General features: G+C 41.0%; 1 protein-coding gene across 2 annotated transcripts; it reads left to right on the plus strand.

Moving 5' to 3' along the window:
• Positions 1 to 606: 606 nt before the first annotated feature.
• LOC142366483 (SLIT and NTRK-like protein 3) lies at positions 607 to 17,617 on the plus strand. 2 transcript variants are annotated; one of them, XM_075448380.1, is made up of 7 exons: positions 607 to 739; positions 3,606 to 3,886; positions 4,065 to 4,316; positions 4,568 to 4,683; positions 4,945 to 5,874; positions 7,081 to 7,300; positions 15,007 to 17,617. In XM_075448380.1, the coding sequence occupies exons 2-7, from the start codon at positions 3,671 to 3,673 to the stop codon at positions 16,138 to 16,140; spliced, it is 2,868 nt and encodes a 955-aa protein (XP_075304495.1). In that variant the 5' UTR covers positions 607 to 739; positions 3,606 to 3,670; the 3' UTR covers positions 16,141 to 17,617. The 2 variants fall into 2 exon arrangements, with proteins under 2 accessions (XP_075304495.1, XP_075304494.1); XM_075448379.1 differs by having other exon boundaries at positions 607 to 870; positions 15,007 to 17,616.
• The last annotated feature ends 54,472 nt before the right edge of the window (positions 17,618 to 72,089 follow it).

Genomic DNA, 72,089 nt, shown 5'->3' on the forward strand with positions numbered 1-72,089 from the left:
CCGTTTTTACGAAATCCTTCGGTGCTTAAGGGCAAGAGAAATGAAAAAACTAATGAGATTATAAATTATTGTCGGTATAGTGGAACTTTTTTTTTTTCAAGGCTGCACACGCGGGCAACGTGAGATGAAACTTTACGGGACCCGTTGTCAGTGACTCCGATGTTCAGTAATCTGTTTATGACGGGGAGCGGAACTGGCTCCTCTGGTGAGGTGGAACCCACCCCGCGCGCCTTGTGCCTCATATATACAAACTAGCACTCGCCTTATTGCAAGATTAATTCCGGCGCCCGCGTCCCCCTTTTTTCCACCCTCCTCCGTGAATTACCCATTTGTGTTGGAGATGAAGAGAGGATTCTCCGTCGTTACGCAGGCTACAACTCCGCGCACTGCACGCCCGTTTCATAGCGGTCCAGTGCCGCAGCTCCCACGGGCTGCACTGTGGAGAAGCGGACCTGCATCCTAAAGCCAGCCGTCTCTCTCTCCCTCTTTCTCTCTCCTGGCTTTTATCCTCCACCTCATTGCAGTCTTATCACGTCTTACCCCCCCCCCCCCCCCCTCCTCCCCTCCCCGCTCTGGTCCCCCCCACCCACCACCACCACCTCTCCTCCCTCCTCATCCGCCTCAGCCGCTACAGGAGAGGAGAGAGGGAGAAGAGTGCGGCTGAATGTGAACGACATGTCGACAGTCAGCTTCTAAAGTGTTTTCTCGGTCGTTCCTTAAATCTTTGGCGGCGGACTGAGTGAGTATTACCCGCATCCCTGCTCTGCTAAGCGTCGCTGTGTGGATCAGAGAGGCTGGTGGGGAGAAACAGACAATGAGGAATGCAATTGGATTGCGTTACCCTGCCAAAGGATTTTCATACATAGCCTGGTAAATGTCCTAATAGGTTATTTTAATGACTAGGCTGTTTAATTGGTCATGTCTTATTTCAGAAAAGTATTACAATGTGTGCTGTAATGTTAGTGGCTAATTGATTTTCCTGGAGAGCTGTGAGCTGTCCAGGCTGATAGCCCTGTACATTTGATCAGTGATTCTGCTGCTGCTTGGCTGATAGTGCGGGTCTTTGCTGGGAGCAGGGGCCCATGTAAAAGCCTGCGCGAGGCTTGGTGAGTGTGTTTTCTGACCGACATAGAGGACAGAGGGGTAGACACTGGAATTATGTGACATGAATAATACGGTGAAGAATAAGCAGTGACCGTCATCTCTGGTTCACTTGCGTCAGTGTGCAGGTCTGGAGGAGAGAGGACGAAAAAAGGGAAAAGTCAGAGTGAGAGACTCAGGAAAGAGGAGGAAAGCCACACCTGTCAGGCCTGTGCTTGAATGGGCATGAAAACAGTGGGACAGTGACAGACACATACAGAGACACATTCAGACGGACATAGAGTTTTCTGCCGTGCTGTCTCCAGCCAACATAAGTCCTTTGGTTTCTTGTTACCATAATGATGCAGAGCTACGCTGACTGCTGACTTGTCCACTTGCTGATTGGAGAAAGAGGCTTGAGTGTTGACTGTGTTTCCTCTCATTAGGGAGAGATAGCCATCCACCAATGCAGAATCTAACAGGAGGGATCCCAGTGGTCTATCTGGACTCAGCATTGATCTCTTCTCTAAAGGAGGGGGCTTTGGGCCTGGTGATAAACAATGCACTTCTTGGTTGAAAAAGAAGACTGTGGGACTCTCTTTCATGTTATGTTCCAGTTTGTCTGACACTACCCAGCATGTTAGCCCAGACTGTCCTGAGAGGCATAGATGCTCCAAATACTTTGATAGATTGGTGAATTGTCCTCCTTTAAACTGGAGAAACTGCACCTTTCACTTGTCCTTTATGCTATTCATGAGATAGTCCATCATGTTTATCAGCATTACACTGGTTTGTTATGAAATCTCATACTCATCGAAATGTGTCGTGGTATCTGTTTCTGTGCTTGGCATCCTACAGAAGCACGCTTTTTGGATATGGTTTGACCTTTCTTGCATTGTTTTCAGCACACACACGCAAAACTTGGCTCCAGCACTACTTCTCTGTGACGCGGGCGTACATTGTGTGCAGAGTGAAAGGAGGGCTTTGATGTAATCAATATCATATTTCAGCTGTTTCACTGTGAGCTCTCATCCTGAGTGGCAGCCTTGACTGACTTCCTACTGCTTATGCAATCCCACTCATTCTCTCCCACCTCACCCATTTCCTCCTCCTTTGCACCCACTCTGCCCATTACTCTATCTTCATCCGTTTGTCTCCCTTCTACTCCATTCCTTCTCTTTTTCTCCCATCTTCCCTGCTCCTCCTCTTACTTCTCTTGTTTCCATCTCTCCCATCATCTTTCCTCGTCATAATCACCTCTGTGATTGCTCTTCCTCTCCCGGGCGTTGATGTTTTCACTGCTGCCTCCTTGTCTAACCCGCCGATGCTAGATTATTGCTGGATGATTACAGCTACCGTACCATCATGATCATTATTGCATTTTGCGTAGCAGTGTTCACCACTGTATGAGCAGATCAGGATGCTTTATCCAATTTAGATCTCATTAAGACTCGAGAGGAAATATCCCAGCACAAGACTTACATTCTCAGCTGTTTTCTTCCTTTTTACTTTTCTTTTTTTTTGTCAGGACTTCTGAAATTCTGTTCTCATTCTCTTCTTATTACCGAGCCATTCTCCCCATTCTCACCACCACCGTAACCATGAGTTTGTGTTCCTGACTGGTACTGCACAGCCTCCTCATCAGCCTTTTTTTAAATTTTTTTAGTAGTTTTGATTTTCAGCTACACTTCCACTCCACTTTCATCATCTCAATAATGTCTATGACAGGTCTTGATGGCTGTTGATAACATTTTCTAGCTGATTGATAATATCGGGTATTCTGTGCCTCATCCCTCTGTTCTCTGATCGCCATTCATCTTATTAAATGGAGCAGTTCATTAGACAGAAACATTATGAATCTGATTTGCATTTACCCATATTCATATTGCATACATTAGAACAACACATGCATGACATTTCAGCTTCACCGGCCATTTGAGAATGCAGATGAATATATTCATCACAAGCTTTTTTTTATTTTCCACCCCTACTTGTCCAAAAAGCCACCCTGAAGATGATAAAATGTGAATCACAGGTGAACCAGCCCTTGTGTGTGTCTTTGTTTTGCAGTTTCAGTGTCAGTATTTGAATTATGAAACGCAAAGCCAATGGTACAGCAGCGGAGATATTGTTAAGCTTGTTGTTTTTAAATGATTTTCTCCTGGTTTTTAAACCCTCTTTATCTAAAGGCTTGTTTTCCGCTGCTGAACACATCTCGTATGTTTACCATGGTTTGACTCATATTATGGCACACCGTGGCCTCCAGTTACCCTATACATCATTATTCCAGTATAATGAAATCCTATCCTCATGGCTTCAGAGTCTGAGTGATTTAACATTTATTTTCTGACTGCTTGAATATGCCTATGATGTATCACCAATCTGATTCATCTTGAAGTGACTTTTGCTGCTCCCTCCCCATCTGTTTGCCTTCTCTTAACCATGCGTGTCTGTGTGTGTGTGTATGTGTGTGTTGGTATGCGTGTTTGAATGCGTGCAACTTTACACTTTGCCCCGCCCTGCAGTGCGATGAAGGGCTGATGCCGGGCTGTAGCCCCAGGCTGTTGAGTTGAAAGGGAGAAGCAGTAGGATGCAGTGGGTCACTCTCGCAGTGGCCCTGGGGTGTGTGTGTCTGTCCTGGGCATCACACAGCCCCACCCCTACCCCCACCTCCACACACACCCCTCTGGTAGACAACTCCGAGGAGGAAGTGGATGAGCCATGCTTTGAGCCGTGCACGTGCGAGGTCAAAGAAGGTGTGCTGCACGTGCACTGTGATGGGCGGGGCTTCACTAATGCCAGCCAGGTACCACTCTTACTTATCTATCTGGCTGTGCACGCCTTCGCGCACTGTCATTTATCTTATTAAAATGCTACATCTCCAAGTCTAATATCCTGTCTCTAATGTAGCTTATGAGCGTTTCTAACTGTCCACTTCATGTAATTAATAAGCCAACTAATCAGACCTCTAATTAATCATTCAGGTGTCACAGTCATGGGTCCGCCCTTTCAAACTCAACCTCCAGAGGAACTCTTTGAGACGTCTCTATAGCAACGGGTTTCAGCACCTTGGCAACGCAGTGTCGATAAACCTTGGCAACAATGCGCTCCAGGACATCCGAGTGGGAGCCTTTCATGGACTGGCCAAATTGAGACGCCTGTACCTCCACGAAAACAAGCTGGAAGTCTTCAGAAATGACACCTTTGCTGGTTTAGAGGCTCTGGAATATCTCCAGGTAAGCTTGAGCAGTTCTGAGTTGATTATCCCAGATTGACTAAATTATCGACAAATTTGCCCAAGAACACAATGAATGGCTGTGCCAGAAACAATCAATGCCTTGCAGGTGGCCTGGGTGAAATGGGGTAAAATAAAAAAAAATTCTCTGTGCTTTTTTTTTATTTTTATGTAGAGACTTTCTAAGCTTTCAGTTCAGACTATTTTCCAATTTCAGTAATGACACCTTCATCATTTTGTCTCTATCTGCAGGCTGACTACAACGTAATCAAACGAATTGACAGCGGTGCTCTGAGGTTTCTCTATAAACTCCGGGTTCTCATTCTAAATGATAACTTGATCCCTGTCCTGCCTGCTCATCTGTTCAGGTTAGTTTCTGATTATTGTATTTTACTGTAATGCTTTTTAATTATGTCAGAACAGATTTGTAGAAAGTTAGTCACTCTGTTCTGTTGGATTAATGCTGCTGTGGCACTCTGTCTCATGTCATAAAAGATGGATTAAACATCAGATAAAAAAAAAAATTCTACAAAGGAATTTGTAAACCAGCTACTTTTTCTCTTGATCCCATATTGTCCCTTGATTTAACCCAACTAACCACCCTCCTCCTCCTCCTCCTGCTGCACCAGATCTGTGTCTTTGACTCATCTGGACCTGCGGGGAAACCGTCTGAAGAGCCTGGCATATGCTGGGACTCTGGAGTACATTGGTCGCTCCCTGATGGAGCTACAGCTGGAGGAGAATCCTTGGAACTGTGGCTGCGAGGCAGTGCAGCTACAGCAGTGGCTGAGTCAGATCCCCTACACAGCTGTAGTCGGTGACGTCACCTGCGAATACCCCTTTCACCTTCATGGCAAGGACTTGAGGGAAATACCCCGCAAAGAGCTGTGTGCCGACCTCCCAGATAAAGAGCTACAGGGAGAGCGGGGTGGTCCATCAGCAGGATCCCAGCCCCAGCACTTGCCCCCTAACTCTAAACCCAACTCAAATCCCGGGCGAGTTCGGCCTACTAAACCCTCCTCTATGGTGCATGGCTCCCGCCAGAACACTCATACTTCCTCTACTTCCTCATCGTCTTCCTCAGCGGAACGTAAAGACAGGAAGAGGCACCCTTGGCCGACTAAAAGGCCACGACCCTCTAGAACGTCCCCCACATCTCGCAGTCTGATGCCCAACCAAAATCCCCCAGTGGCCGGATACCAAACACGACCCCCCATTCCTATCATCTGTCCTATTGGCTGCACTTGCAATCTGCACATCACAGACCTGGGCCTCACCGTCAACTGCAAAGAGAGTGGCTTCCTTAACGTGTCCCAGCTCACACCTCGGCCTCTCAACGGCCGCAAGCTCTACCTGAGCGGAAATTTAATCCAAGGGATCTACCGCGCAGACTTCTGGAATTTCTCCAGCCTCGACCTGCTTCACTTGGGGAACAATCGCATTTCATACCTCCAGGAGGGGGCCTTTTCCAGCCTGATGAGCCTGAGGAGCCTCTACCTGAACGGAAACAACCTAGAGAGACTCAGCCCCCACATGTTTCTGGGGCTGCAGAATCTAAGGTAGGATGTTTACCTTTTGGGCCACTCCCGTTAATTCAAGCATGTTCCGTTCTGCCCACATCAGTCACATTCATAAACTGAAACCACATGCCAGCTTGGGCACTTAGAGATTTTATTAGTAAATAGGTTTAATTGAATTTACTGTAATACTGACACAGCATACTGAAGGAATTTTTGAGTACCATTGTGCTGGAGTTTGATTAAAATTAAAAGTATCCATTCTCTTCCAGGAGTGTCATTATTTAGTCACGCTCCCTGATGACACGCTCCAGTTGAGTTGTGAGCCTGGTATAAGTGACAATGTGAAAATGAATGTTTTTTTTAAATTTGCATACAGAAGTGTTGATAAGGATGGGCGATGTCTGGATGATGCCAGGATTTAGTGTTTTGGAAAAAGGCTTGTCATGAAAACGCCTTATCAGAGTGATTCCTGTATGTTGTTGTCAGATTAAGCTCACAAAGATAATTCTCCTGCAAATAATGCTTATCTGCTGACAGTTAGTGAATTAAACATTGATGGAGACAAGAGATCAGCATTCATGCTCTGCTATCTTAAGAATGAGAAGTCATGATGCCTTCATTTTCAGGACATCATCCAGGCTGTAGTTTTCAGCTGCCCCGTCTCTGTAATTCAAGACTGTGGATTGAAAATTCTACAGACCCATTAATTTGACTATTAATCAATATTAAAGATCCTCTCTGGACATTGAAAATGTCTTCCTCTTAACCTCTCGTTAGCCTTTGTTAGTGACTTAATGGTAAGAGAGTACTATGAGTAATTTAAACCAGATCTATTACCTTTTTCAACAATGGAAATTTATTGGATCACCAGCGTGCACAGAAAAGTCTCACACTGATTTCTATTATTTTGAAAAAGAATGGGATATTCAGTGTCTCTTTGCTATAATTTAATATGATATGCCAAGACCAGACTAGAAAGTAATCAGTCTGAAATTACACACGTTTGAATAATGATCATTTTATAAAATGTGAGCAGGGAATGGGACATTTTAATGAAATTTCATTGATGTATTGTCATGCTGGACATTACGCTCAGCAAGTACTTACTGTTATCATATCACAAAATACTGGGATGCAATGAGAAAATTAACTGTGACATAACTATTTAACTTTCTATTACCCTTGTCCATACTTAATCCATTTAACCACTGAGACAAAGACCTTTTTTCTCTTTCCTGTGTTTAGGTACCTTTATTTTGAGTACAACGAGATCCGTGAAGTAGATCCCGGCACCTTTGACTCCATGCCGTCCCTCCAGTTGTTGTTTCTCAACGCCAACTTGTTACGGAGCCTCCCTCTCGATGTGTTCTCCAGAGTCAATCTGGCTCGGCTCAACCTAAGAAACAATCACCTCCTGCAGCTTCCTATGGAGGGAGTGCTGGAACACCTCAAGGGATTGGTACAGGTTGGTGAAACCTTTCGTTTCAATATCACTGACTGCATTTACTGACCGGTGCAGATGGTTGCTGTTCTGATATGCTAACCTGTGCACGTGTAATTAAGTCACATACCTGGCATGATTAGTGATAGTTGCAGGGGTATCAAAGTGGAGCTTATTGACATTATCATTAACTGGATCACCCCCGTTGATTTACTGAACAATGTAATTATGCAAAGTAAATTTCTTTCAAATGTCAGACAATGGGATTAAGAGAATAGTTTACCAAGACACATTATATTATCCCAGCTTGATGAAACAAACAAAACAAGATGAATCTTGGATCCAGCTGCATTCAGAGCTTCTGTCAGCTCCTGATCTCATGGCCTCTGGCACAGCTGCAGTTTTCTCCTATCATCTGTTGTTTTGAGAGCTTGGCTGTAGCATATGGGACTCTGGTTGCGCCTCAGGTATTCCAATTGGAAAATTGCACTTGACTCGATTTGCATAAGTGGTCTTAATAAATCAGCAGCTAAACTGGAGAAATCAGAATCCTTGAAGTGTCTGAGCATGGTTGTAATTAATGCACCCTTCCATAAACAGACTGTATAAATTACTGTGTATGTCACATTTTTTGTTTTTTTTTGTTATACCTTACCTCGCACATTTAACTACAACATTATGTCACTGGTAGCTGTACACAATGCAACGATAAGGACGGAGCCCAAGGTATTACATCTTTTCATCCAGCCTCCTCTCACTTCTACAAATTTAGTGTACCAGGCTTTTCTTAGACAGCCAGAGCAGAATGAGGTAAGGTGGGTGTAGATTATCCTGAATGTCATAGTGAATTTCCGTTTTACTTGGCTCCATGAAAAATCCCTGATTTTAGGGACTGTGGTTGGTGCTGGCAATTTAGGGGCAGTTTCTACACATTTGCTGCAGGGAGGGAACAAACTGAAGGAACTACATACAAGCAAATTATGTTTTTGTACAATTATACTCCTCTGATTTCCAACAGCACTAAAGTACAAATTGGAAGTACCCAGCGGGGCATATTCATAAAACCCAGTGGTATCACCATTGTAGTGCTCAAAATCCATGCCACAGTAACTGAAATCATTCATTTACCAGGGTTGTTATTTCTCTTACGAAGGCACACTAGTTTTTTCCACTGGCTGAAAAAAATCATCAGCAATGACAGTGATTTCACCTGTTGACTTATTGTTATCTTGTTTGAAGCTCAGGATGTGGGCTTTGTGGGCGCTGGTGCGTTTTTTGAGTCAGAGTGTGTAGAGTAAAATCAAAGGGTAACAAAGATGCAAGCAGGGTTTAGTTGACAGCGGCTGTGAAAAGCCCTCCATTCTGACAATCATGAAACAGGAGCTTACAGCGTCTGTCATCATCAAGACCAGGATTATTAGATTACATCCACTTACACAGTGATATGAAAAATACTTCTCTGATGTCGCTGTTATTTGGAAAACAAATTTTAGGCGAAACATTTCAATTGTTGTGGTTTGTATAATTTCTCAACTAGAATATCAATGACAAAACAGGACTCTGTCTTGTAGAGATTAAAAAAAAATCAACTTAAGTCAACCTGCATTTGAATGGATGGCAGTTATACTTCCACGTCTTCATCAGGAACTGCAAGTAACATGTGATCTATCAGAGCAACACTGCCAGGTAAAATAAAGAAATTTGGCCATGGACAGGTTTTTCTTTATGCAAAGATATTCTCATCCATGAACATCTCACACAAGAAACCAACTAAGTATTTAGCGGGAAATTATTTAACAGGCGGCTTTTGCACTGAATGCCCAATACAAGATTACCTGATGGACAATTTTACCTCAGGCTGCGACTGCCTAAATAAATCTTTAAATTATGAACACAAAAGTTTGACTCAATCACTGACATTTCATAGAGACATTACCTGCACATCAATCTTTAAAGGAAAGTAAACGTATTCTCTCCATAGCGAGCTATAAGGTTAATATGTGTACATTGAATATGAATGCGGAGTCAGTCAGGAGCTTAGCTTTGCACAGGCGGATATAGCCAGCATGGTTCTAAAAGAAAGGCGGAGGGGGGATACCCAGCCACTAACGCTTCTGAAGCTTACTATTAGACCATACTACGTTTTTAAAACTTGAAAAAAAAAAAAAAAAATGCATATCTGTTTGGTAAATATTAGCTCAGGTTAGCAGTGTTTAGCATAAAAGTTTGAAAACGAGTGAAGACCTAATCTACTTCTATCCTGAATGGGTTTACTTTTTTTTTTTTTTTTTTTTTTAGTACAGTTTTCTATTTGGGGAATAAACAAACAAAACACAAGGTTCTTGGAGAGTAAACCCTCTTATGATACAAAGAAAGAAGGAACAGGATTTGTACAATGAAAATGTAGCGACGTGAAGAAGTTTTCCCTGTCATACCCCAGAATGTGGGTGTGTGATCAAACGACTGCTTTAGGCCGACATCTTCAACTTAACGACTTTTAATTTTCCATTTGTTTTCCCTATTTATTTAAATTATGAGTAACAAGCCCTGAGTGCATCACAACCTCATCTGGCGTGCTTGTTGCAATCCTGCACTAATCTGTGCTGCTCTGGGTGGATTGTGTTGATCATTGACCTAACAATTGACAACATCATGTTGGTGAGATTTAAAGATCTTTTCACAGAGATAGTTACCTGTTTCCAGTTTTAGTATGAAGCTAATTATGCAGCTGTGGCTCAATGTTCTCATTTCTCCAATGGAATAATTTGGTTGCACTGAAACCTTTACAAACCAGTTTAAACCTGCAACAAACTGACACACCTGAAGACAAAACTTATCAGAAATTAGATCCTTCAGTTCCTTCTCGTGTATCTCGTTTAAAGCTAATATTTAGGATGACTGTGCGGCTAGTACAGCTGGGAGAAGATGAGTGAATGTTTGAGGGTAAAAATAATCTAATAAAGGGTCCATTAAGAGTAACAGTAATTGCCATTATTTTCCAGATGGTTCCACTTCCTGTGTATTAAATCTTATCAATACAGTTTTAAAAGCAGCCAATGCGTCTATGCAGGGAAAAGAGCTTCTTGTTTATTCTCTTGTCATAAACCTGTTTTCAGTTGAAATTGCACGGCACAGCATAAAACACAACCACCACAGGTGTTTCCAGCACAAACGCAGTAGCTCAGCAAAAGCGTCTGAAATTATAGGCTTTTATGAGTTGGGCAGTCCGACCAGACTTCCTGCATGCATATATTTTCTATTTATGGAGGGATGATAGATTTCAGTGTCATTGTCAACTTCAGATTTAGCATTACATGCCAATGAGGCCTGTTTAACTTCAGTGACAATTTTCTTGCAGGATAAAAAAAAAGCTATAATTCTTTACCATTAAGATAAGATGAATTCAGTATTAATAACAACTTGCATTTCGCTATGTTTGGGGGTGGATAATATGCCCGGACATGATTAGTGTCTGATGAATTATTATAGCATCATTTCAATGTCAACATGTTTTGATATAAAGTGTTAATGTGCTGACAGGTTGAGTTAGTCTGTTTTCAAAACAACAAAAGTGTGTGAACAAACATACTCTTCATTTTGATTCTTACATAGTTAGATCTCACAGGAAATTTTGAGACAGAATATCCAGATATGCAATTCGGCAGCATTAAAAGTCAGTACTTGGGCTTCTTTCTAGACTCGCCATGTTACGCTGATGTTTAGCAATCACACAGAGGCAGAGAAGCCAATTTCTCTACCAACTGTGGCCTCAATGGACCAGAAACTCGTACTCTTTGTTATTACTACTGCTCTTTTTCCACCGACATGAAACCCAAACTGCTGGATGGAAAGTTCATGCGCTTTTTTTCAAGAGTTTGTTGTAGTCACTCAGGGAGATATGCAAAATCCCTGTCTGAGGTAGAAATATGTGATTCAGGCAAAGGGAGCCCGGGTACGCTATGAAAGTGTATTATCTCCTGGAAAATGCTCAACATTGCTAACTCATTCCACGAGGGAATTGATTTGACACGATTCTTTGGTTTTGCATGTATCATCTGACAAAACCACGGAGACATATTTGCAACATACAATGTGCATGTTGAAAGTGTTTCACACGGGAAAAAAATGTTCCCTGCTCTCCAGATTCTTCTCTAAGTTAAATATTTTACAGTTCATTCTGTGTATTATTCAAAAGATAATGAAACACATTCATCAGGACAGAGAGGGTTTGGCAAGCTGAAGGCTCAGGGGCGTCTTTTCACCAGAGACTTCAGCAAAATCCTTGTGCCAGCTCAGAGCCTCCAAAACCTGCTTATATTGACTTCATTTCTGTTGGCTAACTAGAGCACATCTAATGACTGATGGAATATTGCTGTTTGAACAAAGTGATCAATTAGAAGACACAGCTCGCTGAGAGCATTCTGAATTTCCCCCCCTGGTGTAAATTTTTCACAGCTCTCAAATAAATCTTGGACAGTTATTGCTTGATCTTTGATCTCCATCTTAATGATGAAAACCCACAAGAGCAAATAAGTTGGCTCCTTTATGTCAGTCAGCCTGGACCAGTTTTCTGACAAAAGGGTCTCTTGTTGGAAAAAATGTATCACGATGGGCTGCATCAATATTTTTTAAAAAAAGGAGAAAAAAAGGACTTTGATGACTGATTTAGTCAGTGTACCCGTTTTACTGGCTTTGCAAGTGGAAGAAGTGAAACACAAGCCACCCCGTTCACTAAACAACACACAATATAATGGTCTAATACACTAGCAACACCTGTCATGATAAGTGAGGGTCTATAATTTCCTGTCACAACAGAGCTTTGATTGACGAGTTGACAGCAAATCACACACTAGGTGACCAGGCGTATAAATTGTAAACAGTGGCGGGTGTGTTGGACAGATGCTTGCAAAAAAAAGATAGGGATGCAGCCCCCGGGATTTACAAGAACGCAAACAATAAAATGCTTCAAGAACTTCAGCCAGATGTAAGATTGCCATCATGAAAGTTATGAGGTGGCAAAAACAAGCAGATAGTTTGTCCATGTGGTCTTCACTTAGCATGTCGTTCGTGCTGCATCACATCACAGATGTGCCACAGTAATGCAGAATTCTGAAGAAATGCACTTTTTCAGTGGGCCTCATATATATACTGCTGGTATTCAAACTGAGTCGAAACTGCAGCTGTGTTGTTTCTACTCGCCCTCTGGTCCTAGCTGTTATTATGAAAGCCACAAAAAAAGCCCACAGTAGACTGACACCAATAAAGGGGGAAGAGCATCCGATTCTTAAGCGTGAAGCATGTGGAGGGAGCCGTTCCACAGCTCCCTCAACAGCATTGCTGAATCATCTCAAAAGGCATCAATCTATCTCTGCAAGCCAGGGAGATGGCCTAACCAAATTAGCATGACAACATTTGTGCAAGCTCCTTGGAAGTGGGACAGAGAGAATATCGGCTTTCATTGCCAGAGCCACTGCTAAAGACATGGAACAGATCAGTCCCGCAGCCAGTACAACACGATGTGATTCCCTTTGTGCATAATCTGCTTTAGCCGTTCGAAAGTGTGGCAAAGTGAATTTTTGAGTTTGTTTTAGAACATCCAGTCAATAGCTGGCAATGAGAAAATGGATTTATGGGCGCACCTATTGGATTATGGCACAGGGGAGAGTTGCATCACATCCTGCTTTTAGACACTAAAAGTGAGAGTATCACAACACTATTATTATAGTGTTGTGATACTCTCACATGCTTGTCTCACAAAAGCTTTCAGGGAGTTTTGTGAATAACCACTTATGTAAACTCCGAGTGGTCTTCTTAGTGAACAAAAATTTGCCCATAGCTTACTGTAGCACATGTGTGAATAGGTTTTTAAGTGAGCACTTGTGGGTGGTGTAAGTTGAGACCATGTAAAGCCAGTGTTCAACCATTCAGTAAATGAAAGTCATTGAATCTTTTTAACAGCATCAACCCACAACAATTGTGCTTTGCAGTTCTTTTCAAATCTCACGAACCAATATTTTATTCACAGTTGAACTCATAAAACATAGCAAATGTTGAATGTGAGGCATTTCACTAATTTCATGAAAAATATTGGCTCACTTTGAATTTGATGGCTGCAACATGTCTCAAAAAAGTTGGGACAGCGCCATGTTTACCACAGTGTAGGATCTCCTCTTCTTTTAACAGCAGTTGTTAGGTGCCGGGCGTTTGAGAGAGGTATATTACTCCATTTTTATGTGACGTGGGACTCTAGCTGTTCAACAGTCTTCTTTGACATATTGTGTGTTTCATGATGTGCAAAGGTTTTCAGTTGGTGAAAGGTCTGGACTACAGGCTGGGCAGACTGTGAAGCCATGCTCTTGTGATAGAGTTTGCAGTTAAAATTTCCTTAATGAAATATGCAAGGCTGGAAAAGATGTCATCTGGATGCCAACATATGTTGTCCTAAAGCCTGCATGTACCTTTCAGCATTGATGGTGCCTTTCCAGATGTGCAAGTTGCAAGTTCCATAGACAGTAATGAACCCCCATACCATCAGAGATGCAGGCTTTTGAACTGAGTGATGATAACCAGCCAGATGGTACCTCTGCTTTATAGTATGGAGGATGTGGTGCCCATGATTTTCTAAAAGAATTGTTGAATTTCTAGTTTTCCAGTCTTGCCTCAGTCCATTTACAGCAGCGTTTCTGGATCATGTTCACTTATGGTTTCTCCTTTTATCTGAGAGAATTTTAACCTGCATGTGTGGATGGCACAGTAAACTGTCTTCACAGAGCCCATGCAGTTCTTTCCATGTCAGAATTGTGCCTGCTTTTAATGTCATGCTGCCTGAGGGCATGAAGATCACAGGGGTCCACTGTTGATTTTCAGTTGTGCCCCTTACACACAGAGATGGCTGTAGTTTCTCAGAATCTTTTGGTGATATTATGTATTGTAATGCAATTTTACATTGAAGAATACTATTCTGAGACTGCTCCACAATTAGCAGACACAGTTTTTTTGCAGATTACTGAACCTCTGCCCATCTTTACTTCCGAAAGACTTTGCCTCTCTAAGGTGCTCTTTTTATACCCAGTCATGCCACAGATCTGTTGCCAAAATAAGCTAATTACCTGCAGTATGTTCCTAAGCTGTTTATCTTTAGCACCACTTACTTTTTCACCCTTTTGTTGCCCCATCCCAAATTTGTTTCAGATGTTTTGCTGCCATCAAATTCAAGATGAGTTGATATTTTTAATGAAACAGTAAAATGTCTCATTCTCTACATTTGATATGTTTTCTGTATTCTATTGTGAAAAAAATATTGATTTATGAGATTTGCAAATCATTGCATTATATTCCAACTTTTTTTTAACTGGGGTTGTACATATATCAGTGCTATTCATCACCTGTATGTTTTAAAAATCATTTAGAGGCACTGGAAGATGGTAGTCTGTTATATGAATGCTAAATAACTCATTTAGTATGTGATATATTGTAACTGTTAAAGGGAAATGTAGCAGATATAGCATAATTTTTCTCGGTGTCACATTCTTCGAGTACTAGCTAGTGGCTTGTTTTTCAACATAACATATATTTAAAAAATGACTAATATATCACAAAGGTGGCAGCACAATGATATATTTTTGTTTACATTTAACAGAGGGATTCATCAATTTGCATTGCGTGGCAGACCAATAATTAGTGTACTATTACACAATGACAGTGTGCTGTGGTGTGATGTATTCCTCCAGGTGGATCTGCAGCAGAACCCGTGGGAGTGCAACTGTGAAGCAGCTTCACTGAAGCGTTGGCTGGAGGGCCTGAGCGCGGTGGTTGTGGTGGGAGAGGTGGTGTGTCACTCCCCAGAAAAGACCAAAGGTGTAGACCTGCGCTCCCTCTCCATGGAGCTGCTCTGCCCTGAGCTGGAGCCCCAGGAAAACCGAGAGCAAGAGGAGCAGACAGCAACCTCCACGGCCACAGAGAAAGGTGTATCGGTTGGTTACCCCAGCTCAGGGGTAGGACCCCATATCCCCCCAGGGATCGATTCAATTCCTCTGTCGGTGTTAGTGCTCAGCCTGCTGGTGTTGTTTGTCTCTGCATTCTTTGCGGCAGCGGCACTAATCGCCTACGCCCTGAGGAGGAGGGACAAGCTGCCGTTCCGTCGCCAGGGAGAGGTAGATCTGGCTGGCATCCAGATGGAGTGTGGAATCTTCACTGAGCAGACGCACCACCACCACCATCACCACGGCCTCCCAGATAAGCCACCGTTACCTCACCCTGAACACAACCACGTCTATGACACCATCTTGCCCCCAGAGGCTGCATCCAAAAGCCCCAACGCTGCCGCAGCCTCACACATGTGTAGCAGTCCAATCTACAAAGACGAGCAGGACACAGCAGTGAAACAGCGACCGCCGCAGCAACAGACGTTTGCAGCTTCTAAAGAGTGCGAGGGGGGGTACTGCTCTGCAGCAGAGAAGGAGAGGGAGTGGGCTCTGGAGGTGTCCTCATCGCCTATCAACACGGTTACCGGCGCAATGGGACCACTCGCCGGCCTCCATGGGAACGGCATCCTATGCCCCACAGTTATCGACAGCCAGGGCCCCACTCCTAAGGTGGAACTGGTGGACTGCCTCTTCAGACTCCCCACCCCAGAGTTCCGAGACCTGCCAGACAGGTACGCGAGGCCACCGCCTCGTTACCCCCACACACAAGACTCAAAACAGGACGCGAGACCCGACCAAACGCTCGTGGTCACCACCACTAGCTTCTCAGCAGGGGGTGGTCACAGCAGTCAGAGTGAGCAGGGAACTGGAGAGCAAAGACCCAGACTGAGGACCACACCAGACTACATGGAAGTGCTGGACCGTTCTTACCAGTTTTAACACCCCTCCTCTTCCTCTTGCTTCCATTCTTCTCTTGTCTCCTCATCGTCTCTCTCTGGGATGGTGAATCACACAGTAACAATGACTCCTGTACAGAGTTTGGCTTTGAGAGGAGCCTGTGGGAGAGCGGGACTACACTACACACTATGTTTATTTCTGGAGCTGAGGTCAGTTTTGTATTTTCCCCCACTAAAGGCATACACATAGGTATTTGGCAAGAATTTGCTGATCCCAGATCTCTGCCTGGAGGCAAAACTTCAGCTGCAGTTACCACAGAGTTTTTTCATTTTTTCCTCCACTGTCAGTTTTTCTATTCAGCGCTACAATTAGCAGGATACAGCATGGTGGTGGGCGTTAATGTTATCACCCTCAAAAGACCTTCGTGGAGGTGAATAACACCAGCTCTTAACAACATCAAACACAGAGTCATAAACTATGACAGCCGCAAGGAGTGGAGCGAGCTGGGCGCACACGGAAGACGAAGAAACGACAGAGGCAAAGCAAGAAGTAGAGAAATAAGTGAAAATAGCCAAGTGCCTTAGCAATGAACAGCCAGCAGCAGTGTGGTCAATGCTTATTTTTCTATGAATACAGATCTATTTATCTAAACAAAGAGGTTTGACTACCAGTGGATGGGATGCTGATGGACGACTGAGACTAAAACCAATAAAGACCCCGAGAATAATTGCATTCCCTGAATGAGCCAAAAAATAATAATATACCCAGTCAATATTGGAATTGTTTGTATGCAGTTCTGTTCATTTTCCTCATCTCATGCAGTTAACTTAATTTGATTATCCAGTTCAATTCTTTACACGGCTATGACGGGAAACGTATCCAGGAATAGTCGGTCGCTGAGTGAAATTCTAAGAGGGTTTCTGTTGTAAGGAGGAAAGGATTGAGAAATGATTACTATTATTATTGTTTTTTTTACACATCAGACAAAACAAAGGGAGGCCCATTTACAGAAGGACATTGTGGAAATGGATGCATTTTGGATTTCTTAATCAACCAGACTTAATGGGGACACAAGGACCTCAGTTTCACATTTTCTTTCATTGGACAAAGACACAGAGGTTATTGCTTTGATTTTTAAGCCTTTTTTTGGAGGAAAATTGAACTGCAAAAAAAGAACAACGGGACAATAAAACAGGACGTAAAATGCACTTTTTTTTGTTTGTTCAAAAAGAAAAAAAAAAGACGGACACTTCTATCAACTATTGATTATTATCTTTTATGGAGGTACCTTTTTATGCTTTCATCTCCTACCAATAGTAGAGGCAGTTGTGAATATATTTATTCTTAGTTTTTGCGTGTTGAAGCTCTCCTGTAAGGGATCATGTTATATTAATGTATAGGATGATTCTGCATCTGGTTCAGCCTTCTTACCGCCGACCCACGAAATACAATAAAGGGTGCTACATTAAAAAGAAACTTGCACTGGCAGCTACTGTGTGGCACTTACACATACACCCACACAAGCACACGCCTCGACCCTCCATAAATGCACACTCATTCCCCTCTGTCTCCATTGCCTTAATAGTGCATGAAAGAAATGGGGTATGCTAAGCCTGTAAGCTTGTCCATGCAGCGTGTTGGAGAGATCAGATGAAAATTGAGCCACGCTGAGTGCCTGCAGGACTCCTTACGCACTAGAGGCTGGAGATAGAAGCTAATAGTTGGAAATCCTCCACATTAACGGTATAAAATCAATACAATCTATTTGTGAAATGAGGACATGTAAGTCTGGTGGCCCCCAGGGCCAAGGTCATGAATTGCACCATCTCTCTGGCTTGTGTGTCTTTCTGGCTTGATCTTTCCTCTCTCCTCTTCTTTCATCTCTCCATCTGATTCGTTCCACTCGCCCCTTTTCCTCGGCTCCTTATTCCTCGGCTCTCGTGCTCACCTTTTCCTTTTGTTCTTTCCTCTCTCCTCTATTTCCCCTTCTCTTTCAAAGCTCTGGCTGTCAGCTCAGCCTCACAGGATGGACACGGAGAGATGCGGCTCTATATGCTGCTCGGCACGCAGGTAGCTGACGCTGAAATGTGTGTGTTTTCTTCCTTTCTTTCTGCCGGGCTCTTTCCATCCTTTCAGTGATGAGTGCAGTTCTTCAGACGCCTCCTCACTCTCAGCGTTCAGAACTCTGTTGCACAGATAATCCCCCCGTGGAGGTGTGCGCACACTCGGGACCGCGTGTGTGTGAACTGAGAGGGGTGTGCCTTTGTTTGTAGGTTCGTGTGTGTGTTTAAGAAAGAGTGTGGAGCGGGGTGTTTGTATAGCCCACGTATGTGTGTGTGCGTGACGGAGGAATGAGTGCCGCTGCACAGCCTCAGTCCAGCCTTAATCCTCTAAGCTGTGTAGTTCACTCATGCCACATCAGCCCCATTGTGTCCTCAGACAAAGAAGCTCAGTTAAAACTAAATGCCATTTAAAGCAACAAATGGCTAATTATAGCATCATTCTCTGTGTCCTTTTCACACTTTTCTTTCACGTTTAAAGCTTCCCTTCTCACTTCCTCACCCATAGGGTCTAGCTTTTACATCATTTTCTTTTTTGTACTCATGTTTGCCTGTCTGACAGCCCTCGCCATGGTTCATGTGTTTGGGTCCTGTCAGAGCTGTCCTGTCACTGTGTGAAAAAAAAAAAATCATTCATTTCCCAGAGTCGAGGATGAAAGGGTCTTTAGACTTCAAACGCCTGTGGGCCTCTGTGGCTTAGATTGCCTCTCGCTCTCTCCACCGCCGTGTCATTTATTTCTTTAAAAAAAAAAAGGAAAGAAAAGAAAAAACACCAGCTGTGGCATCGGTTAAGTAGAGATGGCAGAGACATGGCAAGAGCTGAACAATTAGCCTGATTAAAACGCTGCCATTTTGCATGATAGATTTAGCCAGAGCTGCGTTAAGGCGGATCCTTTCTGAGTGTGTGTGTGTGTGTGTGTGTGTGTGTGTGTGTGTCTCTGTGTGCGAAAACATATTCTTCTCTGCATAAACATGCAGGGTATTATATCAAAAATGCACAGTAGGGCAGGGTTTGATGTCAGTGAAAAGAGATCTGTTTAGAAGTCATGGTGCATAGCTGCAGAGGCTTTGGTGTTGGGCCATTACAAATAGTTGTGGTTGAGCTGGTCATCTTTCACACACACACACACACACAGATGCACACAACGTTTACATCACTGTCTCGGTGCTGGTAACGTGTACACACTTCCACATACAAACACAAGTGCACCAGTAAACAAAGTCCATTTAAATATGTACACAAACTGTACATACAAGCAGAGCATGCTGCTGTGCTGCGATGTTGTTCGGTTGCTCTGCATTGCAGTGATCTGCCCCACTCTTCTCCTCTGCTTTCACCCACAGACAATCACTGGCTCTCAGTGGACAACACCAGCAAGGGAAATACTTACAAGGAGAGCGATAGATATTAAGAGTGTGCTCGCAAGAAAGAGTGAAAGAGAGAAGGGGGGGGGCAGGATGATGATGAGAAGGTAGGGAGAGACAGAGGGACTAAAGAGCACAGAGGGAGATTTGAGGCAGGATGGGAGGAGATGAAAAGAAGTGGAGAAAGATCAACGAGCGGGTGTTTCCAGGCTTAAGGCTGCTGGAGGACTTGTTCGTTTGTGTGGGAGCGGAGGGTTACAGTACTTGGAGTCGACATGTGTGAAAAGACTCAGATACTGTACGGTCGTGTCTGCTCTCAGGCACGCGACGCCACCCACATGATCTCCGCCAAGACTGGGAGCGCAATTACGCGCCTGCCAAACAGTTGCAGTTAAAAGATGAACATTTCTTGATCCAGTGTAGTATGGCTGCACTTAGTTACGGTGCTGTGAAGCAAAATGGTGGGCAAACTGATATGTGTGCACGTTACCGTGTCAATCTGCCCTTGCAGTAAACTGGTGGGAAGACACAAAGATGGCAGGTACCAGGCTGAAAGCATCAAGCTTTACAGGCCCAGTGCTGTGTTCCTTTTTGTTTTATATCCTCACGTTACGCTGAGTTTTGAGATGTTTGCGTGTGTCAGTTCAGAAAGACGAAAGAGAATATGAATGATTCTCAGGGGGAAAAAAAACCAGAAAAAACTCAGCGTCTAGATTTTCAACGGAAAGGTGTTGAGTTCTCTGCTGCAAACACACACTGCCCGCCTCTTGTTTCATTGCAACTCTCAGCAAATGCTGGCACTGATGAAAAGCAAAGAGAAAATTAGCGGGGAGGTGAGTGCTGATCGTGCATTCCTGGGAAAAAAAAAGAAGATAATTAGTTTCCCCAATCTATACCACTTTTACACCTGAAATATTATTAATTTAAGATATGATTCTCGCCTGCATTGCTGCTCATCTAAGCCAGTTTTCTAAAAATGGACGACGTTCCAGTTTGTTCGCTGGATTGAGCCATTGAGGAAAAATCTACAGAGCCTGAGGATCTGTGTGTCTCTGAAGCAGCTTTAAGACAGTGTTGATGGCGCCATAAATTTTGATTTGTGAATGTGTCTCCCTGCTGTTTCCTTCTCGGTCGGGAGCGTGCCAGAAGCAGAAGATTACAGCCCACCTCAGCACCGGAATGCCTGTTGGCTTCTATAGCACAGCTCCCATCACCTCTTAAATACCACAGCTGGTGGCTTTAGTATTGAGAGGCAGTGGGCCACACAAATGTCGACTTTGCACTTCATTTATGATAAACGTAAGTCGGTCTTAATCTCCGCCCTTCGCCGTGTGTAGAACCAGTGTTTGGAACAAACTTGTTTATCTGGAGGGGAAGGCGAGGGGAGTGGGAGCCAGGGGAAGTCACCGGCTCACAGAGATAACCCAGAATATCTTCTCTCTTTCCAAGTGTCGCTCAGAAACTCGAGGTATGATTGTGTTTATGTGTCTGGGTGCAGGGCCGTAACAGTGATTTATGGGTCCTGAGCATAGAGGGAAATTCTGGACCCATGCTTTTAAACTTTTCTTCACTGCAGTTTTTGGTTTCAAACATCTAAATTACCCCAGCCACAACCCGCAGTTCACCTTTGGACTTCCTAATCAGTTAAAAGATAAAAAGAGAACCCTGTAGTAAATGCGATACATTTTCTGTGCACATGAGTGGTTACAAATTAAACAATTTTGCATAAAAGGTAAGAATCAAATTAAACTAAACTTTAGTATTTTTTTTTTTATTATTATTATCACTGTAATAATAATCCTCATTTCTTTATATTTTGCTTCCAAACAACCAAAGTGTCTCATAATCTTTTAAAGTGGTCACCAGCATTAGTTCCCGAGGTTTCCTGAAGGTCTGTCAAAGTTTTTCTTTGGACACCGGCTGCTTTTTTCACTCATTTTCAGTACAGACCTTGTACCTGACAATTTTGAGAAGAATGTTTATTCTTTTTTATTTTATTTGTTAAGCAACTGAAGACCGACTTATAAATGGTTCAGGTGTAAAAAACAAAGAAAAAGCATCTAACTCAAGGGATAGACCACTGTTATTTGTATTCATAAAAACACAAATTAACAAAGAGACCATTTTGAATAGTATCTTTGGGCTCTTTGTGATCACCCTGCCACAAAGATAATTAATTCCCTCTTCATTTGGTGCATCTATGAAAATGTCGACAACAACACAGTTTGACAGACAAACAAGGTCTCATCAGAAATGGTCTCCAAGGAAGGGTGGCTGTCAAGAAGCTATTCTTAAGGAAGGGAAACAGGGAGAAAAGGCTGAGGTGTGCCAAATGAGACAAGAGCTTTACTGAGCCCCGACCTCAACATTATGGAAGCGGTGTGGGACCATCTTGATAGAGAATAAAACAAAAGGCAGCCGACATCCAAAGAAGAGCTTTGGAATGTCTTTAAAGAAGCCTCGAGAACTATTCCTGAAGACTACCACTGAATTTCAAGCTCATTAGAATTGTATAAACCTAAATGCTCTATCTACTGTATTTATATTTATGCTTGCAAATGTTTCAATAAATCACTGCACCTATTTCCTGTTTTCCTGGGAACATATATAGAAATGTGGGGTGGCTGAGGAATTTTGCACAGTGCTGTAAGGTGAAACTCAGACACTCCCATCCTCACCCTTCGATACGTAAAGACACACTAATGACTTAGAGGTATTCAGAGCAGCAGTGCAGCAATTACATTGTTTAGACTGATGCTATTTTGCTAACCTATTAATCATAATGCTGTAAGAAATTAACTGACTGCAAATATTGACATCAGCAAGAGTTACGAGGGTCTCATTAAGCATTAGTTAGTAAGCCATTACACTCACAAACAACTTTTCAAAGCTACACCAGTCAATGCTTTTATGTTAAAGATGAATCAAATGGTCACGTTTAATGTGAGAGGAGTTGCTGGTTGTGAAGGACCCGCAGAGTTATCGCTCAGCCACGCAGGTGATCGTATGTCAGTGTAATGCTTATAGCTTGTTACGCTGCCCCCAAGTGGCCCAAAAGGTTTGAATCGATACAGTGTTAAACCTCAATGCAAAAAGTCTAAACAATCAGATCAAACTATTCTAATAAATCGAAATAAAGACACAAACTAGCCTTGATGTAGTCTCCACCCAACATATAAATTCAGAAGGTACAGAAGATCAATATCTAGCGAGTTCTTCCTTATTTATTGAAGATTTGTGTGTGTGATTATGTGAAATGAAGCAAGGCAGAAACACAATCATTAGTTTGCATTTTAAATAAATGTGGCATTGCAATTTTAATGCAACTCCCTGCAAAAGTTAACAGTAACATTCAATGTTTAATAGTATGCTACATGTGTATTTTAATGGCTCTACAGTTTATCTTTAAATCCACCATTGAAGTCACAGGTACCATGAAAACAACAAGTAGCTGTTTCATGACAAATGGACTGTACTTATGGCATCCATCCTCTGTGTTTTTAACAGTTAGTACTGAATCTCTAACCGGGAACACGATGTCAAGGCTGCTTTGCCTGATTTTACTTCTCGCCGCTCCACTTTGTCTCACATAGCACAACGCCTGCTGTATTGTGTGATGTATTTGTTTGCAGCTGTTTTGAATTTAAAAAGCAAAATCATATGAAATAGAAGTGTAAACTTTTACTTCATAAATATACACTTGGGGATGAAATAGAGCGTTTCAGTCTAGGAGGCATGTTTCATTATGGGCTGATGTTTTTATGAATATGGCCATAACAAATGTAAGCGTGTTTGTGTGCGTGTTTTACACTCAGCCGGTAGGTACGTGCATGTGCCAGCGCTCCAGCCGTGGAATGAATCAGATGTGCTCTCGACACTGTGGACCTCTCTCCCAAACGGGGGACTAGTAAAAGAAAGCCTTACATGAAATCCATTATGCTTAATTCCCCAAATCCATAATACCCTCAGAGGTCTTAATCTCCATCCCATTCTTATATAAATTAGGTTCTTCGTCTCTGGCAGACAGAGCTTTCCTCGTCGACACCAAACGCGCAGACCTCTCTGCACTCAGCAGGGAGAATTCATTGCCACGACAACAGCCATGTTTTTTTGTTTTTTTTCTTTGGCCTCCTGAAAAAAGAATAGACCTTTTGGGAGATATGTTTATTCATTGTTTTGCCAAAGAACTGCTGAGAAGATGGATACTATTCTCATTGCGAGCAATGTTTGCTTTGCTAAGCACAAAGACTAGAGGCAGGGGAAACAACTAGGACGCTCCGCAAGGCCATAAACAGGATTCAGTGTGTTACTTTCTGGATACAGCTTTTTAGTTCAGCCACTATAGTTTAACAAGGATAACTTTACCCAGTCTATAATTGCTAAGAATTTGGGGATTTCATCATCAACGGGATAATATCATTAAAATATTCCGAGAATCCAGAGAAATCCCTCAAAACACACAAACTACAAGGCCAAAAACGCATATTGAACAGCTGTGATATTCAGGCCCTCAGGCAGCACTGTTATAAAAACAGACAAAAATCTGCAGGGAAAATCATTGCAAGGGCTTCTGAACATTTCGAAAAATCAATACCCATGGACATGGTTCACTGCTCAACCACACGTTAAAATATAAAACTCCTCAATCCAAAAAACATGAATCATCCACAAACACTGGCAGATTCTCCAGGTCGAAGCTCATTAGAAAGACACCACAAATTGAGGACAGGGACCATCCAACTTGTTATCAGTCCACAATTAAAAAAACAGCATCTGTGATGGTTTAGGGCATCACTCCATGGGCAACTTGCAGATTTTTGAAGGCACCATTAATGCTGAATGAAATATGCAGCTTTTCAAGCAGCTTGTGCTGCAATGCTAGCATCTTCTTTGGAAGCTCTAGTATATTCCAGTATGGCATCCATTCAGAGTGTTGTTAAAAAGAAGAAGTGATGCACACATTGATATACATGCCCATTCATTTAAAATATACAACATTTCTAAACATTTCATAAATAGTTTTGGATTATTTTTACTCAAATATGGGGTTGAGATAATCCTCAAATGATGGGATTTTGTTTGGGTGGCACAGTGGTGGCAATGTGATGGTTTCTGGTTCAGACCTCAGCCTTTCTGTGGGGACTTTTTATGTTCTCCCTTTGCCTGTGTGGACTTTCTGAGGTGGTGCTCTACTTCCTTTCTACAGCACATAGGCAGACATACAGGCACACAAGTTAGGTTAGATGGGGAATCTAAATTGGCCATAGGTGCAAGTGTGAATATGCATCATTGTCTGCCTCTGTGTGAACCCTCTGTTGGACTCAGGGCCTGCTCAGAGTTATATACTCCTGCTTACTGTGACCCTGACTAGGATGAAACAAATAGAGAGAATGAATGAATGGATGGTGTCTTATTTCTGTTGTACAAAGTGTACCAACATTTTTGGAGAGTAAGATTATTTCCCAAAGGAGACATAGTATGCCCTTTACCACAATTACCTCAGGTCTTACTGAATTGTATGAGACAGGCTTTGGTCAAAATTTCATTTGGTTTAAGCACAATAGTTAGCCTGGCTGACGCGTCCACAATCTCGATGAGATGGTGGTCTGGGAACTAGATGTGCATTTTCTCGTATTTGAGGTGTGGTTTACGAATGCCTAGAGCCGTTTATTGGGCGCTACGAATGTCTATCAAATGGCGTCTGGTTCTTCCCATGCTGCTTTGCGCGCGATTCATAGCCAATTGTATCACTTATACCAGATGACGACAGAAATTCGACGAGGAAGAAGAAGAAAAAAAAGTAAAATAAAAGTAAACTTGCGCTCTAAGCTACTTAAAATGATGGTTCGAAGTAGATTCACCCTAGGGTCATTTGAACCGTGACATCCAGCCAAGTTTTTCCGATATTGGCTGAACATCAGCCGAGTTACTGAGTTATTCCGAATAGCTTAGTACAAGCGCTAATGGACCCTGGCAGTATCTCCAAAATTACCAAACTAAAATCACATGCCATGACACCAAACTTCTACAGTAGTACAAATATGGTCTGTACTCACAAAACGATGCATTTGGAAGTTTGTACATAGTCTAGGAGTTTATTATTATCAACACAAGCCTAATAGCTTCTCTGCTGCTAAAGCTGCGTCGACGTCATTTCCTTGATCTGGGAGCTTCAATGTAAGATGAGGGTTGATCTACTACTGTAGACAACAAAGTATATGCTATTACATGAATTTTTATGTTGTAGAGTTGTGAATTTATTTTATCAATGGAGAAATTGAGCAGCCTTGGTGTCATGGCATGTGATTTTAGTGTGGTAATTTTGCAGATACTGCCAGGGTCCGTTAGCACTTGTACTAAGCTATTCAGGATAACTCAGTAACTCAGTTCAGCCAATATCGGAAAAACTTCGGGTGGGCTACTTGGCTGGATGTCACGGTTCAAATGACCCTAGGGTGAATCTACTCCGAAACACTTTCTAAGGCTGCATCGAACGGTAACATTGTGTCTGTTGCCATGTTGGATTAACACTCTACAAGCTTCGGTGTAGCGCATAGACGTTGTCATCGTCTTGCTGCCCCCCCCCCCCCCCGTTCTGTGATTGGTTCCCAAACTCAGGCAAAAATAAGGGCGGTGGTTTCCAGGCTGACTTTGCAGTGAGAATGAAATCGAGCGCAAAGCAGCATGGGAATTCCCAGGCTACACAATAGTCCTTTTTTGTCCCCAACTGTAACACCTCACCGAAGACCAGGCTGTTTTGAGGAGGAAACTGCAGGGCATCAGTTTCCTGAGAAACTGAGGAAACTCTTTGTGGCAGATTCTTCCCAATCCCAAAAAGTTGAACTGGCATTCCGATGAAAAGGGGTTGCTGCACCTACACAGTCTTCTTTGCTAACCTTTGCCAAAATATTGCCCTCAAATCAAGTTTATCCACTGGTTCTTATATCCTCTGAGGCTGGGGGTTGATGTATGATGCAAGCTATTCAGTACAGCTGACAACAGAACATTTCCAAGCGAAGCTGACTTTCATCTTTGTAGCTAGTTAAATGCAAGCAGACAGGGCTCAGAGGTCGAGGCTTAGCAGAGGAGGTGGGGTGAACTTGACAAATGACGTAAATTTACATTGAAAATCTGCCTGTCTTGTTGAGTGAGAAACTTTTAAACAAAATGCCACAAAAAGTTTCTCTGTTTTTTAGATAGTAGTGACTTCAGACACATAAACATATACGAAGAGTGATTTTTCCATAATAAGCTTCCTTTAATGAATCTTAAAAGAATGGGTGCCGAATTTGTGACTGATTTTAACTCTGTGAAACAGGGCTCTTTTTTTAGTGCAAACTGTCAAAATCGGGCACTGTACAAATGTTTTAAAGAAGGCTATCTGAGTTGCCGCTATGAACTGTGTGTCGCAGCCTGCTCCAGCTGCTCAGCGTGAGGATAAAGAGGCCAAACCAGCAGACCAAGCCACAACTTCGAGCTGTCCTCCTCATCTCCTCCTCATACCGTCTGCCAGAATGCAAATAAATTCCTCTCCCAATGGTTAAACTTTTGTTTTAAAGGAGACAAATTATGATATGCCCTTTCTTTTAACAAGTTGACACAATTTCCTGAGGTCTTATTAAAATGTATGAGACATGCTGCGGTTAAATTATCACTTGACTTTAGCGCAACTGCTGTCTTCTCATCTGTAGTGTGACACATCTCTGCAGACCGGCCTGTTCTAGAATTAGAGAGTCAGGAAGATGAGCAGCCATGAGCAGCCGCCCCCCCCTCCTTTTACTAAAAAAAAAAAGTAAATGTAGGTAAAAAAAAAAACAGCCAAGTTGGATAAGCAGTCCGATGAAAGGTGGTTGCTACACCATTTTTTACTAACCTTTCCTGGAACATTGTCCTGAAGTATTTATCTGCTGGGTTCTTATATCCTCTGAGGCTGGGACTCAACATTTCCATGAGAGGCTGGCTTAATTGTTTTAGAAAGTTGACAAGTGACATAAGTCTGCAATGAAAACTGAATGAGATATTTTCACAAAACAAAGTGCCTTTGGTGACTAAAGACACCCATAGATATGTTCCAAAAACATTTTTATTTTCTTATGTTTAAGGCCTTTAAATTGTGCGGGAGGCCATCGTCCTTTAACACAACCCATTTCAAATGTGTGCACACAGCTAAAGAAAGCAATGCTTTCTGTCAGACGGATTTTTTTTTGGTCTCCAATGTTCGTCTTTTTGTTTGGGGCGTCTGTCATGAGCTGTTTTCTCGAAAGTGGTTGTGGCACGCTGATGAGTGAAGTGTACCAGCGGGTATGTGTGTGTGTAATGCGGGATAACCGAGGGTGAAGTGCCGCAGTTTGGAACCAAGAAATAAAAACAACATTCCAAAGAGAATAATGCAGCAGGAGGAGGAACCTAGTTCTGCTGAAGTCCCCTGGCATAGCTCGCTTAGTGTGTCTCTGAGTGTGTCTAAGTGCCTCTGCCAGCTTTTGTGCTTCTGTGTGTGCCGGTTATGTACACATGCTTGTCCTGCAGCACTGGCATGAATCATACACATAGAGTCACATAATTAGTGTTGGTTCCCCACAGCAGCATATTCCAAAGATTCTTCTCCACATTTCCAAAGAGCACAAGGTTATGCTTCTCTATTGCACAATATTAATCAAAGGGAAAGGCTTTTACTGTTTTTCAGCACATTTTGAATACCTTCCTATCCTCCCTCCTTACTTACTCTCCCTCATACTATTTCCCTTCTGTCTCTTCTTAATCGCTTCTTCTTTCAAACACCTTCCTCTGTAATTATTTCCTTCCGAGCTCCCCAATCTCCCTCCCCTCGTTTTATTATTTCTTCCTCCTTTGCTGTCCTTCCCTCTTTGTTACTTCTTATTTAATCTCATTTCATTCTTATAACCCCCCACTCCTTACTCCATCTCTTCCCCTTTTCCTTTCCCTCTCCTCTGTCTGTTTCTGTTAAATGGGAGCACTGACCCCATTACGGGCGTTGGTGCTTCTGAGCGGAGGAGGAGGCAAGCGAAGGAGGAGCAGCAGGAGGAGAGGATGGGAGGATGGATTGCATTCTGTGTGTTTGAATGGAATGATTAATGAGCGTTGCCTCCAGAGGGTGTTATCCCTGCTCCGGACCGGCAGGGACACCACTGGGTCACCTCTGGTCACATATACACGCACTGCTCTCACACACACTGCGCTGACACATGAGAAAGCTTAAACACTTTGCAAACACTTTGGTGAGCACACGTTGTACAACCATCACCGCTGACATTATCATAACCATGGTGGGACAGAGGGATCGAGGGGCCACAAAAGCAAACCTAACTTGGCGGCTGGATATGTTCACAGTTCATGAGACAGTTGTTATGTGACTCAATGCTGCTGCTGCTGGGACAGGATTCTACCTCAGGCTACTACGACTGCTCTGCCATTTCACTTGCAAACAAGGACTGATTTAAATTTGACAACTTGATTACTTTCCTGAATCATAAAATTGAAATCTCAAGAGTAAATGTTCTGTTTGTCAGTTTCTTGACAAACAAGTGCTTAGAGTATTGATTATTCTAGTAATTATGTTCTCAATAATAATGTTTGCTCAGTGGTTGTCAAATACTCTCTGTCACCCTTTCTGTAAGGGAACAGAAACGTTCAGTCACAGTCAATCCGCACCAACCCACTGTGCTAATTTACATTTATGAAACATCAGTAAAGCACAACTGAGTGTTAGAAATAATCCTTAGAAAAATTATCCTCAAGATCTTAGTGAATTCAAACCCTCCTTTTTGTGGTAAATACAATATATTGTCCTTTTTAGAGTATAGTTGTGTCCAATTGGAAATGTGTGCTATTTATTGATAGAAATAAATGGTTAAAATGAGGTTATCATCATTAAATACTTGAAAATTAACATTTTATTTATCTGCCACTTATGAATCAACTTCTTGTCTCATGGCCATTGAGCTGCGTAGAATAAAATAGTCTAAATCTTGATTACAGCATGGTTTTGATGGGAAAAGAGGAACTTGAATGTTGTCTGTTTTTTGGAAGGTGGGAAACCAATGTTTGAGAAATTCTTTTTTTTTTTTGAGTGCGCTGTGTTTGATCCCATTTTTATTTTCCTCTTTCATTCTGTCACTCCACAGGACATTCTTCCTCTTCCTCTCCCCCACTGTTTCAGCCTTTGCAGAAACAGCTCTTGTATACTTCAGCCACATGTAGACAGTTGATGGCAAAATAAATTCCACTCATTCCCACAATGATGAGAGACGATGGGAGACTGGAGCGCTGCTGTTGTTGACTGCTGCGGTTGAAGATGCTGTGGTATATCATTTCAAACTGTATTAGGCCACCCAAATCCCAACCAAATGCTGCACAGGTCTCTATTTAGCATTTTTGGACCACCATAAAAGCATCTTGTGACAGCAAATTTGCAATTCAAAATACATTCACTCTGCAACTTTGAAAGAGGTTAGAAGGCTGCAGATACCCAATTGTTGAATATGATAAATACAAGGCAAACTCCTCAAAAAACTGCACAGCTGAGCAGAATGTGCTGCTCTGTTTAACTCATTCCAAGCCAGAAGATGTTTTTAGGATGCTGCAATGTAAATGCCGCAATGTAAATGCAGCAGTAGTCCGTCTACAACTCAAAGTATATATAAATATATACACACACACACACTCAGACTTTTACCCGTTGTCGTGCAAGAGTTGGTTTATTTTTTTCGGTCCCAATTTTATCCTTTAAACCAGTGTTTCTCTTCTGTCAATTATTGCTTTATTCCACCTGACTGCTTTTGAGCTCTCTTCCCTCTCCTCTCATTTCAGCCTCATAGAAACACTGAACCATGCACACTCACCTTTTCCTTTTTTTTCCATCTGCCTCAGTCCATCTCACAATGTGCTTTTAAAGTCTTAGTTTCTTTAGCCCAAAATCAAACGGTGTTCAGAAAAGCTGAATTGGACAGTGAGCTCCCGTTCACGGTTGATCTTATGTTGAAGTGTTCATCAGCACTGGACTGAACCGGAAACATTTTCTTTTGCTGACGATGAATCTCAGAACCAGATTGTTGTATCTGTTGTTGACCTCAGAGATTGACTTTTGAGTCAATTTGTTTTCTGCTCAAACAGGCAGTCTGATCTTCTGAATAAGAACACGATTTAGTTCAAAGGGGCAAGTATAGCTTTCCTTGTTCAAGTCTAACAAAAAATAACAAATTAGAATATAATGAAACCACAGTTTTTCTGAAACCAAAACCACAATTCCTCTGAAATGTGACACACTGATTTTGGAAAGTCCACTGATTCTTTTTACCATGTTTCAAGTCTACTGAGTGAGCATTCAGGCAACGTTAGGTGTGTTTATGCACATTGTCATTGTATTTCTTGGATTAAGCTGAAATCTAAAGGCATTGTGGGAGCACTTACCGTACTTATATCTGTGTCGTGATTTACTACAGTCTAGGCAAGAACAGATAAAAGTTTGCATAACTTTTTGTATGTCATCAACTGAAAGACAGTACCTGATTTTTTAGATTGTCCCAAGTTAGAAAAAACAAGACTGAACATCAGGCTTGACTTGGGTATTGAAACTGAGGTTACTATAAATTTTAGCCCCAGATTCCTCGCAGCCTGGGAGATTTTAGCTGATGGACGAGACCAAGGGTTTGGGGGACCAGACAGAATAAACTGAATATAATCATTGAATTCAATTTAAATTCTTGGGCCATTCAGGATTTAATGTCAGAAAGACAAGCTGCAAATTTGCTTGGAAACTGTAATCTGTTGGTTTTATCAGCATGAACAGCTGAGTGTCATCAACTTAAACATGCTAAAGTACATACTGGATTTGAATAAGCTGGCCAAGAGGTAGTATGTAAATAGAGAACAGAGGCGACCAATGACAGAGCCCTGTGGTGCACTGCAAGTCAGCTAAGCCGTTGAGGAGGAGTGCTGGAAAAAGATCTTTCATAGATAATATCATCTGAAAACTTTCTCCGACATTTTAGATAAAAAGGAAAGTTTGGAGATTGATTTGTAACTACTTAAAGAATAATGGGTCTAAATGAGATTACTTTAGCAGTGAATGAACAATGCCGCATTTAAACTGGAAAAGAACCAAGAGGCCAGAGACATATTGAAAAATCTTGAAACTCTATGAAGACAATGCATTCACATAGGAAGTGGAAGTTCTGCAAGAATCCAGCTGGATGGAGCCTACCCCAGCTGCAGAACCCATTAAAAACAGCATAAATTACCTTAAAAGGTGCTCGAGGTTTATGATGTTTACTTGATATCAGTTGTATGAGGTAAGAAGTAAGACCACACTTTGTCAGTGAATAGTAAAAGCACTGCCAATGCAAAAAAAAACCTTCATATAAACAGACAAACGGACAAAAATAAAATTACTTCCATTTAAGGTTGCAAAATTTGAGCAATGTTAAGCAGCAGCTAAACACATTGGACAAAACAGAAAGAACCACAGTGGCTTCTGTTTGAGACCTGAAAGCACAAATATGAAGGTGTTGTTTCATAACTCTTTAAAATGTGATGGCAGTCTGGGCCTTTTTTCAACATTCTGTCTATAACGGGCCTTCTCTGTCTATGAAGTCCTTGCAATGATGCAAAGGTTATCATTCAAACACATCTAGCAGAAGCCATTGCGAAAAGGACTCCGCTTTGAACTTTCATTCAGTGTCAAACCCGTGTTTGCCACAGACAGATGTCATGGATAACAGGTTTGGGAAGGATTTTCTATCAATGAGTCTTTCTTTTGTTGGAAGCAGAACTCATTGATGGAGTTATTTTATCTATATTTAATCAAATTGGATGCCAGAGAAGACATGATGCAAGTCAAGTGTAAAATATGTGCATGTATTTGGCAGCAACCTGGGTATTAGCCAAAATGTCTGGCTGGTACAAAAGAGCAGTGTGTAGAGCATGTGAAACTACAGGAACAGATGCATATTTTGTAGGAATATTATAGAACAGTCAGCTGTAAATATTTTTTCTAGTATAGAAATTAAAAATTGTCTAATTGAATTGTCTAAAGACCTGTATTTGCTTCAAACAAGCAAGGATGAATTTACATAAAGAACCGTAGGACTGATTAAAAACCACCCATTATATCGCCGTCATGAATTTCTACACCGGATTCGTCATTACAACATATTGACTTTTTTCAGTCATTTCTTATGAGAGGCTGGATGTCTCAGACAGTCTCAAGCATTTTGTCTTGTTTGTTTCACCTCCCGAGAAGTGGATAAGAGTCAATACTTGTCCACTGAGACCACCATTACACATTATTTTTTTTATTATTTCGACAAGACTTTTATTGGAGTCTTGTGATCTTTATTTAGCAAAGTCTTCGTCTATGGTCTTTTTCTAAATCTCAATGAACAAAGCTTGATGATGCCTGAATAGTGTTGTCGTAGTTGATCTGCCTTTTGCAACACTAATCCAGTTTCCAGCATGTTAGATTGCCATGCACTGCTCCTCTTTGACTTTTAGATTAAAAAGGCCCTTTTTGCTCAGAATAACAGTTCTGATACCATGACAATGCAATTTGTTCTACTAGGAAACGGCTCTACAGCCATTTCAATGGGCACGAACAATGGCTGTCGTTTGATTTACTTGAAGAAGCCTCTGATGAGTTGATCCAATCAAGCTGAGTGTGATCTGAATGCTCCGTAAATGGAAGAATAAAGCTCAAAAATGTCACCTTTTGGAAAAAAGAATTCACATGAATAATGCCGCTGATTTGCTTAAATTTGATTGCTCAACACAGTGTGGAATCCCTTTTTTCTTTTTCTTTTGATTTACAATTTTTTAATTTGTCAACACAACTGATTTTTAATGTGGTTTCAGACTAACTGTTGGACTTATGTACCATAGAATCCTTTATGGATGACAGTGTTAGTCCACCCTGATATATCAACAATAGATTGTGATGTGAAGACCATCACGGTTCCCAGAGATTGAAGCCTGCAAGAGACAGCTAAACTTAAGATGAAGCATTTAACACAAAGACCAAATAAGCCTCGATCTCATTCTTGATAAGAACTGGGAAGCAACCGAAGTTATAAATCCATCAGGTGAAATTGTGCAGCTCATGCTGAACTGCACTCTGCAAAGTTTGACAACAAGGAGAGATAAGAACACAGTCAAAGGTTAAAGGCTAGAATCAGCAACAGCAAACCATCGATGTCAAATCCAATGTTTGTTTAAAAAACTTTTGTAGTTATACTTTTGTATGAGACAAAAAATGAATACAGAAGTTTCTGCTCCGTCTCTGGTGATGCAGAGGCAGTTTGAACTATATTTGGCCCCGAGGTGGCTGCAGTGGCCGGGTGAGCTGGAGCTGTTGCTGGGAAATGGACATGAGGAGCAGTACCTGAACTTCATTAACCCTCTGTTGTTATATAAATTCATATATATTCCCATGGTCAGTGGCAGCAGTTATATGAGTCTGGTATCATGAGCTGAGGGAATGACACGAGCAGAAGAAGAGTTTCTGTTCCAGCCAAAATGTCTGCGTTTATGATACTGCGTTTATGACAGACTTGTCTTGCTCCCACAAGACAACTCTGTCCCTTGACTGCTTTCTACAGTGTTAAAGAGAACTATAATTATTGTAATAACTGTAAAAATATTACAATGCCTCTCAGAATACTGCAAGCTCATGTTTTATTCAAACCAAAAGTTGCATGCAGCTCACATTAAGAGGATCATCAAAGGTATCCAGTAAACATTCACATAATCATGAACGTTTGGAATGAAATTTAAAAAATTCCTCAAATTTTGACCTTATTTCTTTGTAACTTACAAAGTTATAAATTCATATCATGAACTTACAATTAAAACAGCAGAGTTTTCCCCTTTTCTTAACCCCTTTAACATACAGTTTCCCTTTTGTTTCCCCCTGCATTGATTTAGGATCACCAACCATTAAGAGTGCATCAGTCACTTAAATGTAAATATTTCCTCTTAACTGATTTTATACACTTTCCCCTAAACTGTAGACTGAAGTTTGAGGTGTTTCTTGAAAACTCTGAGAGTCTCTACCAGATTTGAACACAAAATCCTTGGGAGGTTTTAAACAATGTTTGAAGGCATTGTTGGCATAACTGTGACAGCAGCAGCCCTGCTGGACAGAGAGAGACGATGGGAGCTAAAATGAGCATCAGTCATGACATCTGCTTGTTTTATCTCATGTAGTGTGTCATGTTGTCATGAAAGACAGCCCACACAGAATCTGGAACACCTCAAGTCGTGCAGTGAAAACATTTTTTTTTTTTTTTAGATATCTCCTTTTGCCTTGTTTGACAACTCCTGACATCTTTCATGAAAGTGAGCACGAACAGCAAAGAGGATGGTAACCTTGAAGAAACTGGAGAAAAAAACAAACAGTGTTCTATTTGATCTATTTAATGAAGCTGTTGCCCTTTGGTGTTAGCACATGAGTTTCACATCAAATCAATGCGTGGATTGCACTATGTATCGATATAAACATCGTCTTTCTGATCTAAGGACAGGAAAAAGACCCAGCCTGGCCTCAGACCTTAAGGCTTTCATATCCCAGACAAACAAAATGTATTACTATTCCCGTTGCAAGCTCAGTTCAAGTGCGTTACCGACTGTAGGGTGGTGGGGGATGAGCTCTTCTATAACTTCACCAACTGACAGGAGTTCCCATCCCTGCACTACCAGTTCTAATTTAACAGAGGGATCTCCTTCATCCTGCTCCTTCATAAAATATTAGGTATTTTAACAACGGTCAGACTCATGAATAAATGTGGATCTACACACACAAACACAAACACACACACGCATATGTACACTTTTAATGACAGCCAGCCATTAGCATTCCTTTTAATATTCATGGCTTTACGTAACCTTTACGTAATCATGTGACCTGTGTACACGTTTCTCCGTGCGTGTGCCTGCTCCATGCACGTGTCTGTGCATGCGTGGATGTGTGCGCGTTTGTGTGTGTGAACAGTTGAAGTCTTTTCTCTGTAGTTTGCCTCATTATGAGAAAGCTCTTTAATGTTTGTCTCCCAGTGGAGCAGGGAAGGGAGTGTGAAACTGTTATTGCAGAGAGAGAGTGAGAGAAAAATCTAATAGAGCGAGCCAGACAGACACTTCTGCTCATGTGGTATGATCTCTCAGATGATGACATTTGCCTCGCTAGCATCTGTGCAGGCACCTACACCGTCTAAGTGTGACCTCAGCAATATAGTTGCCGACTACTGAAGAAGAAAGACTGAGGTGTTTTATCTAAGGGTATAATACGGATAAGGGGTGAGGCGATAAGAGGTGGAAAAGGGAGGAAAGGAGGTGGCAAAGGGGTACGAGATGGTGCATAGAAGAGCCTGTGGAGGGATGATGGCTGGCAGGGAAATGGCAGGCTGCTCCCATCAGACTCTGACTGTACATAACAGTGACTGGAGAGCCCTCAGGATTGTGAGTGCACGTGTGCACGTGCGCGTGTTTGAGGGGTTGCAAGCGCGCGTTTGTGTATGAGTGTGTCTGGGCATGCTCTGCTGGCCACTGATAACCCCACAGCACGACTGTCATAGTCATGCTTTCACTCACAGTCACAGCAGTGTGGGCGCAGCCAGTGTGTGTGTATGTGTCCATGTATGTGTCCATGTGTCTCTCCTCGTTGCTGTCTGCCTGCCTCAGTGTCAGTCTGTTACTATATTCCCCGATACCTCTCCAGTATCAGAGGCCGGGATTTAAAACAGCTCAGTAGTCGCGTGGAGGAGCCCCCAGATCGGGAAGTCTTTTGCACGGCCAACAGGATCCCCATGGTCATTACTTCTTCACAACAACTGAGCAGCCAGCTGGAGTGCCAGGTCTTAGTGGGCTGGCACTGGACCGAAACTGAATAGACAAGTTGGTTGTCATTTTCGCAAGTCACGTGTGAACCTGTTAGAATTTTACCTGCTGCAGGATAACCCCATGTGGAGACATCTCTCCACGTTGATGCCCTTTAAATGTTTATATTTTTAGACACGAGGCTTTTTCTTCATGTGTCTGATGAGCTTGATAACTCGAGGCAAATGAGAACTGTATAAATGACATCATTAAAAAAATTAATAAATAAAGCAGAGGCTGCCAGAGGTCCTCATTAAAATCAATTTTCTGCCCTGAGCCTGAGGCTAGAATTGACACTGTTTGCAATTTTCATACTGACGAATGTTAAAAGCAACAACAACAGCTGGGTACAGACAGTCCTTCGTTTTATTTCATGCTTTGTAGTTTGTAGTCTGATTTGTCGATTGTGTAGCGATGATAAAATTATTATTTCTTTAAATCTAATGATTAAAGCTATGATTAGCAAGCTGTAATCACAAACCAACTAAACTCTTTTACTGAGTCTTAATCTAACATAATGCACAAATGTTGATGCTTTTAGCTTATTATGGCTGATGTTAGAAGGAAGAAGCCATTATACACACACAGCTGCAGCAATGTCACAGATAAAAGCCAGAAGCTTAACTCCAATTTCATTTTTAAATTATTCATTTTTTTTCAACCTGATTCAAGAAGTCTCACGGAATACGTTATGTTCTTTTCAAGGCTGTTGAAGCAGAATTGCAGCATATAGGCAACACAGTCACATTGAACAAAAGGAGAGACGCCTTTTGTTTGTTTGTTATTTTTCATTGCTGTTCTGAGAGGCAGACATTTGACCCAATTGCAAGCGAGAGTGAAGACGCTAACACGGTCACAATGTGCTGAAACGCAGCGGCTATAATGTTCACAGTAATTTGTTTAACATGAATGTACTTACAAGGCGTGGAACGGTAAACCAACACAAATCAGCTTCAGATTTTAAAATGAAATCATTAATAACACTGATACGTGGACTTGTGGACAGACTAAAATGTGCCGTAAACCAGTTGATCCAGTTGACTAACATTTAGCAAAGTGTACAGAGAATCAAAGCAAAGTGGGTCAGCGCCATTACTCTGCCACGTAGAGTGACTGAAGTCTGCACACCATTTGAGCTGTATATGAGTCAGGCTGCCTGCCAGAAGCCCAGCTCAGAGCTGGTGATGAAGCAGCATGTATGCACCTATCATTACTTGCAAGGTGAGCCAAAATATGTCTCACGACCAACGCTGATGTAGTCTACAGTAGGCACTGAAATGAAAAAATGAAAAATTTGGAAATCATTTTGATTTTATAAGTGGAATGGAGAAGGAAAGAGCATTGGACAAACATCTGTAGAGCATTGCAATTACATCTCTCAGCATCAATGCCACATCTATAAAATATCTTGTTCTCTTTAAAGTGATAAATATCTACTTTAAAAATATCAAGAACTGTGTCGGACTGCACTGAATCAGACTGAATCGCATCAAATATAACCTTCTTGTTCTATTTAAAAAAGAATCATCCCTAAATCTGATTCAAATTCATGTATCTACTCATGTATTGATTTGTCTTATAAGGGCGAGATACACACCCCAAATACTTAAGTCTGCTGATTAGCATTAAGCGCAAAAGTGTTTGAGCTCATTTTTGAATATGTCCTTTTTTTGTTTTGCAGGCATTTGGTCATAAATGACACCAAATGTCTGTGAGTCACTTTTAATCATTCCAGTCTGGGTCAAAATAGCGGCTAAATCAACTGCCAGTTTTACTAATACTTTGTGCATATATTTTTATTATTTGACATTTTATTATTTTATTTTATTATTATTATATTTTTTGTTTTATTGCACCAAACAGACCAGGCCAAATTCCAAGTGATGGGAAAATTACTTGGAAATAAAATCTTTTCTGATTCTGATTCTGATCTGATCTGATCTGATCTTTTCAGACATATGTCATAGATCAGTGCAACAACATGGGACATGGTTGTCATTATGACCAAGACTGCAAACTACTTTTGCACAAGAGACATCTTAAGGACAGGCAAAAAAAAAAAAAAAGTAAATATTACTGAACAAGCCTTCCAGGCACAGACCAAGGATCCCATGTGGTCAGAGGAGTCCTGCCTCAGTCTAAAGTGAGAATTAACATTTACTTGACAAGCTCAATCAAAATTAGGACAAAGTGACGCAAAATCTGCATTAGTTCTCACTGTTTTGACTTTGTCATGGCGTTTGAAGGCTAACTGCTTTGAACAGAAAACATATGATTCACCTTTATTGTAATTTACAGTGTTATAGATATGGAAAAATAACTTAATTAATGTCCTGATAGGTAACTTCAAACAATCATGGAATCCTTCTTTCTGAAAGTGTACTTCAAAAATGCTTCACTCATTATTTAGATCAAAGACAGGGGCTTAAGCAGGGTGATAATTTACTGGATAATTCGGGAGATTTCATGCGGAGAGAACAATAAATGCTGCATAGCCTTCGCAGTATCAGCAGTCGGTTTTTTTCTGCTGAACAGAGAAAAACAACTGTGAAACTGTCAGTCATCTCTGGATGTGCAGAACGAGCCTGTAATAACAATCCTCTACATGTAGGCATGAATTATTTCACCCGCACTAATTTTTTAATTCTGCAAATCAACATCACTTTACACAGAACAGATCAAAGTTTTTGAGTGGGGGGTTTGTCATAGGTGTGGGGTCTCTATCAGAGTTGATTATTTCATATTTGTACAGCAGCAAAACATAAAACCCCTCAGTGTGCGTGTCTGTGTTCAGATGTGGGCCTGAAGATGTATTTTAAACACAGTGGTTTCATTTCAATTCAGAACAATGTGAGAAAACGTGGAAGTCAAACTGAATTGTCATCTGGTGTGTATGCAAATGTTTGGGCGTCTCAAGAAATTTGAACTCTTGTTTCTTGAGCTTCTTGAGACCTTAATTAGCTTTTCAGAGCTCAAATCATCACCATTTACCATCACTTTTCTGCACAAAGAGAGGAGGATAGACTCCCGAAATCTGGAGTTTGAATCCAGATTTGGTTGTATTCTTTATTTTGACTTCTTTAACTCTCCAACTGTACTACTTCATTAAGAATTAAAAAAAAAAAAAAAAAAAACTTGGTTAAGGTTAGCGTTTTAAAATATTCTAATAAAGTCAAGTAAAAGATCATAGTTTGGCATCAACTTGAAACAAAAAAGGCGAGCTTCCCTGACATTTTCAAGGCTACCACCATGATACATCCCATGATTTTTTGGTTGCCAACTCGGGAAATCCTGAACATCCAAAAGTGATGCTTTGTGGGTACTTTCTGCGTTTAAAACCCATGCGGTGGACTCATAACCAAGCGCCATTATGTGATAAGTTGGGAGTGAGAACAGGTCGCAACTTTTGATTGTTTTTATAAAACAACTAACTCCTCAAATCTTGTTTATACAATCAGAGGCCACTTACTCCAGTAAACCACTGCACGGCACTCTGAAAATTGTAATAATTTTTGCTCAATAAGGGGAAATTTATGAGTAGTAAAACTTAGACATGGCAATGAAATGGTAGAGGTCCACTTGTGCTTTGAAAGCAAAGTGGTGATGGACCATTCTATTGTGAAGTAAAGCCTGCTCAAAACTGAACATAATGGAAGACATTCTGGCATCAGAAGTTTGCAAATAAACATTTATACAAACCTAATGCATCTTGTAAGCAAGACTGGTGTACTGATGAAATCCAAATAAAACTTTTTGGACTCAGTGAACAGAGGAATGTTTGGAGAGAAAAGGAACACCACCAACTTATTAAAAGAACACCACCAACTGTTCAGCACAGAAGCGGATCAATCATGAATTTTGGCTTGTGTAGCTGCTCGAGGCACAGAAAACATTTTTCACTGATAAAGGCAGGAGTTTATGGGGTGGCAAACACTGTCGCCAAAGACTCCAAAAATGACAAGCAGATGGTTTTCAAAACAGGATAATAGCCCCAAAAAATCCACAATGAACTACTTCAAGAGGCGTAAAAATCTAAGGTTATTTCATGGCTGTCACAGTCTCACAACTTAAGATGAATTATCTGTGGATTGTCCTAAAAAAAAAAGGAAGAGTATGCCAGACATCCAAAGAATGTTACAGAGCAAGAGGCAATGAGAGAATGGTTGAAATTCTTACATTTAAAGACTGCTACATAAAACCTTTAAAAGCTGCGGCACTTGCCAAAAAAAAGAAAGGTGCCAAAGCTAGTGAGATAAAACACAGAATATTGTGCTTGTTCAAACTTTTTTTTTTTTCACAAATTCACAAAATTTACTGTGACACAAATTTTTAAAGGGCCCTACAATTGAGTGCATAATTGTGCCACATTTAAAACATTAATGTTGATGGTGGGGTTCTGGTTTAGCAGTCACACTTACTGTTACGGTTTTATTGCGCTCTGATGTAGTTCTTTTCTGTAAGTTTTTGCTCATCAACCACCTTCGTCGTTGCAAAGATAACATAACGGAGCATTTTGACAGTTCACCTTTTCAAATAGCGGGTGACTGGTTGTTTTGGGGGGGAGTTTTCTTCTCTTTTGCCAGTCTGAATTAATCTTGGCTTGCTGAGGGATCTTTAAGTGTAAGACATGCCAGAACTGCAAGTACTTGAATACAGATATTTAGAATTAAGACATGCTCATGGAGACAATTTAAATGCTTATTTTCCTTGAGATTTACAATAAATAACAAATAGGTTAAGCCTGCTGTTCAGGACAAAAATTTGTCTTTCCAGTATCACATTATCTCAATTTGTGCGTTTCTGCTGACATCTCATTGTGTTTCCTGCTCTGGCAGGATTAGTGACACCTTTTTTTCTCGTGTATTATAAATCAGCTTTATTTCCGGGATTCATTGTCCCATGTTCACAGGCTGGTTGACAAAGCACTTTAATGTTTGCAGCAGTTCACTGATTGCCAAACAGCCTGACAGCCCAGTGGCAGCAGCACAGCCAGATGAGTCCGTGTTGCTGCTTTGCCAGTGGTCAGCGCTCTGCAGGGTTGATTGTAGGGGAACTGCAAGACATTTTTCAGCCCTGTTGGCTGCCAACTTACAAATAGCTCCTTGTTGTCTAGAACTGATGCAAGGTCAATGTGGCAGATCAAAGGTGCTGAACAGGAGAAGGCTACGTGCAACTACAAATGTGTGACTTTTGATCTGTCCTCAGTTTGTCAACCTGCCTTTCCTCACATCTGCACTGCCTCCATCTGCTGAACCCCATCTGGAATGACGCATACAAGCATCACAAATGTCCAAAGCGGAAATTTGAACCAGATGTAAAGTATATGTATTCTCAGAGTTCATTATTTTTCATCTAATGCACAATTTGGGAGGCCTCTCCTTTTTCTTCTTCTTTTTTTTTGTTTTCAGCCACAGAGTTTTTTTTATCAATATTTGCTAATACTAGAAATAAATGTTTGCCCATTTGTCGATTTTAAATTATGTAATTGGAAGGAAGGTATTTTTCGTGGAGCGTGGGAAGCTGTAATTTAGGAGTCAAAGCCAACAGAGGGTGAAATGTTTTTAGTAGTCTCAGCAGCAAAGTATGTAATTCTTGTTCTTCCACCTCATCACTCTCTATGAGAGCTGAGAGATGTGTAAAACCTGGTTCTAAGGATCTATGTCTACAATATATATGTGACTGTTTAAGTTCAGCCTTGTTGTGCATTATTTGCATATTGAATAATGACCACATTTCGTGTCATGCCTTGATGTGCAGTGATGGAGAAGATGCAAATTCAGGCTCATAGACGGAGGCAGGCATGTGAACAAAGATAATACATTTTCATGAAACAAAATCAAAAGTGCCACTGCGGCTGTGTGCCCAAAAAAAGAATCCAAAACATAAAGAGATGAGCAAGGCATCAACAGAGAGAGCTTGGCATGTAAGAAAACAACTGCAAGTGTGATAAACAACTTAAAGCACTTAAAGCAACTCTGGAGAAGTCCGTGAACTCCGAGAGAACCCCAGACAGTGTTATCAGAGGAAATGAGGAAAAAGATATGAAGTGGAAAAGCAAGAGACCGGACAAAGAGAAAACATCGGATTGGCATTTACTGTCGGAGAGCTAAGAGAAAAAACAGGATTCAAGCCAAATGTTGACATATCTTTGTTGTTGCTTTTGTTAAGTAATAACCAATTAGCTCAGGTGTTCTGCTTTGCATCACTTTTGTTTTGCTTGGATTTGATTTATAATCATGGACAGATTATGATCACTTCTCCCTTTGCTCCAGGCAGGTTGGAAATCAGCGGAGGTTGAAGCCGCGGTTGATTTCTATTATAAAACTATCGAAACATGTTTATGCACTCAAAGCATTTACTCAAGCACTCTGTATCATGACTAACAGGAAATGCACAGCATCACCACAAATATCATGTCGACAGGTAAGTTATCACCTTGTCACTGTTGCTACGTCACAGACGAAACCTCAGGGTAAATACACACAAACGTGTGTATCTAAGAAAAAAGATTCCCCTCACCAATAAGAAAAAGAAAAAGAAGATGAAAAAAAAAACATTATAAATATGAAAATGCTCAGACACAAGTGTATATCAGCTTGTAACTGTACATTTACGTTGAAACGTAAAAAGCAGCGGCACCAGCGCTACCTGGACGTGGTCCACCATCTGCATGAAATAGAGTCAGTGCACATTCTGATGTTAATCCAAAGGGATAGCTTCACGCGTTTTTTTGGTTTGCCATACCACAGATGAAAAATTACAGTCAGAGGAAGTGAAAAGCATCCCACTAAAAGGGGTTTTCCTAAAATTTTGGGTTCGGTGCCAGAGACTGTATTTGCGTGTGGATATGTGTCCATGTGCACAGGGCCTCATTTCAGTCCTGTTTCAAGCTAGCAAGTAAATAATTTCTTCTCATGTAAAAATGTTTGAACTATTTTTGTCTCAAAGTTCTTTCACGTCAAAATGTTTAATCTATTTTTGTCTATTTTTAAGAAGGACCTGAATGCAGGACAAAACAATCAAGTCGAAGGTAAGTGTCAAAAAAAAAAAAAAAAAAGGAAAATTCCACTAACAAAAGGCAGAATACCAGGAATTAAAACCAAAACCATACAAGAATCAGGACCTGCAGACATGGACAAGTTACAACAAGGATCTGACCATGGGCATGTATAAATGGAGTATTTGTACAAGGAAGCCTGTGAGTAACACAGGGCTGTTGGTGGTAATCAGCTGTACAAGGTGAGTAGATAGCAGGACTAACTGAGAACAAGGGAGCAAACTATGGAAATGAAACTAGAGTATTGGACATGAAAGAAAGATCCAACACACAAAAGGATTGGGAATGTTGTCTCTATGCAATTATTTTTCCTTTGCACAAACAAGAAAAGAGAAAATTCATGTCTCATGAGAGGTATGAATAGCTTTGTGACAGTTTCACAAATTTGTGTTGTTGACTGTGTTGTATCCACCCAAACTCACTACATGGACAACCCCATCCTCATACTTTACACATTGCTGTGTGTCTAAATCTGTGGCAGATGTACAAACGCCCACTCCCATTTTAATAAGACGAGCCCCCCCCCCGTGGACAAAGTCATGGTCCATTAAAAAGAAAATGGTTCTCCCAGTTTGTTGCGGAAGAAACAGACATCCCCTGCGGAGTGCCCACCTTCACCTCATCAAACACCTTTGAGATACAAGGCCTGAGATACAAGTGCAACATCGGTGACTGACCTCACTAATGATCTGACGGCTGAAAGGAGGCAAATCCCAACAGCAAATCTTCAAAACCTTGGGCCATGGCTTCACAAAAGAGAGTTGTTACAGCATTAAAGTGCTGTTCATTTTTATATCAGTCGAGCAGTGATCACTTTATGGTGACATACTTAAGTGGCAACATACTCTTTTTGGATGACTACATTCTTTGTAATTATACTGATGTATCTTTTGAATTTCTTATTCTTAAAAGCTATGAGGCAAACTAGGCATAGGCAGCATTCCCACTTGATATAAGAGGTCAGCAGCAGAAATGCTATACACCTACAGTCTAAAGGCTTTGATCAATACTAAAATGACAGATTTGTGCCATTAATCACAGTCGCATAGCAGCAGAAGAGTGGTTCGTAACACAAGCTTTTCTGCTCTTTGCTTTTCTGTGAGAAAAACTATTTCACCAACAGAGTGCTAAACATTATAAATTATTTAAAAGTCAGAAAACAAAATCATAATAATGCGCAGCTGTTGACTTCAGGTTCAAACAAAGAGACGCCGCCCGCTTATGATGATGAAAGTGAAATAACTGATTTTGTTTTATGAGCAAAAACATGCTGAATTTAAACACAAAAGGATTACACCGCTGGTAGTAGCTTCACGGCAGTGTTTTTTTCAGCTTGGAAGGGCCGGTGGGAGGGGTTGTGAACACAGCACTGACATATCATCACCTTTAAGTTGTTTTATGGCTCTCTTTTAGTTCTGTTGTCTTCCGCCACAAACTCCCGAGGGAAATATTTGGTTCTCAAGCTTAAAAATGCTTCACTATGTTCAACAGCAAGCTGATAACTGTGCCTGCTTGCTGTTTGGTGCTGAACACATAAAAAAAAAAAAACGAGGATTTTCCGTCGGGGGATGGGCTTTTAAACATGGACAAATCAGAACTTTTTAAAGCAGGAAATACAGTTGTGTGGGTTCACTACTCGTTTGACTTACTTATTGTCATTTAATTTAATTTGAATATTTTTTTAATCATAGAATATTTATTCTACCTACTTGAAAACAACGGAAAATATTTGGGTGTGCAATAAATAAAATAACAAATCTGACCACAGTAGTGTACGGTTATGTATATAATTACAAGCAATATCTAAAAAAATTCCTATTTTCAAGAGCTACTTAAGTTCTGAACTGAAGTACTCTGTTGTCTTTGTTTCAGTCTTATTTCAGTGTACTTCCTCAAATACAGTTATTTTCCTATGTTTCACCTGCAAGGGGCAGACTGCTAAAGACAATGGGAACCACCAACATCTTAACCAGACGGCAAGGTGGAGTTTTGCTGGATTAGGACTTCTGCCCACCATATGTTATTTCCTGTCTTGTGCCCACGCAATGACCACTGAAATGAAAAGGCAGCGTGCCTGCACACGTAAGTCATCCTACAAAGGAGAGAGCACACAAGGATAAGTCTCTCTTTCTCTCAACAGTCACCTTCAGTGGTCAAAACTGTGCAAGAAAAATGAAGTCGCTCTTGCACCCTGCAGACTGCGGGGGCAAAGCTGTTATCTGGGGCGGCAGATTTGGCCTGAGGGGTTGAGAGTGGACGTCTAAGATGGTGTCGTCTCATGTGGTTGAGCTCATGGTTTGTGTGGGTTGGTTATCTGATGACACTTTCTAATCCTTTGCAAGTATCCTTATACGGTGTCTTGTTCAATGCTCAACTTTGAGGATTTACAGTGGAATAAGAATAAGGGACCGTCGCCTTCCACCTTTTACAGTTTTATCTTGAAAGAGACATTTTTATTTTTTATTAAAAGGACCTGTTTTTGAAAACAATTCACATCCATTTAGATATGCTCTTTGTCACTTGAAATAACAGATTATTATTCAATAACTCCAAAACACACAAAAATATGCTTTAAATTTAGATTGCAATGGAAATATCTTATCTTATTTTGTAAGTGCTAATTGTTGCACTGTTTAGAATATGCCTCTTCAAAAACAGTCAAGAAAAACCTAGATATTGTACCATCGCAATTTAATGTTGTTTATTTAGTGTTAAGTTTAAAAGTTTACAAGTGCACACGATCGAAATATCTGGAAAGTTTTCACATCCCTTTAATTTAACACAATATGGTTGACTGTTCGGTGTGCCCAAATAGTGTCAAACTTGTATTAAACATAAAGTTAATACATTTTTCTGTAACAATTTGTGTTGGTGCTGGAGGTGCCTGTCCTGCCATTTAAAGTGTCGTGGAAATTATTGCACAAGTTTTGAGGTTGGCAGTTCACTTGTGTTTTATCAAATTTTACGTTTACTTGAACATGTCCAAGGGTCTCATCTGTCCAAATCCAACTGTTCTCATTTATGATATTGTTATTTGCACACGCAACCTTGCAAACCAAAGCTGCGCAGCCTTGATCTGACCTTGGGGTGGGATGTGCACTCTGTCCTGAAGGTTTTCCACCAATTAATCATTTTTCTTACGGTAGAATGAAGGACTCCAAATATTTTTGAAATAGCCATACCGGTAATTGCTGACGTCTTTCCTCCTTGACTTTGTGTTAACACACACCTGAATGACCCAGAACAGCAAACTGACAAAAGTTATGCTTTCGTAGAGGTGCTCACACTCATTGATGATCAGTTAATCAAGTGCATGTGATTAGCAGCACCTGCTGGCTGATACTTGAGCTGAGTTTTTGTTCAATAAATAATGACATTTCATAATGTGTCATGTTTTGTTCATCTACAGTTTAGTTTAACTGAAGACTTCGAGACCTGAGAAGCAACTTATAATTGTATTTATTCTCGACTTCCTACTATTATTCTCTGCTATTTTTCTGACAATTCAGATTCAGACTATAGCCTCTAATTCTTGATTGTGTTGTCATTTCAAACAAGTCGTGTTTTTACTTTTGTTTGTTGCAGCCTTCTGTACTGTTACTGGGGAAAAAAAGAAGCAGGAGCGGTTGGTGGTTGCAGCCGATTCCCTGGGCTGGCAGTGTTGTAGGTTGACTACTCATGTTCCTCTGGAGGTGCGTGTGTGTTTAAAAAAAGCACCAAAAACATTCTGCTTCTGTGAAATATCGCTTCAAAGGGGCGTTCCAGCTGTGTTATCTACAGTAAGATACTTACTTTCTGTGATGGATTTTTGTATCCGAAGCAGACAAAAGAGGGCAATATGTATGAAAATGAGCAAAACAGTGTTGCAAGGGCTTCCATGAAGGCAGATGGAGTGGACATGCTGAAAAAATACCACCTCTTAAGTATTATTGCTCTGGGACACATTGCTCATTAGAGATCCCTGCAAGCTTCCCCAGAGTGCATGAGGAGGAACAGCAATGAAAAAAACATACGGAGACAGAGATGCAGATGCATGTACCGTACAAGCATGTGTCGTGACATAAATAGTTAGAATCCTCGCCAAGTACATACATGGCATATATGCTCTATAGGCAACGTTCCTACAAAGAACAAAGTACCAGCTCACTGACAGAGACGTAATGACGCAGCCCTGTTTTTACACTCACCCAGTGTCTCCAGTCTATTTTCTGTGTCTCTGAGAATTTTTGCATCTCTTTGTCCTTGTTATTCATGTCTGTCATTCTTCCGTGGCTTCTTGTTGTTGCCTTCATGTCTTTTTGCATTCCTTTGCGGTTATTTCTCGTGTCGAGTATTTTTTTGTTGTCTCTTTGCAGTCATTTCCTATTATATTCGTTACCCTACCTGCTCATTGAACAAGGAAGTTCTAATCTGCAATCTCTTTCAGGAAGTGGTGCGTCTCCGGGTAGTGATTTAAAGGTTTATTGTTGTTTTGTATCCATTTGCTGTTGTTTCAATCAGTCTCTGGTCACTTTGCATCTTTTTTGATTGTTAACTGTCTTTTTTTGGTCTCTGTGTTTCACTGTGGTCACTTCGTTCCTCTTCTCGGTCATTTTGGGATCTTTTTTTAATCCATTCAGGATCTCTTTGTTGGCATTTTTCCTCCTTGTGTTTCTTTGTAATTTTGTTTCAGATTGAATTAGCTTACATGTTTTTGTGGTCATTTTGGGGATATTTAGTATCACTTTGTGGTCTTTTTGCGCAGCAGTTAATGTCACTTTGTCTCCTTTGAGACTGTCTTTGTTTGTATTCACTTAACATATCTTTTTATGTGCAATTTCTTACTGGACATGTAAAAATTTTGAATACGTGTTTTGTATTTGTTTTTAATTGCTTAGATTTCTTTGAGGTCATTTTGAATCAATTTGTGTCTCTTTGATAAACTTTGCCACCTTCCTGGATGTCTCTTTCGTAGTTTTTTTTATCTGAGACATTTTCTCAAGTTAACTCAAGGACTTGTTTAACAATTCGGGCCCAAACCCCTGTGCCCAATGGACTGGCATATTAAAACATTGATCAGGTCACCCCAAAGCTATTACAGCTACATCCTCAGTTTAGAGACATCATGTATGTGGCAGTAATATAAATCTGCTTTGCGTTGGCTGCATCTGCTTCCTTTTGAACTTCAATACCCATTCTTTATCGAGAGTGTCTAACACTCTTTATGACGGCCCAGGAAGACTATGATCAATAAATTATGATGCCGAGCAGAGGAGTGTGTTTGCTTATAGTCCTTCTGGGACTGAAGTGATACCCTCCAAAGCACTTCCCTTTGAGACAGCTGGATGTGTGACAAAAAAAAACTATTTTTACAGAAATAAGTCAAAACTCTAAGTCGACCTTATAAACTGCTGCTGTGTGTGAACTTAAAGCAGGTGTGGGAGCAGCGAGGAAGGTGGTGCTTCGAAAACAAGATCCCAGCCTCCCGTCCCTCTCATATACCTCTGTCCCGCTTCCCATGTCCTTCTCTCTCCTCACTTTCTGCCAGCCAGGATGCTGACAATAGCTTCAGTGGAGATGAATTGAAATTGGCCTTGGCCGGATTTGACTTTCCAAGTAACACAATGGAAGGAGCAGTGCTGTAATTATTGCTCTGGATTCCAGCAGGCTGTACAGCAAACTCATTTTTTTCCTGTGTTCTTCCCTCTTTTCTCTGTCTCTCTATCTCTCTCTCCTTGTGGGTCCCTTCATCTTTTCTCTCTTTCACTCCCCTCATCTCACTGTGTTCAACTCAGCACAGTCTATTATTGTTGTTTGCTAAAGTAGAACCATAATTTCACAGCTGAGGACCCAGATCAGGTCTAGAGTAGTGATTAATAATCTGATGGGGAATAATGATTTCATCCTGTGTATTCAGCTGTATGTAATTATTCGCTGTGTAATTGTGGAATAGATTTGCTCAAGAAAAACAGACATTTAAATGTGAGATAGAAACCGGAGCACCTTGGGCGTGTCGAGGCATCCGTGAAGTTAAATTTACATTGGATGGTTCCAAATATAGGCACGGGAATAAGATTAGAACATTTGTGTGGGAGTTGCTTCAATACTCTGTGGTCCCGAAGTCTTTACAGGTCTTGTGTCAGCTACTCAAGTGAGGCGGACCGCCTTCCTATCACTAGCTCATCACAGCTGTGATAAATGTGTCAAAAGAAGTGGTCCGAAGAATTTCATTCTTTTTGTCCTTGTACCGCTTTTTGTATTTAATGATAATGGATTGCATTTTCTAGATGGAAGTCGGGGGATAAAAAGGTGTGGGGGGGGCATAACAACAGTCAGACAAGGGGAGATTATGAGGAAAGCTGCAAAATCCTCACAATTTGTTGGCTCTGTTGCGTTCTTTTTATTTGCTCTCAAAGCAGTTTACAGTTTACTTACGAGGATTGAGGCACACTAATGTCTGTGTGTGGCCACACAGCTCTATGGCAAGCGTGTAACAGAGGATTATTCTCACTTTGCATACATAATGGAGGTATCTTGAGTTTCATTTCTGTATTGTGAGTGTGTGTCTCTGTATTTGCACAGCTTTGGTTATTTTGGATTCTGTTGAGGAAGCAAAATTGTACAGCGGACTAAAACAGAGGTCACAGGGCAGTTAATCCCAGTTTTCAGAGTAGAGCTTTGTGCAGTGTGGGTGTTAACGTGGAGGTGGGTGTGTTTGCTCAGGTTTGGTTATTTTGGGCGTCATCAACAAGGAGGAAAAATCATTTTACTGTAGGTATGAGGTTTTCTATGTGGTTGCCAGGCAACCAAAAGCCTTGAGTTGGTCTACAAAAGGCATGAGCTGGTAGATGTATACTCACACACACACACATGCATATACACATAGGTGTATATAAGGACACACACCTGCATGTTATCTGGTAAACATCCAGCTCTATCGACAGATAAACAAGAGCTATCACCCCCCTCAGTGTGTCCACTCCAGGGTTTGTCCTCACTGATCACAAGCCAGATTGCAAACAGTGTGTGTGAGTGTGAATATGTGCATCTGTGCGCGGTGGGGGGATTTTTAAAGTGGCATTGTTTAGAGTGTTTAGATTGTTCTGCCTGCCAGGGAATGAACAATCCTCTTCTATGTGACACGTAGCAACCCACTAATACAGTTACACATGCATGCAGTACTCCACATGTGCATGCATAAACACACGCATACACAACGGGAACAATGATGACAAGATGCTCATTCCCGTTCAGGCGTGGGAGACAGGCATCAGGTAGATTTTTTTTTTTTTTTTTGCTCCGTATTTTCTCATGATGTCAGGTAGGGTAATGGGCCATTAGATTAACACCAAACAGAAGAGGTAGTTTCAAATAAAATGTGATGTTTTGAGATAGAAATCAGCTGTTGCTCTCCTACTGAATTAGAATTTTTTGCAGTAATATGCCTGTGCACACTTTGCTCAAAAATAGGGTCAATGATGATAGAATGAGGCAATCTCTGCTCTTTAGAGTGTGCATGTGTGTCAGAGGAGAAAGAAAGGCACAAACACGGGAAGAGGAACTGAGACAGAGAGTATGTGTGTATGGATGTGGGGGTGTGTGAATGTGAGTGTGTGCTCATTAAAACAGAAGGGGGGGGGGGGGGGGGGGGTAGCTTGGGAGGGAGAATCCTCTGTGCCCGTCAGCAAGGATTTACTGATGAAGAAGTAAAGGGTCTCTCATCTCTCCTTAAGACATTCCCTCCTCATCCTTCTCTTCCCTTCTGTATTTCATTAATTGGCAATGTTCAGTACTGTAAACTCCCTGTGTCAGCACCTAGCTTATGAAGGGAGGGAGAATTAAAATTCTGACTGAATTCAAACTAAATTTGCTCTGTATTCCTACTCACACTGTCAGAAAAAAAAAGAAAACAGAGAGCCTTTAACAACAACTCTTTCCTAGCTGAAACAGATGGTTAGACTGCGGTGGTCTCTGCAACAGGTCAGAGTCTACAACGACAGAGATAAGCTAAGTGATGATGATGTGTAGCAGCATGGTGCAAAAGAAAAACACACTTTACAAGTGGAAATTATATTTTGGAAAATTACGCACTGCTGTCATGAGAAGAAAACCAAGTCAGAATCATTTTCCAAGAATTTTTTCGGCTCCATCAAGAATCACTTTCTACTTCAAAATACCAATTGTAGTCGTTTCATAGAATGAAATTTAAAGCACACATCGTCAGGGTTCGTGTTAAAGATGCCCAAGGGGATCACATTTTTAACTTGTCTATGTGTGATTTTTACATCAAATCAAATCAAATTTATTTATATAGCACATTTCATGTACAAACAATTCAAAGTGCTTTACATAAAATAAAAGCATTGCAGCAGGGAGTGGAAGAAGCATTAAAAATACATAAGAGAATATAAAGAGAAACAAATAAAATCATTTAAATGAATTTAAAAACAAGCAACAGTCTAGATTAATTAAAAGATATCGTGCAGATTTCATGCATAGACACATGAGAAAAGAAATGTTTTAAACCTGGATTTAAAAATGTCTCCATTTGGTGAAAGTTTAATCTCCACTAGCAGTTTGTTCCACTTGTTTGCAGCATTACAGCTAAATGCTGCTTCTCCATGTTTAGTCTGGACTCTGGACTGGACCAGCTGACCTGAGTCCTTGGATCTAAGAGCTCTGCTGGGTTTATATTCTCTGAACATATCACAGATGTATTTTGGGCCTAAACCGTTCTGGGATTTGTAAACCATCAGCAAGCTTTTAAAATCTATTCTGTGACTGACTGGAAGCCAGAGTAAAGATTTTAAAACTGGTGTGATGTGTTCAGATCTCTTAGTCCGGGTTAAAACTCTAGCAGCAGCATTCTGGATGAGCTGCAGACGTTTAATGCTCTTTTTGGGAAGTCCAGTTAAAAGAACATTACAGTAATCGAGTCTACTGGAGATGAATGCATGGATGAGTTTCTCCTGGTCTTTCTGGGAGAGCAAACCTTTAATTCTGTTGATGTTTCTGAGATGGTAAAAAGCTGCCTTGGTGACAGCTTTGATGTGGCTGCTGAAAGTCAGATCTGAGTCTATCAACACTCCGAGGTTACGAACTTGGTCAGTGATTGTAAGGTCCCGAGTCTCAAGATATTTACCAACGCTGACCCTCTTCTCTTTGCTCCCAAACAGAAATGGTAGAAAATGGTAGAAAACATATGAAGAAGCAGCCAGAGCCAAGGATGAGCGTCTGCACCTTGGATCGGTGCACAGATGAGTCTCAGATGCCCGGGAGAGTCTACTGTTTCTGTTTTTTGCTCCGTTTCTCATCTCTTATTTAATGCATTTGTCCCTTTTGGACTTCCAGTACCAGACCGGTACTCTACATTCTAAACATAAAACAGCTCAGAGGAAGAGAGAAGCAAAACAACAGTAGAAACGCGCCGAGTTGAAATTAAACAGGCGAGCACGGATAATCCAGTGGAGTGGATGTGTTTAATTTCAGACCAGACCTCCTGACACCAGAGTGAGAGGGATGGAGGACTTCAAGTGAATGACAGGAGGGGATGAGTAAGGCTAATTGGCGTATGCATAGATGCCCAGACATGAAATGAGGCAGAAGGTACATCTATGCCATGTCAAAGCATAAGGGATTATTTCCATTGAAAAACAAAACAAAAAAAAGTTAATATGTATTTTAATAAATAAGGATTAGTTTTGGTATTTTAATCAATGCATGCAGACAGGCCGTTAATGTAAAACCTCCCTAACACTCAAAAATGGATTCTACTGGCACTTCCCTCAGTTGCTCCACCTTCACTGTGCATATTTTTACCACAAGAAGTTGTTTTCACATTTATTTTGTGCTGAGGCTAAATTTTTCTCAGTCCGAGGTCTGTTTTGTCAGAAAACATTCCCAAACCTACAGGCCTGTAACTCAATCACTTTGGAATCCAGTCAGAGTCAAATATGAAGCTTGCACAGCTGTGATGTGCTGCAGGCATGTTTTATCAAGTAGTTAAACCTTACAACTGAAGATATTTTGAAATTGAATGAAGAACTATTTTCAAAATAATCCAACTTTATACTAGAGCCAAACCTGTCTGGCTTTATGGGACTGTTAATGTTGGGATGGACAGGAAACACGAGGAGAGGCCATTGTGTTTAACAAGCTATCATCTGATGGCATTAAGCTTTTTAGAAATGTATCTGTATCCAAACAATCGCTGGTGCACATTGCTGGAAGTCTCTGCCAGGATATCCGTTATCCGATACCCACTGGTACACCAGAAGAAGAGAATGATCAGATGTTGCTCCGAGAGATATAGCCGGCAGATGATAGCTGATGAGTCCCCAGATTAGCGGGTTATTAACTCATCAGTGTGGTGTCTATGGAGAAATACACTAAACTCTGCCAAGTCAAAAGACGAGCAGGTTACCTCACAGCATAGCTCTGATGGCCGTTTGTGTCCCTGTGGCACACATACAACCGATAAGATTCAACAAGGTTTTGTAATAACGGGATGAGTCGTGATTAAATTAAAGATTAGGTGATCCCCAAAAATGAGACATGTCATTGTGACACAGATATACTGTAGTTTTACTCATGACAACAATTTAACACAAGCGCCGACATAATATCTATAATCCGTATCATTCCACAGGAACCACAATCAGCTATCGAAGAAAACGTTTATCTGAACAATTCAACTTTTCACAGACTGAGGAAAGCTATTTCACTTTTTGCTGGGTGATGATACATTTTAGAGAACATCCAGTGAGTTTCAGAGAAGAGAAGAAGAGAAAAACAGGGAAAGGGAAATGCATATACAACCTACTGACAAGCTGCCACAATCGCACTTTTTACACAACAAATTTGTGAAGACATTTTTCGCTGCAGACTGCAAGTGAAGTGGGCATTCAAATAACACACCTACAGGATAACAAATCACTCGATATTATTTCTTGAAGGTGAAACAATGAGTCTTTGCAAACTAGATAGAGGGAGAGAGAAACCGAGGGTCGTCTATTTGTTTTTGCTGCGTAGCATCGGCAGCAGATCAGCATGACTGAGCGCAAGAAAGCTAGTCAAGGCCGAGCCAAAGAATCCATATCGTGAGAGAATCAGAGTAGTGAAAGGCCGATCAATGTGCAAACAACCCAGCCTTGCAACAACAAAGAAAAACACAAAACGAGGCAGCTCTGACTGGAGGAATTTTTCTTCATTTTATTTTGTCTTTTTGCAACATGTGTAGTTTACTATTAGTCCAGGCCTTGAAAAATTAAAGTGGTATTCTTTGAATGTTTGTATCTGTGTCTGTTGGGCCTCTTTACTCTGGTGTTTTTACATATGACTAATTCGAGAACACTTGTCATTGGGCTCAGAGAAGTCTTTCTCCTTGGGTTTTTTGTCTGTGTTAATGGAGCTATGGTGAATGTACAGTTATGGCGGCAGTAGCATGTTGCAAACAACTCCGTTTTTCACGTTTAAGTCTCCCTACTTTAGCTTTAGTAGCGCCAAAATGGAGAGAAATAGTAGGCATTTAATGTCTTAAAGATTGAAGATTATTATTCCTTGTTTGATAGATAAACGGTGATGACATTTATTACCTAAAAGCCTGTGGAATAACACACATTCTTCTTTAAAATGGTCCAAATAAAATTTCACATTTTACCAAGCGGGTGTAAATAAAGTGGAGGACCAGTTAAAGGAGAACAGTAACTCCTATAGACAGCTGTTAAGTGCAGAAGGGAAAGCAACTCAACGTTTTTGTAATTACACTGTTGCTTTCTATATTTCTTTCCTTTCTGTTCTTTTACTCCATGTCATTTGTCAGCCTCTGAAGCCATTTTACCACCTATATCTCTCCTCTTGGCCACAATAGAAAATGATGTGCTATACAGCAGGCAGGCAGACAGAATGAGAGACAGCTTATCAGACGGACAGATCGGGAGGTGGGTGAATTATCTATGCAGCGAATCACAGCAGTTACAATTTGTGATCACAGAAGGGAATGAGAGGGGAGAGACAGAGGGAAAATGACACATGTAGAGAGTTTGTAGAGAGCCAGGAAGAGAAAGAAGCAGAAACAGGTGAGAGAAGGAGAGAAGGAGGAGGTGTAGTTGAAAGTAAGAGGAAAATAGAGCGGTGGAGGGAATCAATGTTCCCCACACGATCCATAGAACTCTCAATTATCCTACTGCTGCCTGACGACAGCAGCTCTTGAGGAGATGAAGAGGGGAGGAAGAGGCGGTGCAGGAAACGTCAGTGAGAGGGGGAACGCTTGGGAAGGTGCCTCCTGTTTCAGCTGTATCTACTCGCAGTGCAGAATGTGATGGCAAACTCTGTGTTGCAATGCAAATTTACTGTCCTGTTTGTCTAGCGGCGCCAGCTCCAGAGGACAAAAAAAAACAAGACTCAGGAGAGGGAGAAACAGACAGGGAGAGAGAAAGACGAAGGCAGAATGGAAATGAGAGGAAAAAAAGGAAAATGGGAGAACAGAGAAGGAGAGAAGGAGAGAAAAGCAATGAAGGAAAAGATAAACAAAGACAACAAAGGGTAAAAATGAGATGGATGCCTTGTATAAGAAAGGAACAGCAAAGAAAAAAATAACAAGAGATTTCAAGTAACAAGAAACTGAGAAATGGATAAGAAAAATAAAAAAATTCAATAAAAACCTTCCACTTACAGAAGCTGACTTCCTCAAAGAAAATCAATGTAGACTGTAGCCAGAATCCCCACTGGCCTAAGAATAAAGATCCACTCTGCATGAGCATTTTCACATTTTCAGTACCACACATGTTGGTTAATCCACCTGTGAGGACACTGAAATTACTCTGATTCCATTTGCTGAAATCTTATCAAACCCATAAACTTCTCATAAAAGCCTCATTGTCAAAATTTAACATAACCTAAATCCAACTTTATTCTTAAACCTGCTGTTACGTTGAAAGGTAAGCTTAGTACCTTCCTGGCTATGACTTGATCTGGGATCCATGAATGTTAAGTTATATGAAAACTATTTATTTAATTATTTTCACTTAAAATAACAACTGACTGAAAACAAAATGACCATATTTATTTTGAAGGCCTCTGAACTCAACGCGTCATCAGAATAGCTGAGACATAATAAATTCAGGACATGGAGTGGAAAAAAGTGAGTGGGGTGATTACATCTGAGTTTCAGTGATCTTTGAAGTTTTCTGACGATGTATTACCAAATACAGCATGTACAGCTAGTTGTGAATATATAAGCTATCCTTTTGGATCGGATTTAAATTGAAAGATTTAAATGTGACAGTTCTGATGTTTCATTCATTTGGAATGCAAGTGTATGACCCTCTGCCATGCAGCAGAAAACGTATTGATGATTTTTAGAGGAATCACAAAGATTGTTAATGTGCACACTGAAATGAGAACTACTTTGCCAAGCTCTCGGATAATTCAACCAAGGAAGCAGCAAGAAAATCTCAGAAAAACAAGAATACATGGAGAATATGCACTCCACATTGAAGAAACTTATTTTTTGAGAAAAATCAAGTTTTAACCTTACAAATCCTGGAGAATTTTTGGGTTTTTATTTTAATTGTCAAAAGACTAAATCAGTCATCACTGCTCTTGCTGAGAATTTGTGCTTTGTATCTACAGAGTGCCACCTACAGTCTCAACAAGGCAGGGTCAGACACCGAGTTTATTCCACATACAACATTGGGGGAGCTATCCTGACTACTTGCAGGCTGGGGCTTTACAGATAATGTGCATAATGTGCAAATTGACTGAATAAAAAGCTTTGCCAAGTAATGAGGAGCTATCCATTAGAAGCTGTGGCTCTGCTCGGCTTGCTGCTGCCATCCCGCAAAGCTGCAGCAGTTACGAACGGCATAGCCACTATTTGCCCGCAAGCATCTGTGGCTAGGCCAGGTGTCGACTTCTAGATACCTAGCACCTATTGCTGAAAGCAGTCAAGAAGACGGACGGACCTAGCTGCTATATCTGCCACCCTAGTTTCTAGCAGCTATGGCCCTGGCCAGTTGGGGTGAATAGTGAGCATGGAAAACATACAACTCTTACAGAATGAAGCAGTATCCACATCAGTTCTCCTGACTGTCCAGCCTGGTCTTACAGAAATATGTACAAATAAATCATCCACAACTATATAACAGTGACATTACACATTTGGAATGCAGAAAAAACTTTTTTTTTTCCATTTTGCCATTTAGTTTTGTCTCAGGCGATGATGACCAGGGTGGAGATTTGGCAAGCAGCACTTTCACACAACCACGGAAATAGAGAATAATTACTTATTATTAATTAATTATTAATTATTATTATTCCCAAACCGTGAACCAAGAAATTAGGTTTCCTAAATGTAATTAAACAGCATCTGAGAGCAAGATATTATGCTACAGCGTGTGAGGAGGGGCATGAACCGTTTCTCCTCAAAGAAACTTTATCATCCTTTCGTGCCACCGTGTACGTGCCTGTGTTGTGACATGCATGTGTGTGTTTATGTGTGATAATCGGTGACAACAGCGAGACAGTAATTAGGGATATGCCATTTCAAGTCTCCTCGAAGCTGCATTGTCTTTAAAGGTGCCTCTGATCATGATTGATGTGCTTTTTATTCAGTGTGTGTATGTGTGCGTGTGTATGTGTGCTAGATTGAGATAACGGGTTATTGTGTTCGGACTCAAGCTGTGCTGCATTGAAAGGGGGCTGTACTGAGTCATTACGGTCAGTAAGACATTCATTGATCAAACTGTCAAGCATCTATGCTTGAGCGTATATGTGTGTGTTTCGTCTCAAGAGTGTGTGTGTGTGCTTGCCTGATAAGCTAATTGCCCCTTGGCCAATGGATACGCACAGTCTAATGGCTCAGAAACATTAAGTCAATTAGCGCATAAAACAACAGCCAAAGATAAAGTCATTCACTCACACATTTCCCCTCATCAACCACTTTATTCAGCTCCCTCGTTTTTGTTGTTCTTTTTTTCTTCCTTTTGTGTGCGGTTGGTATGAGAACACACACACACATCTTAACATTTACACATGTACACATCCATTTATGCTGTGTTGCTATACTATCATGTGCTTGTCTCTGCACACCAGCCAAAAATGAGAATAAACCACCCGTCCAGAGAGAATAGGTGACATAAAACCCTCAGCCCCCACAGATGATCAATTTTTTCAATGCAGACAGACAGACAAGCAGTTCAAAAAATGCAGAGGCTTTGGAGTTACACTATCCGCATTATGGAATGCTAATTGGTTGAAAGTTAGCTTGAGCCAGCTTGAGGGTCCGACAACAACTGATTTCATAAGAAGGACAAAGCACCAAAATCCATAAATAGCTAAGACGCTCAGGTGAAAACACAGATAATAGCTTCAATAGACAATTTTCATTTTCTTAACACTGACTTTCACTCTCCCACAAAGCCGCTCTCTACATTGACTGAAGTCTTTTCCACAGCTGAGCAAAGCTAAAGGACTAGCAACAGATATCACACGGTCCCGACAGCCCGCAGTTCAGATCGTTCTAAATATTTCTGAGACTAACCCAACGTGGAAGCAAAAGTCCATAACATGAGGATGCACGTTTGACACCAACAGAGTGTACAAAGGTCTATGTTCAGCCCTTCAGATGTATATAGTCACACAAGTTTGACTGTACATTCACTATGACTAACAGAGCCCAGATGCCTATCACAATGAAGCATATCCACATATCTAAAAGCACTGTGAGGTATTTGCAACAACATAGGATCAACTGTGGCTGCAGTTGATCATGTTTATTAGTCTGATTTTTACTTCAGCATGTTCGCAACAAGCTCTGGTGAAAACTTGTGGTTCAGTATTACTATATTGAGAATCTAGAGAATCTAATCTTATCTCATCTGTCAGAAAGGAGATTACATTCCTCAAAACTTAACAAACTCTGTTAAACATATCATTCCCCTGGTAGCTTCAACATAAAAGAATGAAACTGAACTATTCTGGTTCAGCTCCCAAGGTCAACCTAATGAAAAGTGTGCACTTGAGAAAAGAATGAAACAGTTAGCACTCACATGCTTCAGTGGAGCTGCTCAGCCATCAGTGGTAGCAGACAGAGGTTCAGTTTCCAGGTGGGAATATTTAGAAAACCAATGACGAGTAATCTGTGCAAATACAACTGGTGTTCCTCACAGTATGGCCAGTGCCGACATACTAGAAGAACTGCTCGCTTAGAGTTAAGATGGGTCCTCTTGCAAATAGCAGATTAAAGGCCCCTTTAAAAGTTACCACAAATATTTTGCCTTATAAATTCACTCATTTTCCATACCCGCTTTACCCTATTCAGGGTCACAGTGGGGCTGGAGCCTATCCCAACAGCCCGTGGAGACGCAAGGCACACCGTAGACAGGTTTGCCAGTACATCACAGGGCCAGAACAGAGACAAACACCCATACATGCTTTCACACACCTCAGGGTCAGTTTAGCCAATTAAGCTAAGTTGAATGCTTTTGAACTGTGGGAGGAAGCTAGAGAACCCAGAGAGAGCCCACGCATGCACAGGTAGAGCACACATGACTCCACACACATTCAAACTACATTCAAACTGGCAACTTTTCTTTGCTGTGAGGCGACCGCCTACCACCATGGAGCTCTTTCCCCTTTAATTGTACTAGTCACATAGAGACTTCTCTGTGCACGTCCTGAAACAGATGTGTCTTTGTCTGTCAGCATTTACACCACTAGTAGATGGCACCGTATACAACTATAACATTTTAGTTTACTTCAGTGACTAAAAGTAGTAGTAGCTGGGCGCCGCTCAAATTCAATGAGCGTTTGTTTCGGCCAAGTTGGAGCTAAAAAATGTTTTTAAAAAATGCAAAGAAGAGATGGGAGGCAGATGGTGTATTCTTGTCTTGGAAGAGCAATGGAAACTGGCATATGCATAAGCAGAGTAGCGGCTACTGGATGCCAATCGTCAGTTATTTGTTTCCTAAAATCGACAAAAAAAAATGAAAATGCTTGGCAGGTTGAGAAAGTGTTAATCCTTTGCATTTTGTTAGGGCTGTGTGCCTTTTCTTTCATGAGAATGAATGTTTAGTTTTGAATTGAACCTCTTTACAAATGCTTCTTGCTGTTTCCGTCCCCTGTTCTATTTGACTCGATTTATCTGTCAAACTTCTGGCTGTCTAAGCCTTGCAGCTTTCTCTATGATCTTGTCTAAATTTACATCTCTCTACAAGCCTCTCTAATCGTGGCTGAGAAGAAGTTCTCATTGCTGCTGATGAAAGAGTAAGAGGTCGATCAAATACAAAGCAGCCTCTCTAAAGCCTCTTTTGCATCATGCCTTTGTGGCCTCGAGCTAAAAACCCCACCAGGATGGTCTGACTGCAGCACTCCCATGAAAATCAGGGACGAAAATTGGGCATTACCGCACAAACAGTGGTCACACACACACACCCCCCCCCCCCCCCCCCCCCGACATCACCACACCAGCCACATGGGTCTCCCCCCCACCCACCATGGCAACTAAGTTTGAACTTGAGTGATTGAGTGATTGAAAAGTTGGGCCATTGTGTTGCACCAACACATCTGCAGCACTGGTGGTGAATGTTTGTCTCGCTTGTATTTTTGATCTGTGCACACTGTCGACATTTAGAATGAGAAAAAAAACAAAACAATTCAACACGTCGACTGGCTCAAAAGCTCAAAGGTTCCGCCACAGTCACGTCTGTAAGCTCCCTCTGACTTGCTGTTTGGATTTGCGATTGAGTGTACAAGAAGCAAAGCGGCAGTGACAACGGAAGGCAAATGGCAAACTTAACATGTCGCTCACAATCTCTTCTCATTTGTTATCTTCATTTCTCCAAAGCAAGCAACACTTTCACAACAACACCAGGAGGAGCAAAGAACCTTGTGACCAACATAAAAACATACATGACTCAAGAGAGACCAGCTTTGTATGATATTAACCAAAAACACAAACGCTTTTTCTTTTCCCCCCTTTTTTTTCGACGTGGTTTCCCTTATGGTATTACAGATATACCACTGCACTTTTTCCACTGGCAAGCTATGTCTTTTTGTGCAGAAGTAGATTATGCGTCATGGTTGCTGGGTGTACTTTTATGTTTGCCCAGATGCTGGCCACACAAAGAGACCCAGCAGGGGTGTCTCATCTCTGTTGTTTTTTCATGTCAGTTTGGTCTACTGAAGGCCGGACAGAGGACCTTTATCACAGTTGACATGTTGACATGTGAAACAGTGACTAGGAAAAGCACAAGAGAAATTACGTGAAATGAAATGGATACTTCGTGCAGGTATTTACATTTACGTGATCACAGTTTCAGATTTTCAAATCTTAATAAGTATCCTTACAAATGAAAATCATTACAGCAGCCTTACTAAGCTCAACTGTGTTGAATGTCATGCCATTAATGCAAAGGCTTCAGTTGCACAAAGGTACACACATGGAGAGAGAAACTGTGTGAAATGCAGGTATTTTCTGAGTTATTAAAGGGAACAGTTTCAGACTAAAATAAAGAGAGCAGTTCTTGAAGTCAGATCACTTTCGTGCTTTCATTACAGCACCAGCAGGCGGCCTCTTAAAAAGAAGAAAGAAGAAAAAAATAGAAAGAAAGCTCCATCTGGTTCAGAGGTGACATCAGAACTGCAACTTGCCAAAACTCCTTATATAACCTCTGCTGGTGTATTCTTTTTTATGTCTCAAGTCTTTTTTGTAACCCTGGCCTCAACCTCACAAGTTCTTTCCACATCATTGATCCCTCATTAGAGCAGGGATATAAACTGAAACAAACGTCATCCAACTCTCCAAACAGGTGAGAAAATCAAAGCCAAATGTGATTATAGCTACAACATGCCTTCCAAACTAATCCAATATGTCAACTACATTCATCCTGGCTTCCAGAAGTAATTGACATGCTGTGGAGTGTGTAGATCATCTTAATCTTCCATCTTAAAGTGATACTCCGGAGTAGATTCAACCTGGGGTCATTTGAACCGTGATATCCAGCCAAGTAGCCCACCCGCAGTTTTTTCGATATTGGCTGAACATCAGCTGAGTTACTGAGTTATCCCGAATAGCTTCGTACTAGGGTTAATGGATCCTGGCAGTATCTCCAAAATTACTACACTAAAATCACATGCCATGACACCAAACTCCTACAGTAGTACAAATATGGTCTCTACTCACAAAACGATGCATTTGGAAGTTTGTACATAGTCCAGGAGTTTATTATTATCAACACAAGCCTGATAGCTTCTCTGCAGCTAAAGCTGCGTTAACGTCACTTCCTTGATCTGGGAGCTTCAAAGTAAGATGAGGGTTGATCTACTACTGCAGACAACAAAGCAAGGCTGCTCAATTTCTCCATTGATAAAATAATTTCACAACTCTACAACATAAAAATTCATAAAAAAAAACATGTAGAATATAGCATATACTTTGTTGTCTACAGTAGTAGATCAACCCTCATCTTACTTTGAAGCTCCCAGCTCCAGAAGTGACGTCGACGCAGCTTTAGCTGCAGAGAAGCTATTAGGCTTGTGTTGATAATAATCAACTCCTGGACTATTTTCAAACTTCCAAATGCATCGCTTTGTGAGTACAGACCATATTTGTACTACTGTAGAAGTTTGGTGTCATGGCATGTGATTTTAGTGTGGTAATTTTGGAGATACTGCCAGGATCCATTAACCCTTGTACGAAGCTGTTCGGGATAACTCAGTAACTCAGCTGATGTTCAGCCAATATCGGAAAAACTGCGGGTGGGCTACTTGGCTGGATATCACGGTTCAAATGACCCCAGGTTGAATCTACTCCGGAGTATCACTTTAATGAACCCTGATTATAGTCAGTTTGTTTCTAAGTGGATCTGAGTGACAATGTGGATTCAAGCATCCTTACTAAAAAAGCAGGTTACAGTTCATTGAAACCATTACTTGATCCAGTTAACTGGGAACTATATTACTAACTGTGAGCTCCCATTGACTTTTATGGTTGGTTCATTTTTATGCAGGGCCACTATAGGGAGCTCTGGTTTTTCAAATGATTAATGCATAATTTGCAATGATAGGCTCTTTTTTGTAACATCAGTACGTGCTTTGGAAGTGACAAAGACAGGCGCCGCACCTTTTAATATCCAAAGTACAGTTTCACAGAGCGGTAGCACGGCTGAAGACCGTTACTGCAAGCAGACAGATCGCCACACACACACGTGTAGATCTCAGGAACAGGTGTGTGCACTGGAAAAAATCTAAATCTTACCAAGTATATTTGTCTCATTGAGTATCTCATTACACTTGATATAAGACACAATTGCCTAACAAGTACCATTTCAGCAAGATATAGGGACTTGTTTTAATACAATACATCTGGAATATCTTGTTAAGTGAAAAAGTCTTGAAAACATCTTGTTTTGAGTCATATTTCACATGAAACAAGCTTTTTTTCATTTAAAGAGGTTTTTAAGCTAATTTCAAGATCACTTTTAACTCAAAAGTCCTAAATATCACATTTTATTTCAAGAAATCTTGACAAGCCGATTTTCACTAGTTCCATTGGCAGATTTTTTTGCTTATTTCAAGCAAAAACATCTTGTATTTGCGGTTTTTTCACTTATTTTTAGAGGGGCATTTTTTTCCAGTGTGAATATATCTTTAGATGGATTTCCAACTGTACTTTTTTTTTTTTTGCATAACCATTTACAAATCCTAGCACACATTAGACATTATGTAATGTCTTGTGTCCAATTATCTAATATCTATATCGAAAAAAACGAGCAATAATACTGTCTACAAGTCCACCAAAGAGCATTTGTGGTTTGATGATGTGATACAATTTATTTTCACCTCTCTCTAATCCGTTTTAAAGATTTTTAATATTTCTGTTTAATATTGTGTTGACAGTGGTCACATGTATGAATGAAGTTCTGCTCAAATTCCCTCAAACAAACTATTACACAGAAAATCAGAAGCAGGTATGCCAACATACAAGTGCAGGTAAGTCTCGTGTCAAATAATGAGGTTGTCATTAATAGTCTGTTTTGTGCTCCGTGCAACATGGAGACTTAGAGGTGACAAGAGATGCTTGGGGGAAGCTTTATCCAATTTATTATGTTGTAAGGATTCACGTTTTCACCCGGTCTGTGGATGATGTCCACTGGGTATGTTCTTTTGCGTTCAACAATATGTGTCTCACAATCAGATCTGACTTTTAATGAGATACAGTTTTTATCTTTCATATCTAAGATGGCTGTTTTTGAGTGCCATCTGTCATGTGGAGAGCACAACAACTACATCTCAGCCAGGCCCTAACAGGCCCAGCAACAGGGACTCATGGTTAATGTTTGCTCTCTGGTGACATCTGCTGCTTGAAAATAACATCAGTTTTTTTGTTGTTGTTGTTTTGTTTTTTTAATGATTATTATTATTATTATCTAAAAAACAAGAACTAAGTTTACAACTAAAAACCAATACAGTAGGCGACAAAAATAGAAAGACACTGAAAAGAAAAATGTATAAATATAAAACACAAAAGACACTAAACATAATGGTAGCGTAGTTCCAGTGTTGTACGAGCAGTTTGGTTTTTTTCCACATGAAAAGGTCACCAGCAGATTGAAATAAAGAAAATTGTTTTGTTTACTTGCTGCTTTTTTTTTTTTTAACGGCTCCTGTTTCATAACATAGCCTAATGGGGATTTCAATAAAATGAGGCTTTGCCTGAAGGCTTACAAACTTTTTTCATCTATTTTGCTCTGTGCATAATATGAAAAGTTCAGTTTGTTTTGGAATTTTATTTCCTTTAGTGTTTAAATTTTTTCTCCATGCATCCATATCAAAACACAACCATTCATTTCTTTCTCTCTCTCTCTGTTTATTTAGGGTGGTTTTTTTGGCCAGCTGTTGTTCATATTCCTGCACCAAAGTCTCTTTTCTTCTGATTGCAGTTCATTTACTGAATAGTCGGTCACTTGTTTCTTTGGAGATGAAGAATTTACCCGGCAAATGAAGATTAAAGAAGTCGCCCTTCCATCTCCCACTCCCACTGTAAATAAATATATGATCTTGTCATGTCTGTGGTCTTTAAATGTCTGAGGTGGCACACTTTCCCTCTTCACACCTGATGCTTTATTCAAAGTGCGTGAGGTAAAATTCCCCAATCTCTGTCAAAAAATAATAATGTCATACAAACATCCAAGTTACAGACTAGTTTAGCCATTGTTTGTTGCTCTTCTGATTTCCATTACTTAAATCACAACCCCTCAGATTTACCTCGTACAGGCCAGATCTCAGGGCTGTATGGCTACAGCAGCCAGTTTACAACCAGTTAAAACAGCAAAGGGTTTTATATGTTTACCTTTAACACAGCAAATATTTTGACACGACAGAGAAGTACAAGCAGACGTATGTTAATAATCATTGTGTGCTTTTCTTGAGGCGGGATTACTAGAAGTGAGGTAATCGTTCAACTTTAGACTTCCACCTGCGCTTTCCCGGTTGTAAAAAGTTAGGTTCAAAGTCAAATTTGAACCATTCCTTGGTTTAGTCTGTTTATAAAAGTCTAAGCTGCCTGTGAGGTATGTGGCATATGATAAGCAACTTAAACTTCGGCACAGTCTAAGCAATGCAAAAAAATGTTATGTAGGAGGTGCCTTCATAGGACCAATGATTGAGGTTTAAGCTTTAATATCCAGATCTCTAATAAAATAAATGGTACAACTTCTGCTGGTTAAACTCCAAAATAAAGCCTTTAGTGTAACCTTTCTGTTTTGCATTACCAATATATAACACATATACTGCTAAGCCCAGAATACTCATACTCTGATGAGTGATATCACGTACAAATAACAGATTTGTTATTTGACAGTTTGAAATGATCCATTGATTAAATAGTGCGTGATACACTATTGGCTGCAGTTACAATTACAGTAATTTTAACTACCCAATCTAGCTAAAACAGTCTCAGACTGACAGTCAAGGGGAGAGGCCTGTTTGTGTGCAGACCCATGTGCTCAGATGCATGTTAATGAAGAACGAGAGAGCCTCTTAAAATGAACATTTGCAATCAAATAAAGGTAATTGATCATTTGGCTCTGAATCTGCAGTTTTTTACTCACTACTGAACCTTTTTTAATTATACTCCAAACACTTTAATCATATTATGTGAATGCTTAAAACATTGCCTAGCCTGACTTTAACAGTGTTTGGTTTAGTATTGCTACAGGTCAGTTCATGGATAATCAAATCTTAAAGACAGCCGACCGCAGAGACTGTCCTGCATAAGATTCTTTCTTTAAGTGTAATAATATGAAGACAAAAGGTAATAATTGCAACAAATTCGCTGATTAAACAGCAGTGTACTCTTTTTCAAATTTGCCATTGATTGTTGAATTTTAAACAGGCTTTTTAATAATTGGGGATTGCTTTGAAGTAAAGTTGAATCAACTTTTCAGGTGCAGCAGCAGACGTGCTTTTGACATCTTAGCAATGCCTTGGTGCCTGAAATGCACTTAAATTAACACTAATAACAGAATTCAGTCAATCAGACATTTTTGTAAAATGCTACGCTACACGCTTCCAAAAGTTGGATATATTCTGTGTACATTTGAATAAGACACACAATACCAGGCCATAATATAATGCCAGAGTTTAATAATCTGTTTTACATCGAAGTATCCCATAAACGAGACTTTTAAAGTGCAGCCTTGTGAGTATGAGCATAATGGGCAGCAGCCTGTGAATTACGGTACTTGTAATTGTCCATGCAGTTCACAGCACAGCGGAATAGACTTTGGTATTTGAAGCGCTTGAGAAGTTGAGGAGAGTAGCTCAAGATCCAGTTCAAGTCGTGTCATAATTAAGTCTGCACTGAGCAGAGCCTCTGTTCAGCCACTGGAGAAAATCCATGTGCACACCCAACTGTGGCTCTTCTTAGATGGGCTGATACTAAATGTGAAAATATTGCTGAGGAGAGCAGGGTCCTTTCAGAGGGGCAGAACTGATCGATGAGACTGACGAGGCGAAGGGATGGAACATTTTAGAACTGTATGGCAGGATGTGCATATGAATGGCAATTTAGTATCTGACAAATCCTACTAACTTTTGCGATTCTAATTGGTCTTTACTTAAAATTTACTCATGATTTTTTTTTTTACTGTAATTATGGTTATTCAACCTTACATTCACAGTGTTAATACTAGCTAAACTGCTGAGAAGTTTCCCAAGATATTAATGTCATGTTGTCACTTGAATATTGCTTCTACTATTGCGGCCTCAAGTTGTTGCGGGGTGGGATTTCCTCCTTATGTTTCATGATGGATAGCCTGGTGTTTGCTGTGCTAAAGGAAAAAAAATATACTCCCTCACAGGGATGGTGATCCAAAATAAATAAATTACAGTTCATTAGACATTACTGATCCCTTGTGAAGCAAATACATTGTCTATACAGGATTCATCAGACTGCAGTGTACATTTACTCAACATCTTGAGCTTTTTTTTAGCTTCGTAAATTTGCTTAGTTCTGCATAGGTTTTGTTTGCCAAGTGCTGCCTGTGGTTTGATTTAAGCTGCGAGTACACTTCATTAAAGCCGTCTGATTATTGAATAACTTCAATCCTTCGTGTCCTCTTTCTGATGGTGTTAAAAAAAAAAAAAAAAAGGTTCAAGATGTATCCATATGAAAACCAATACTTAAACTTGAGCCTCACGTTTTTTGTTTTCCCACCCTTTACAAAACTACACTGGGAAGGTTGTGTTTCCAATACAAGGTTAATTTTCGAAAGCAGGAGGAAGGAAAGCCACACAGGCACAGAGCTGTGTGTTAAGACTGAATGACCTATTGGTACACACATGCCAACATAATGTAACTTAGCTTTTTCAATCCATCGCTACAGCTCTTTGCTTACACTGTTATTGCTGTCCTTATGTAACTTTTATTCTGTTTTTAATAAATAAATGTTTCATGCATCAAAATTCCATTTCCGGCAGTTTTTACCACTTAAGAGCTCGTCTGTGTTCTTTTCAACTGTGCATTTTCTGTAGATTTTTCTAATTGCCTTAAATTGTCATACACATTCTTCCTCATTTTGAGGATGAGAATTTAGAAATCTGATAGTTTAAGTTAATTGGTCGTTTTTTTTTTTCTAAGCCGAAGACAAGTGACAACTGGAATCTGGTAGCCTGCCTCGGTCCAAATCGTAACAAAACCCGTGAACCAGGACCTCTACCGCTTACTCAATTAACAATGCTTGTTAAATCTGAAAAAAAACAAGCGTTTCCACCAGCTCACTGTATTTGACCAAGACATATTTTATTGTTTGTACGGTGGTAATGTGAACGATGATAATGCACAGGCGAATGTAAAACGTTAAAATGGACTTTTGAGGGGGTAAATTCTAGCCTGACTACGTCATACTCACGATTCTAGTCAGAATGTGAGTCTGATACCGCTCAATAGAGATTTGGGTATGGGGCGTGTTTCAATAGCCTGATTAACATAGACTTTCAAATCTCTTCGAGATTCTGGTCTGACCAAGACCATAACGAATACGATTCGAAATGGCCTGGTCAACCCGCCTCCCTCGGGTTGCTACTGGTTGTGGCCAGAAAAGGCTGTGCCTAAGCTTAAGCCAATCACACCACTCTTTCCTCTGACGTATGATTTAGCTACCAGCGGGGCTAACTGGTAGATTAAACTCTTACCAAAGCCAGTAGGGAGCAAGCCAGGCAAAAACGTCTTTCCTGTCAAGAAACGATTCAAGGGCTGTTCTTTGCTCGATTTTTAACGAGAATTTCCCGTCGAACACTTTCATTACAGCATCTACAGCAGTGTCAAAAGCTTGATGCTGCTCCATGTTGATATTGAATGAAGCGCTTCCGTGTACAATCCATGGGTTGAGTGGCAGTTCAACCACGTCACTACCTTGAACCCGCCTTGGTTGGCGCTGCTCAAAGTTGATTGCTTCCCGACAAAGTGGGTGGAGTTCCCATTTTTTCGGGAACTCGAATCCACCTGAATGAGCAGTTGGCCTGAGTAAGTGTAGCAGAGCCGAAGGTGTTGCGTCACTGCGAGGGCGGAGCCTGGGTAGTGTTTCAACCGAACCAGGAGAAAAAATGCCTCTTCGCTCAATTGGATAGACCTACAACCAATCAGAGCAACGTAGTATGTGACGTAGATTAAGCAACACACACTTGTTGTAGGAAGGACGGCAAAAACATCTTTTCTATCGATAAAAGCCTTTATCGCGTTCCTCTGTTCGTCTTTCAAAATGAATGCAATGTGGAGATCCTGTAGAACAGACTCGATGCCAGAATCTACACGCCCTAGCTCTCCAGCGGCAGCCGTGTTCAGCTCTTTAGTGACGTAGTCGATAATGTCCCTGTTGATCATCTGTCCATCATCGTATAAAGCCCGCCCTGGCAATCTGATTGGTCCGACCAATTCTTGGTCGGGCATAATGATTTCCCAACTGAGCAGAGCCAGACCGAACTTCCCGACCAAAACTTTTATGGGCGGGGCTAAGTTCGGCTGGCACCCAGGCTAGGTAAATTCCAACCAAACCCACAAATTTACCAAACATGCACCTCACTTCTCTGTTGTTTTTAACCAAATGAAGGTGTGTGCACAGTAACATGTCACAGCTTGCAACTCTTTGAACGTCACTATGGGACATAATGTTCGTGGAATACCTAAAAGAAGCATAAAAAACATGCAGTGTGGTGCAATTGTATTTTCTCTCCCTCACTATTAAAGACGAGACATGTTGGACATAATACGAGTGTAGCTGACGGGGTTCATTCTGAAGTTTCTGTGATAAGCAGATATCACAGACTTCTGTCCAGGCTTACAGTGGGAATGATGCCAGACTTCAGAACGCAGCGCATCTGCTGGTGCACAGATGGACTTCTTCCTCGTCTTCACCTGTTGTTGACTGCTCGTTCACTGTAGAGAAATGGGAGCAGAGTTCGGGTCATGCAGGTGCTAAATGCAGCAGATGTGGCCTTAAAGGTGCTGGCAGTGGGCATAAGGGCGTGAAAGGCAATCTCCAAGACTGTGGATGAGTAAGGAGATCCACCTTTATAGTGACGGCTCTTGCTGGCCATAGGCTTTATTGAAAAAGACCAGAGCTTTTTCATTTAGAAGACAAGCACGCAAAACTAAATAAAAATAAGTAGTTACACCCTTCAGCATCCTCACTGGTCTTGAAAGTGTCTTTGAGTGTTGTATGGGCTTAATTGTTCTAATTGGCTTACCCATTCATTTAAATCAGGTGTGCTGGAGCAGGGAAACGTGGAAAACATGCAGGGAGGTGTGCCTTGAAGACAAGGGTTGGGAAACACTGCACTAAAGGAGAACATGAGAGAACCAAAAAAGGAAAATAAAAATGTCCCTAAGGAAAATACCCATCCCACTCAGAAACTAAACAGACAAAAAAAGAAGCTCTGTAGGATGGGAAACTTAGAGGTGTGGTGAAAATTAAGGAGAATGTTTCATGATTTAAACCCATAGTTGGTGTAGACCAGGGATCTCAAACTCCGGTCCTCGAGGGTCGTTGTCCTGCAGGTTTTAGGTGTTTCCCTGCTCCAGCATACCTGATGGTTTGTGCAGAATTAAACAATCTTTTGAAGAGATCCATTCAATCTAAAATAAAGCGAAGCCATAGAAACTTGATAAACCAGGTCCATGACTCTCTCCCATATTCTTCTATGATTAATTTGCAAAACAAGCTGCCATTTAAAATAGTTGTCTCAGCAGGTGTGGATCGTTTGTTTGATGCTCCTTTTTGTCCTACCATTTAGTGCTGACAGTGTCCTCAAAGGAAGAACGTTGATAGGTTCCTTTAAAGCCCTAATTTCCTGCAGTCAGCCCCTATGTGACTAACTGTGAATAATAAGCTAAAAACTAACAAAGAATACAGCACTGACCTGTAAAACCTCTTCTTCTGACAATTATTTTCTTTATCATTACCTTAACTACCATAACATTACCATAACTAATGGCAATGTTGTTAATGGCTTCACTCAAAGTTTTAAAGTCATTTAAACATAAATCCTCTATGTAGTTTTTCCTCACAGCCCCATTCAGACACATGATGATTACAGAGTGCGCCGTGGTGCAACATTCAGCAGTCGTTTCCCATTCATTTGAATCTGGCAGTAAAGAAATAGACAGGTCCTGCCTCTGCTAATGGCAGACAAACATGATACCTGATCCTAAAGGCCCCTCTCCATAGCCGCCCTCTGATAACAATACCCACAAAGTCATTCATTCAACCTTTTTGTCATAGCCGCTTTCGGACTGTAGGAACCTTTGGCAGTTCTAATAACCTTTTAATCCGCGGGGCCGTTTTCTCCCGTGTTCAGACATACAGGAACTCGGGGCTATCTCCCTCAGTTCCTATAACTATTTAGCTCCTTCTCCGAGGTCAGGTCTTTTCATGGTTCTATAGAACGCATCTAACTGAGGTGTGTGGTGGTCGGTAGCTACGCCCCATGTCATGCTGCCACGGCTGAAATGTTTCCTCATACGACAGACAAAACTTGTCTCATTTGTCTGCGGCGCTCTGCTCTCCTTTCTTCCTTCATGAAATGAAAAAGTATCGTCTCCTGACTCTCTGTGAGCTCTTCCAGCCTCATGTTAGACGCCTGATGTGATC

This window comes from Odontesthes bonariensis, chromosome 17 (assembly GCF_027942865.1).
Source record: "Odontesthes bonariensis isolate fOdoBon6 chromosome 17, fOdoBon6.hap1, whole genome shotgun sequence".
Lineage (NCBI taxonomy): Eukaryota > Metazoa > Chordata > Actinopteri > Atheriniformes > Atherinopsidae > Odontesthes > Odontesthes bonariensis.

Coding starts and splice junctions, on each gene's coding strand:
- LOC142366483 (XM_075448380.1), top strand. CDS start 3,671: ATGCAGTGGGTCACTCTCGCAGTGGCCCTGGGGTGTGTGTGTCTGTCC. Junction 3,887..4,064: donor GCTTCACTAATGCCAGCCAG/GTACCACTCTTA, acceptor TTAATCATTCAG/GTGTCACAGTCATGGGTCCG. Junction 4,317..4,567: donor AGGCTCTGGAATATCTCCAG/GTAAGCTTGAGC, acceptor CTCTATCTGCAG/GCTGACTACAACGTAATCAA.